At 45.4% G+C, this 72,089-nt stretch overlaps 1 protein-coding gene across 1 annotated transcript; it reads right to left on the bottom strand.

The window, feature by feature from the left end:
* Positions 1-26,995: 26,995 nt before the first annotated feature.
* On the bottom strand, positions 26,996-54,829 carry Atp1a1 (ATPase Na+/K+ transporting subunit alpha 1). Its single transcript, XM_051198729.1, has 23 exons — positions 54,551-54,829; positions 45,299-45,409; positions 44,475-44,534; positions 42,661-42,864; positions 42,033-42,146; positions 41,606-41,740; positions 41,357-41,474; positions 40,723-40,991; positions 40,118-40,316; positions 39,280-39,389; positions 37,400-37,534; positions 36,729-36,921; positions 35,447-35,622; positions 34,305-34,441; positions 33,230-33,380; positions 32,590-32,758; positions 32,321-32,475; positions 31,797-31,920; positions 30,559-30,704; positions 30,309-30,439; positions 29,676-29,777; positions 27,626-27,717; positions 26,996-27,349 (listed from the first exon to the last, which is right to left on the bottom strand). Exons 1-23 carry the CDS (start codon positions 54,560-54,562, stop codon positions 27,321-27,323), a joined length of 3,072 nt encoding a protein of 1,023 aa, XP_051054686.1. The 5' UTR covers positions 54,563-54,829; the 3' UTR covers positions 26,996-27,320.
* Between the last annotated feature and the right edge of the window lie 17,260 nt (positions 54,830-72,089).

The following is a 72,089-nucleotide window of genomic DNA, read 5'->3' on the forward strand; positions in this document are numbered from 1 at the left end:
GCACTCCCGGCCCAGGCTGGATCAGCTGCTCCCGTTTCCTCCTTTGCCATCACAATACAACTACAGAGATACAGTTTGCCCTTCAACCCCCGCTCCAGGAGAACCAGGCAATGGGATTTCTGCCCACTGGGTGCCCGCTGAGCATAGCCAGTAACTCCAGCCTCCCAGTCCACTTGGCTCCTGGTGAGTCTAGAATCTCAATTGCCTGCCTCTCCCTGACCTCATTTGCTGTCCCCTCTCATCATCTCCTTCTCTTGTCCTCCCTGGCACATGTGTGAGGGGCAGATCCAGGGTGATCTGGATGCTGCTGATTACCAGAGAGCCAAGGTTGGAAGCTGAGTCATTATCTGCTGGGTGGCGGCCAGCTGTGGAGCAGGGTCACTCCAACAGGGCTTTACTCAGGCTCGGGAGCAGCAGCTGTCCTAGCCTACCACCCTCATCCTAGGACATTGGACAAGGGACATTCTAGCCAGAGTCCATACCATTGCCCAGCATGGGGACAAAGTGGCATGAGGATGCAATTGCCTGAGATGTAACAATAGACTTACTTGACCATGACACATGACAGAGTAGCCCATGAGAAGTCCTTAGTCCCTGGTCACCTTAATTCCCTCATTGATGGACTACCAGGAGAATGTTCTCTTTTGTTTTATTTTGTTTTGTTGTTTTTCGAAACAGGGTTTCTCTGTGTAGTTTTGTAGACCAGGCTGGCCACGAACTCATAAAGATTTACCTGCCTCTGCCTTCCAAGTGCTTATGTGGAACAGATGTTGAATGCTTTCTCTGGACCTTGAAGCAGTACTCAGCATGGGTCGACTTAGAGAAAGCCTTGAAGCAGTAAGCCATGCCACCTTGCATCAGCACCAACACCATTAATTTGTTCATCAATTGAGTGCCTTCTATATGTCAGACACTCCAGTAAACTCGATAAGTCAACAGACAAAAATCTTTAATTAATGTAAGGTAAACTTCCCTTCCTTCCTTCCTTCCTTCCTTCCTTCCTTCCTTCCTTCTTTCCTTCCTTCCTTCCTTCCTCCCCCTTCCTCCTCCTCTTCCCTTTTCTCCTTCTTCTTTTGACAGGTTCTCACTTCTAAATGGAGAGAAGTGAAAACTGTGAGTGGTATTAAATGAAAGGGCTCACGCTACATGAAAAGGTAGTCAGGGCTCAGAGCTGGAAAGGGAGGACTCAGCCTTGGGAGGAGCCGGAGAAGGCCTGTGGTTGAGCAGGTGGCCAGGGAGAGTCTTAGGAGACGATGCTTAATGTAAAGAGCTGAAGGGGGTGGTGTGCCAAGTGGGTTTCTGGGGGAAAGAACCTTCTTGGCATAGGAGATACCCTGTTATTCCCTGGGGGTGGTGCTTACCTGGTGTGTCTATGGATTGGGAAGAGGTCCACACTAGTGAATAGAATGTAGCAGAGAGGACTGAGGGATCAGGATGAGGATATAAAGGGATCTGATCACATGAGACCTTTGAAACAGTATGTCAAGCCTGCCCTGAACACCCAATAGAGTCGCTTACATAACAGAGTGCACTGAGTGCCTGCAGCTAGGCACTCCCCTAGCTTGACTCCCCTAACAGATTCTTCTAATTGTGCGTGCGTGTGTGTGCGCGTGTGTGTGTGTGTGCGTGCGTGCGCTGGGTATCCTCACTATTCCTACCTTTCCCATCACCAAGTTAGAACTCAGCAATTGTTTGTTGTTCACTGACTTACCTGCAGCATGCCTGGTAGACCAGTGTGTATCTGGCAGCACTGCGCCCAACACTGAGACATGCTGATGTTGGCTTCCTTATCTCTATCCTCCTTTGGACCTCAGAGGACCTGACTGGGGCTTGTGCTCCCTTTCTCACTTGACTCTGCCCTGTATACAGCAAAACCACCCCATCCCTTCTCTTGATGGGTGGGTAGAAGGATCATCCCTAAAAGTCCCAGTTCTTGAAAATTCAACAGTGATTCCCAAAGCTAATGATGGTCCTGCTATGTATCACAATAATTATTTGGAAAAGCAATGTGGCAACACGGATAGTGTATGATACTATCCATGTTTAGTGTACTATGATACTAAAGTGCAGATCATGGTTAAGAATTTAGCTAAAGAAAATAGACCTGATTAGAGAAATACCCCCCCCCCAGAGAACTGGAGATGTGTAGGTGGTAGAGTGCTCACCTGGCATGCAGGAAGCTCTGATTGCTCTCCAGCATTGCAGAGACTGAGTAGGGAGGCACCCGCCTGTGGCCCCAGCCCTTGCGAGGAAGAGACAGGATCATCAGGAGTTCAAGGTCATTCTTGGCTACATAGGGATTGGAGGCTAGCCTGAGCTACATGAGACTCCATAAGAGAGAAAGAAGGAAAGAGAGGAAGGAAGGAAAGAGGGAGGGAGGAAGGGAGGGAGGGAAGGAAGGAAGGAAGGAAGGAAAAGGGAGAGGACAGGAGGAAAAAAAGAAAGAGTGAAGGCAGGTCTTACAAATAAAAGTGTGCATCATAGAAATACATATAATATGGAACACAAAATGGTAGCAATGATTATTATTTATTAAATATTTCCTAAGGGCCAGGCATCATTAAGTTACTAATTATCATTATTTCATCCAGTCCTTGCCCTATAATTATGTAGCATAGGGACTGTCAACCTGTAGGTCATGACCCTTTCACAGGGGTCACCTAAGACCATGGGGAAACACAGATATTTACATTACAAGTCATAACAATAGCAAAGTTACAGTTATGAAGTAGCAATGAAAATAATTGTATTGTCAGGGGTCACCACAACACGAGGGACTGTATTAAAGGGTCGAAGCATTAGGAAGGTTGAGAACCACTGCTCTAGCAGGCATTGGAACTGCCATGTGTGTGAATGAGGGTTCTCTAGAGGAATAGAACCATTATAGTTTTATATATTAAAAGGGAATTTGTTGGATTGGCTGTCTGCTGACTGGGGAATGGGGTCTAGACATACAATACAGCCTGGGAAACCCAAAGATGACAATCTTCACTGTGCAGAGCTGAGAACCCTGAGCTGACATCCCTGAGACTGGGTGTCTTAACAGTCCCACACTGATGAAAATGGCCGGAGAATTTCCAGAGAGCCACTGGTCTTCTGTCCAAGTTGGAAGGCCAAAGAAGCTGGATCCTAATGTCAGCAGCAGTGGCTACAGCAACAGGGCTGATGAACTCATGAGCAAGATACAAAGGCAAGCAGGTAAAAGGTGAAAGCTTTCCCCTCAGATTTCCCTGTTTCTGGGCTATCTCCAAAAGGTGCTGCCAACATTCAGGGTGTATCTTCCCACCAAATCAAGAACACCCCTCACAGTCACACCCACAGACTAACCTAAAGTAGGTTATGCCTCACAGATGTGTCTAGAGACTTGCCTTATGGATGATTCTAGATCTGTCAAGTTTGTATTAGCCATTACATGTCTACCCCTTGTCAACTTCACACCCAACCCATCTCCTTGTGTTGTGTTTAATTTCCAAATGACATTTATAGAATGAAGGTAAACCTTCAGCTGGAGCTTCCTGCTGATCAGGAAATGGAGTCTAGACAGAGGAAGGGAAGAAGATGGTGATCATCTTGGTTAAACTTAGCTGCTGCCCAGTCATGACCTCCTAGTGGTTAGAGACTGTCGTTCTTTTTGGACAGTGTGTGCAGTACAGGCACTCCATGTATTTGGCTACACACTGGTTGAGGGGCTATCAGGTCAATGTCAGTCATGTTCCTGACCACCCAAACTCTCAAGTTCCTCTGGAAACCATTCCTAACTGTGGGGAAATGGTAGATGCTATAACAAAATAAGACAGTGATAGTGGGTTTTTTTTTGGGCGGGGGGAGAGTTGATGTAGTGGAATCTTGCCTTGCCACTGAACTTGTAGTAGTGGCTACACACTTTGGGCATGGTTTCAAGTGCAGTTGTGACCCCTTAAGGGAGAGGAGGAGCTGGTGAGAGGTCTCTTGGGTTGCAGAGGACGTGACTGCATTTTCTGCTTTGCTGAAGAGTCTGCCAGACACACTATGGCCTATGGGCTGAAGATGGAAGATTACAGAAGAACTTCAGGTGACCAGGCAGTGAGTTGTCTCTGTCATTTCTAGAGTTTACATATATACTATCCTTCTGTGGTCTTTGATGGAGTTGAAGACAGATAGTTATGGTTATAGTTTTCCTTAGTTAGGATTCAATGATAAGGTACATATAGGACTTTAGACTCACAAGATAAAATAGATGATGGAATATTTTCTTCAAATCTTACTAAATGTTAATGGACTAAATATTGTTAACTGTGATTCTTACTTGATAACTGTTGTGTTATATATTTTGCTATGTTAAGCTTAAAACCATTCTTTTTATTTAGACAGAAAAAAGGAGATAATGGGAGATGCCATTATGTATATATGTTTCTCATACTGGTTAATGAATAAAGCACTGTTGGCCAATAGGAAAGCAAGATAGGAGGGACTAGGAGACAAGGAGGAAATAGGAAGTAGTAAGGAGGAGTCAACATGGAGAGTCTGGAGAGAGCTGTATGCGGCAGCCGGCTCCGGGTAAGAAGACCACGTGGAAATACATAGATTAACACAAATGGGTTAATACTTAAGACAGAGCTAGCCGATAAGAAATAAGTAACCGGGCCAACAGAATTATATCTAATACAGAGTCTCAGTGTGTTATGTGGGGCTGGTGCAGCAGAAAGACCTCAGCAGTTATTTGCTCTTATCTGTGTAAGTCCTTCCCTAATAAATACCTATTTATCACTTATCTTGGGTCTGGTGAACTCATTGAAACCCTGCCTTCAATTGGTGCCCAACATGGGGCAGCAAGCTGACATGAAATTACCCTTCAGAAGTGAGTTTTATTAGGAGAGAGGGTCTCACAACCGTGGGAGCTGTGATCTGTCCCGGAGATGAGCGATCATTATAAAAGGACTGTACATCATATCAGTACAACATAACAGAACTGGAAAGGGAGAGAGGTTTTTCCTCTAAAGTCCAGCAGGAAGCCTACCTAAGACAATAGCTTAAAGTAAAAGCGGGTGACTGCCATAGATGGGAAATTGGGGACATGTCCAGAGGACAGCTTGAAGAGATCATAGGAAAACAACTGGCTATATCCTTTCAGGGTGGCAGGACGGACAGCCTGTGTTACAAGGGACACAGAGAGTAGAACTGTGATGTCGTATCGATTCTTACTCTGTCTCAGAGAGAAAGCTGTAGTGGGGTACGGCCTGATTCCTTCAGGTTTGGGGAATGTTGCTACTTAGAGTGAGACTCTATGAAGCCTGTCCCCCACATAGCCGAGCACTGTGGAGGTGTCCTTTGCCAAACTGTTCTGAAAGCTATACCAGCACTGTTACTGAGGGTTTGGTTTTAGACGGCAAGTCTATGGGAGCGTTCCAGCCTCCCACCCCACCCCATCCCCCTCCCTGAGGCTTTGAATCTCTTCATCAACACTAAGCTAGGAGGATTAGACAGCTCCAAATGAACAGTAGGCCATCTTTTGACCTGTGTGTCAAAATCAACAACCAGACAATCAAATACATTCTTGGCACCTTCTTTTTAAAACACACACATGCACGCACGCACGCGTGCGCACACACACACAAACACACACAGTACATACATGTTTTGTCTGCATATGTTTGCATCATGTGCATGTCTGGTGCCTGTGAAGGTGGGAAGAAGGTGATGGATCCACTGGGACTGCAGTTACAGATAGATGCCTATGACCTACCATTTGGGTGCTGGGAATTGAACCTGGGTCCTCTCGAAAAGCAGCCAGTGTTATTAACCACTGGGCCATCTTTCCAATGCCCTTGGCACCTTCTTTTAATTACATGAACTCCATTAGACTTAGAATCTGTGCTCAATGAGGCCACACTGATAAACTCTTCCTGGTCTAGTTTTATGTTTTTTTTTTTCCAGCATTATACCACTCTCTCAAAACCCATTCCCATCCATATTGCTCACATTTCCGTTTGAATGAATTAAGAAACTCACTATGTTCTTTAGGGGTACTGTGTGCCTCCTATCTCACCTCCAGAGGCCAGACTAGCTTTGAGTATAGATAATAGGTCTAGGGGCAAATATGGGTGGACACTGTTTAGATTAGTGCTGTTCTCAACATGGGTCAGAGAAGCTTCATTTTGCAGTGGGCATCAGTTAGTGTTAAGGTGATCAAAGTACCAAGAGTAAGCGAGGGTTGAGTCACAGCTCTAAATGAGACATTTCTATCATCTGGCTCCCAGCGCTCAGGGAACATTGTGGAAGAAGAGGATGAAGAGTGAGGAGTGCTATTAGACACTGGACATGCGTGGCCATTTCTCCCCTGAGCTCAAGGAAGCAGTGGTTATTGCAGAAGACCTGGACAGGACGCAACTGAAAGGAGACAGTATCAGTTCAGGACACCTACGACCCAGTTCTCTGCACAAAGGAGACTTATTTGCCCCAGAGGAGCAGAGGTCAGGGAATAAGAGACGTAGGAGATAGAGGAAAGGGGTATTTGTGCCAGAAGGGGACAAAGGACTGACTCTGGATAGAGAGGAGACAGATATGGCTCATAGGAAAATGGCAGTTTATAAAGGTAAAAAGGAAGATAATCAATTTTAATTGGCCATGTTAATTGGGTGAGCCATAGGGAGCTTTTGGTTGCTGGACTTTTAATACTTGATGGCTGGACCTTGGTAGGCAGCCTCAGGAGGAGGAAGGATTAGCCAAATAAGGGACTAGACCTTGGTGGCTAGCTTTAGGAATGTAATCAATCAGATGGTTTTGGCAAGGCAGAGGGAGTGGCAGAGAAGGGCAAGGCCTGTCAGAGCCATGTTTGCCATGCTTGGGCTGGCTGGTGCCCTTTAGGAGCCCATCAACATCCCAGCATGGATGGAGGTGGGACACATGTGGCCCCACTCCTAGGAGCGATTTATAATCAATGGCTGATGGGAAGAGTGAGTCATTTTTGCAAGATTCTAGGTTCAGTCCTTGACTGAACAGTTGATAAATATTTCATATCCATAGTGGGACATTAGTCATAACAAGGGAACGCAATCGCAATACCTACTACCTCATTGGAGGAACCTTGAAAGCATACTAAGCGCAAAAACGCTGGATGGAAAATGTCTCACTGTGTGATCCCGCCTGAGATGCAAAGCTCTGAGACTTCTATGGAGAAGTACATTCATGGTCACTTTAAAATAAAGAGGACAGGCTGAGGAACTAAGGGACACCTGATAGGGTGTCTCTGTTTTCCAGGTGTCCTGCCTCCTTTCTCCTACAGAACAGCATCCAACTATCCAGTAGATCTGTGTCCTTTCCCAACACTATCATTCAAGTGACTCACCCTTCTGCAGACACCCAGGCAGTTTCCCACCTTGGTCCTTTCTTCTTCTTGTGTTCTCTGCTCCAAATGCCTGCTCAATTTCATTTACTGATCAGATCACACTTTTCTTTCCAGATCTAAGCCTAAGGCAACTTCCTCCACTTCTTATATGCTCCTCTACTCTCTCTGAGCCTCTGACCACCCCCCATCAGAATGTGTCTCCTGTCCTCAGTGACTCCACCACCCTGTCACCCTTTCTAGTTCAGTGACAGTGCTATCTACCCAGCTCACTGTAGGCAATTCAAGGCATGTCTACTCTTCTGTAACCCAACATAATTTCCAGAGTTTTTAGGATAAACACACTAAGGCTTGCCAGCCCCAACAAACTAGGCTCTGCCACCCATCCCCAATGAACTAATTGAAGAGACAGGTAATGATAAAAAGCAAAGAAAGAGGCTTTCTGAAAGACTCCTTAAAAAGTAGCATCCTGCCCATCATTGCCTCATCATTATGTCAGCTTTGGCCTGGCCGGCAGCATGCTCTGGTAAGTTGCTAGACTATGTACAATTTATTCCTGGAGGCAAGTTCCTCCTCTGACTGGCACCAGGGCTTTATGCCACCCTCATTAGGTTCTCAGGGGCCCCATTCTTTGGTCCTGTTGTTTGAGTGGTCTGAGAATTGAAGGGAGAGACACAAGTATCTCTTTACGTGTTTTGTTTGCTGTGAGGATAGTTACAATGTAACAATCTGCTTCCTCTCTGGGGTTCCATGGAACACCTGCTCACAGTAAACCTCAGAACTCTGTCAACGATGGCCTTGGCATTCTCATTTGGTGGGCTGTTCTCGGCAGAACTCAGCATGGCAAGTTTGAGACTCTGGATGTGGTTGTGAAGATAGTATGCCCCTTTACAGTCCCCCACCCGCTTTTTAAGCCTTTCCATCCCATTCATTTGCTTAGGGCTACTATACTTACTGGTGGTCACATTTGCACCTCTCAGACTCCTTCCTCATTGTGCCTTTCCTCAGATCAGCTCCCACACTGCTGAACACCAGCAGTTCTGCCCAGAACCTGAGAGCAGGCTACCTCTGTCCCTGGAGTGCCTAACGGCTGGAGCTGGAGTAGCGGAAGCACAGCCCTCAATTCTTACTCTCTGTTCAGCTGAGCCCCAGTGAGCTTTCTTCCTTAGATCTTTGTGTTTCTCTGTTCAACATAAGAAGTGCAGCTATGTTGGTAAATTTTGGTAATAATGGATCTTTGAGCACAAAATGGTTTTTCCTTTAAAGATGTGACTTTTAAAACTCTGCTGTCCTTTTTGCACAGAATTCTGTATGTGGCAGTGGCAGATTGTTTTCCAGAGGAACATATCTTCACACTTGTAATGAGAGGCACCCGAAGAGGGACTCCAGGGCCTTCGCTGGACACCAAGTGATAACTAATTTTTGTAGCAAGGGAGATGAAATAACAAGCCCCTGGACTACAGTGTTGGTTTGTTCTCTTAAAATAAAATTGAATGAAGAATTTCTGCTTTATTTACCCGGTAGTTAAATTGTGTCTCTGTTGTGAAGAAATCGTTTCATCTTTTAGATCTTAAATATCATCCCAGGATTGTCAAGAACCTTTGGTTTACCTTTAGTTAAGACTCTGTTTGGGGCTGGCTCAGTGGGTAGAGATGATTGCTGCCAAGTCTGTTGACCTGAATTCAATTCCCAGGTCCTACATGGCAGGAGAGAACCAACTCCTGTAAAGATGTATTCACACACACACACACACACACACAAACACACACACACACACAGAGAGAGAGAGAGAGAGAGAGAGAGAGAGAGAGAGAGAGAGAAAGAGAGAGAGAGAGGTAAGTACTCTGGCTAAATGAGTTATTAATTCACTATAATAATTATAAATAACAATTCATTTGACCAAATGGGCTGGAAGAACAAACAGACACTCAGTTAGTTAGTTGTTTTTTTCTATGTCTCTCCTCAGCTGCCATCTAATCTTTATCTGGTACACAGAGCTGATAAACTCATCCTTCCTGTGAAGTGAAGTTCTGTTTATGCTTGAAAATATGGGTTTCATGTTTACCTGATTAGTTACTGACTCTTCCATGAAGACTGACATTGTAAGACATATTCTGTGAAACTTTTGGATTCTCATTTGCTTCAGAAAATAAATGAAGATCTTAATTTTTATGCCAGAATGTAAACTTTATAAAGCCCTAGAGCATATCACCCATGTCCTGACCCCCGCTCTCTGTCTCCTCTCATACCTCTCTCTGTGTCTCTCCTATCTGTAAGACTCTCTTGAAATCTCTTCTCTCTTTTTTTTAAATATTAGATGTGGCTTATTTCTATTTAGTATGGGTGTTTTGCCTGACTATGTGTCTATCCACCATGTGTTGTACAGATACAGGCTAGAAGAGAGGGCATCAGGTCTTCTGGAACTGGAGTCATAGAAAGTTGTTAGCTACCATGTGGGTGCTGGGAACTGAATCGGGGTTCTCTGCAAGAGCAATAACTGCTTTTAACCTCTAAGCTATCTCTCCAGTCCAACCACCTCCTCTTTTACAAATTCTCCTATGAAGTTTTTCTTCTGCATGGTGTCTAGGCTCTGCTCCAGTCTCCAGTGGTGCTGATGAGTTAATTTACTTCTTATCCTCACAACTCACATTCCATGCTCCTTCAAGTCTAAGATGGACATGATTGCAAGAGTCTACATGCCTTATAGACCATCGAGTAAAAACACTTAGGATTTCAAGAATGCATATGTTTGTTTAGGGCTTGATTTTAAAGGCAGTGTCAGTATGACACAATGCACATCTTAGAATCATGAATTGTATTTGAATTTTGAAGGGAGTCTTCGTCAGACAATGTCTTGCTGCCTCCTAAGGTGGAACCCTGGACATCTTGGTAGGGAGAAAGGCTTGAAATCACATGGGATTTTGGCTATTAGAGTTGCTTGTATATGAGTTTCCCATTACTGATGTAACAAATGGTCTCAAATTTAATGACTTAAAACAAAACAAACACATCAGTTTATAGGTTTGTAGACTGGAGGTCTGCCATGTGTCTCATTGGGCTAAAGTGGAATGCTGGCAGGCTTGCCTTCCTTTATGGAGAGGGCTGGATCCCCTGTCTTCTCCGGTGTTGGAAGGCATCTGAATTTTCAGTGTATGGTTTCTTTCTCCACTTTCAAGGCAGAGTGTTGTATCTCCCAGACCCTTTATGATCATGTCTCTCTCTGATTCCCTCTTCCCCGCTGTGGATCCTCATAATGACCTTGAGGCTGAGATAGCCAATATACTCTTCCCATTCGAGGATCATCTGATCATCAGCTTTAATACCTTAATCCCCATAGCTATGCAATCCTCATATTCACAGGTTCTGTTAGTAGAACACAGACATCATGGGATGTCATCACACTGTCTGTCATCCCTAGAATAGAAGTCACAGCATGACAGGGCTTTAGGAGAAAATCAAGGGTGGAAGGAGACACAAAAGACCACAGTCATCAACTAGCTTCTTTTGAGCTGTGACCTTCTCACATTGCTTATTAAGCAAGGGGGCCAGAGAGCAGCAAGTGGGCACTTGATGTGGGGTTGGCATGTGCAGAGAAGGCACTGTTCATGCAAAACTGTCCTCAGGGTGTTTTCCCTTTGGGCTCATCACAACTAGAAGAAAAGGAAAGCTGAACACACACACACACACACACACACACACACACACACACAGAGAGAGAGAGAGAGAGAGAGAGAGGAGAGAGAGAGAGAGAGGAGAGAGAGAGAGAGGATGGGTTGCAAAGCAATCTCTGCCAAGACTCCATTTAGAGCTTTGAAGGTGGGCAAAGAGCCAGACCTTTGTACCCTGTTAGATGTGGATTGTCCATGAAGGGAGGTGTGATCTCAATGGGGGGGGGTACTCTCTCTTCAACAGGAGCATTTCTTGGAGACAATGGTCTGCCAGCATGTTCCTTGCCGATGTAGGGAATAAACCTAACGGTTCTAAAGAAGCATTGGGGTGTGCAGTCTGAAGCCCACTGTGGAACTGTTTTTGTATAAGGCCAGTTGTCAGTAAACTAGATAGAGGGAGTTCTCAAGGCTTGACAGGAAGGGTCCCCAAGCAGGGTATATGACTAAGAGGAAAAAACGCCCATCCAGGTAAGGAGGAGATTCAGAAAGTATGCCTTCTCATCTCCTACCTGCACCCAATCACTGCAGAACTCAGGCTTCCTGTCCTAAGCATCTGGAAGATGTTCAAGTGAATGAAGACATCTGCTGTACTTAACTCCAGGATGGCAGCCAACCTGCAAACTCAGGGATCTCTCCCCACCCAACTGAAAGAGGTGTCTACAAGACAGTCCTTGCTAAGGTAGCAATGTTGATGGGGCAGTCCCAGCCAATACCAAGAAGCCAGGCAAATAACAGTGTGGCCTCCCTCCACAGGGAGATTTCAAGTCCTTTAGAGTAAGGATGATGCTTCGGGGTTGTTGAAAGGATGGATGTCCAGACGGGTTAACCCAGTTGCTGGTGTTAAAACACATCCTTTTCTCTTCCTTCTCTGTTCCTGGTGACTGGGCATCTACAGATTGCTTGTGGGTCCCATTGTTTGTAGAATGGAATCAACAGATGTGTTGTAAATAGTAAGAGAAAATAAGCATATGGAACTGAGTAGTTACCCAGCATTTGGGTAATGGCATCAGTTCTATCTTCCCCAAGGTGATACATGGGTTGCACCATAGTTGACCAAGATTCTTTGCAGCTTCTTATAAATGTAAGATAACAGAAAGCAGATGCTGTGTAAGAAGGGAGCAGAAAGGATCCAGCCAAGCAAGGCAGCCAGCAAACACAGCAGGAACTTTACCAGGACCTCTCCGGTGCACCTGCTCTCTCTGTCTATGATTTACATTTGTGCACATCTAATTTGCTATATGCAGGAAACTACGGGCTCAAGTGTAGACACTGTTCAGATAATGTAAGAGAGGCCTAGCACATGCCAATAAACCAGCCCTGCTGGCCAAGGAAGCCCCTGCAGGCTCTAGGAGGGGGATGGGAGGTGTGGATGAGGTGGTCTCAGTCAGTTTCTTGTAAACAGCTGACTTTGGGGCCTGTTTAGGTCAGTAGCTCCCTTCTGTATCTAGTAAATCAGAGCGAGCAAGAGAAACTGACACACATATATCCTGCTGTTCAGAGAACTAGTGTTTGCCTTGGATTTAAAGGGCACTCTAGTACCTACTGACCACATTTAGAAAGCCTTTGCTATTTGTAGCCATGGTGCCAAATGCCCTGTAATCTCATTTAATCCTCACAGCCACTCTCACAAGGTTCTGTCCACTTTACATATTGGGAAAGAAAGACTCAGTGGTGAAGAGAAGGTTGCTGTAGGTCACAGGGAGTAAGTGGCAGAGTCGGTTGGATCTGGACAGTGTGCCCCCGTTGGCTGTGCTCCTCTGCAAATGTTGTAGTTTCTTCCTCCAGTAAAGGGCTTTGAGAATCGTAATGCTGTGGGTGCACGTGGAAGTCAGAGGCCAACTCTTTGGAGTCAGTTGTTTCCTTGTGCCTTGGGGCGAGCTCTCTGCTGTTTCTGCCATGCTGTGTGTCCCAGACTGGCAGGCCTGTGAACTCCCAGGTAATTCCCCCACCTCTGCCTCCATCTCAGGATAGAACAGCTAGGATCACAGACGTGCACCACCATATCTGGCTTTTTACATGGGTTTGAATTCAGGTCATCAGGCTTGCACTGCAAGTGCTTTTATCCACTGAACATCTTGTGCTAGCCATCCCTAACCTTAAAATATATATATATATATATATATATATATATATATATATATATATTATGTGTATGAGTGACCTGTCTTCATTCACACCAGGGGAGGGAATCAGATCCCATTACAGATGGTTGTGAGCCACCATATGGTTGCTAGGAATTGAACTCAGGACCTCTGGAAGAGCAGCTGGCACTCTTAACCCCTGAGCCATTTCTCTAGGCGCCCCCTCCCTAACCTTTGAATCATTATTATGTACACAATAGATGCTGCTGTGTGTGCAGACCTATGTTTGTCTGGTAAGTGAATTCAAGGATAAGTTACACACTACCCAAACCTTCCAAGCCAAAGCTAAGAACACAAGAAGGCCTGGCTCTACAGTGCTATTATGGTGCCCACTTGTATGCCCTGTCTTGCAGGCTGTCCAACCAGCCTAAAGGATGCATTGGTTACCTATGCTTTCCCCCTTCTGTGGCTCCAGATGTTATATTTTACTGTAAAAGGTGAACCCCTACAGCGTAAGTGTGGTCATAAGTCAGGAGTGTGTGTGCGTGTGCATATGCATGCTCATCCATGTATTGCTATGTAAAGTCAGGAGAGTGTGTGCGTGTGCATATGCATGCTTATCCATGTATTTCTATGTGAAAGCCAGTCTATCAGCACCAGCCAAAAATGTGCACCAGGTCTTCCTAAGAATTATATAAGTGCCCCCAAAGCCAAGAGGGCAGGATCCGGGCCAGCTGTGGGACACATTTCCAATGAGGAATGCCGAGCAAGGGCTGACCTTGAGGAGACCTAGCTTGCCAGCCCATGGAATGTTCCCAGCCTTGGGGTTTAAACAAAAACAGCATTCAGAGGTTGAGTGCTCTGCTGAAAGCAGTCTGTCTCCTTGCTTTGTCTTGGGGACTTCTCAAGGTGAACCCTGGCTCTGAGAGGCACTGGGTATTGAATTGAAAACTGGGCATTACTGCCAGACAGGGCCCAATAATCCTCCCAGTCATCTCTAATTAGCAGGCTCTGGGGGCCCCCAGGGTCACACAGTGCAGGCAGAGGCAAGATAAGCAAGAAGTCTAGTGTCTTCACTCCCGGAATAGTACTGCAGAAAGGCATCCTGGGAAGAGGAGAGCTGGGGGAGGTAACACAGCCAGTCCACAAAAGCTTATCAAGGGCCCCCTCTGTGCTCACCCCCTAGAGAGGAAAGTATCTGATCGGCTGGGACCCACTGTGGGCCTCTGCAGCATTCTCGCCTAGAAAACCTTCCCTCTTACCCTCCATTCCTGCTCTCGGTCTTCCTCGGCTAAGCCCCCGTACAGAGATCTGAGACTTAAAGTTTCATTTTCAAACAACACATCATGAATCACTAGTGGCATTTGTAATTGGTTTAGTGGGTGATAGTCATCATTTAAAACACGCAGGGAGAAATTAGACTAGACTAGAATAGGGGCGTAGCGGGGTGCACTCAAGATAATAAAGGTAGTCATGTGAAAGTTGCATTATGATCTAAAAAAATAATTGTGTTTTTCCTTTCGGTACTAGGGATTGGAGCCAGGGCCTTGGTGTGCTAGGCAAGCACTCTGTTGTGTGAACGAATGGAGCATACGGAGTGTTTATATGAGAAGTGACATGGAGTCAGAAAGAAGTGGTGACAGAAAGACGTAAATTGATGAGGCAAGATTGACACGATGCCGGCAGTCATTCAGGGTTGAGGATGACTCCAACACATCTGTCAGATTATTGCCTGTGTTTTTATGTCCTGTCAAGACTTTTTTTTTTTAAATGAAAAAAGTTTAAAAGCTCACACAAACACAAAACAATATCCACGTTGCAAAAATACATTGAAATTAAAAGCTAGACATTAAGAAAGCTAGAGATGGCTTATTGGTTAAGAGTGTTGACTGCTCTTACAGAGGACCCAGCTGGGCTCCCAGAAACCGCGTGGCAGTTCACAACCATCTATAACTCCAGTTCCAGAGGATCCAGTGTCCTCTTCTGGCCTCAGAGAGCACAGCACACATGCGGTGCACAGACACACATTCAAGCAAAACACATCCTACACATAAAACAAAAATAAATACATCTTTTATAAAAAAAAAAAAAAGGAACAACAAACTACCTGTACCCATAGTTTCTGGAGATTTGATGCCCTCTTCTGTCCTCCATGGGTACCTGTACACATGTGGTGCACATAAACTCATACAGATGCACATGTACACACGCATGCGCACATGCATACACATACATCTGTTTTAAAAGATAATATCCAATCAAAATGGTTGCTTGTCAGCATAGAGAGTGTAGCAGAGTAAAAGGCACTTGCCTAGCATGTGTGAGGTCCTGGATTTGATCCCTAGCAGTACTCAATCCCTTTCCCCTCTCCCTGAGGGAAGGGATGGGGAGGGTTAACTATAAGTTATAAGAATGGGAGCTTGACATGGTCTTAGTTAGGGTTTCTATTGCTGTGAAGACACATCATGACCATGGCAACTCTTCTAAAGGAAAAACATTTAATTGGGGGTGGCTAACATTTTCAGAGGTTTAGTCCACCATCGTCATGGTGCAACATGGTGGTATGCAGGCAGGTACTGGCTACATCTTGATCCGAAGGCAACAGGAAGTATACTGATTCACTGGGCGTGGCTTGAGCATATATGAGACCTCAAAGCCCACCTCCATAGTGACACACTTCCTCCAACAAGGCCACATGTCCTAATAGCACCAGTCACATTAACGTTTCCAGCATCATCCAGCCAACCCCACAGTTCTACGGCAGCAAACGTGTTGTCAGTATTCAGGCAAATACCTAGCCCGCCCCAGGGTCCTACAGTTATGCCATCCATCACTATGGAATCTGTGTGCATGCACTGGGTGGCTGCATAAGTCTCTGTACAAATGTGCTAAGCCCCTTTAAAAGGGAGCTCCACACATTCTTCCCTCTCTCTTCATCACTTCTCTTTCTGAGGCAGGCCTCCACCAATCCCCTTCTTTGCACACCTACCAATAATCTTCCAACTTGTGTGTGTTGTGCATTGTGGTTCGTTCTCACCTCCACTCAACTACAACAGCTCCCTTTGGAACCATTTCCTTTCAAACCACCAAAGCATGCCAGAAAATAAAATAGGAAAAAGATCTGGAGAAAGATTTGGTTTTCCTATATTCTTCCAAGTCCTCCTTCCCACATCACTTCAGTCCAGCAGACATCCAGGGGAACATAGGTCGGGTCAGGTCAGGACTAAGTGACAAGGTGCATTCGGCAGGCAGCCAGCAGGGGTTTCCCAGCACCCACTCTGTTCTCAGGAAGCCTCCTTCCAGGCATGGTTTAGCTCTTCCTTTGGAAGCAGCCTTTCCCATCATCCTGAGACACGATCATAGCTGTCTTCCCCACCACACCGAGAAGCAGGGGCTGTGCCTGTGTTGTCCCCAGCCTATGACACTAGTGCACTCTGTACAAAGAGCTATTTAGTGAGAAACAATCCCTGCTGGTGGATTATTATCTATGCTGTCTCCAACGTGCTCTAACGAGGGAAAGCGCTTTCTCTATTTGATCAACAAGAGAATGGAGGCCCAGGGAGGTTCAATATCTGAGAGTCACGCTACTGAGTGGAAGTAGGGCTAGCATCCAGTTCCACCATAGAGCCGGGATTCTCGTCACTGAACTATACTGCCTTGAGGGAAAGATGGAGGAGAAATGCTGGACACTCCCACACCAAGGGCTGAACTTGCTGTAGGTTCTGAGTGTTGTGTGGCTGAGAAGGGAGGGAGTGAGAACAAAAGATGTGTGTGTGACACTAATATAGCCACAGATGGCCTTCGAGCGATGGTGGTCAAAGCCAAACATCTCCCCTAAACTGTTCAGGGGCTAAGATGGCTGAGGCTCAATTCTCTCTCATGAGAACAGTAAGGGTCTTGTCCCTTCAGTCTCCCCGCCCACTTCTTCTTCATTTTGAGACAGGATCTCATGGAGCCCAGGTTGGTTTCAAATCTTCAAGGATGACCTTGAACTCCTGACCCTCTTACCTCTGTCTCTCAAGTGCTTCCATTACAGATGGCCACCACCTCCTCCATCTTCTAAACAGTTCTTAACCACTGGTTCTCAATTAAGGGTGATTTTGTTCTCTGGCGTATACACAATTTTCATGGTCACAACATGGATAAGAAGGTTCTGTGTTGGTCAGTCTTGACTGTCCTGAGATGTGGGTAGGAGACTGGAAAAACACATCTCTGGCTGTCTGTGAGGATGTTACCAGTGGGTTGGGGGAGCTGCTGTGAATGTGCCAGCATCACCCCCTAGTCTGAGGACCCAGATGGAGTAAAAGGGGAAGGAGGCAGAGGCCTCATAGCACTGGCAGGCTGTTCCCTATGGTCTGGCGGCCATGGATGAAACAGCTTTGTCCTCTGTGTCCTTCCCTCACAAAGTACTGACCTTGCCACGGTCTGGAACACATGGGGCTAGCTTCATGAGGACTGGAACCTCTGAAACTGTGAGCCAAAATAATTCTTTCCTCCTAAGTTATTTCTCCCTTCCTCTACAGCTAATGCCATCTAGCAGGCAGAGAACGGGGTGCTGCTAAACATGGCATGGGGTGCAACAGAAAAAATCCTTAACAAAGAATTTCCCCACCCTATAATGTTAGCAAGGCCAGATTGAGAACCCTCTTTGGACCATTCTTTCTTGTTTGGTTGGTTGGTTAGCTTTATGGTGTTTTGCTGTTGTTGTTGTTTTAAGTTTGAAAGATAAATCTATTGAAAACAGAACTTTAACTGTAGTATGACAAAGACCTTGTGAGTATTTATTATTTATTAAGCTTTATGTTGTGATCAATGCAACTAAATTTTAAACAAAAGGTATCATATTAGGTACAATTCAGTTTAAGAATTGGTAGTTATGTGAAATATAGTATACACAGCTAACACATACAGTAATGAAATGAAGCAAATGATTGTATATTTTCATCTCATACACATTTACTTTGTTAAGATAATATCTTAATGGAGTCCTTTTCATGGTATAAAAAGACACTGCCTTCTAAAACACTAGATGAGTGGTTAACAAAGGTCCCAGTAGTATAGATTTAAACAAGACAAGAAAATCTTTTCCCTCTTTTGGGAGAAATATTTAAATAGAACTCAGGTAATCAATTATTCTTTAAGGTGGTTTAGTTTGCCATGTGTTAAAATTCTGGGTAGTACACGGCCACAGAATCATTTCTAAAATGTAAGCATATTGGTTTATTTACAGCTGGCTTGCTATTTTCTCTCCCATTATTTCTCATCCTCTCCATTTATAATATTGCCATATATAGCATATGCAAGTTTGCAAAATGCAAAGTCCAGTTGACATGAGAATGGGAAAATTTTACAAGATCTCACCCCTACACATCAAGCTACGGGCTCCTAGTAAGAGAGGGAGAATCAGTCTTCTCCAGAGGCCTCCATCGTAAGGGGTCAGCCCTAAAGACATGTGAATACAGGCAACAATAAGTGGATTCAGCATGTTGTCCATGTACACATATACTCAGATTTCATATGTATATATATGTAAAATGGTAATTATAGAAGAGAGATTGTGAATTTGATAGGAAGTAAGGCAGAGGATGCAAGGTGGCTGTACTGAAAGGCATTATGTAGACATATCTGGACTCAAACTCATAAAGATTTGCCTTTGTCTGTTTTCCAAGTGCTGGGATTAAAGGTATGTGCTACCATGCCCAGGAAAAAGTCTAAATTTTTTTAAAAAAAGACATTATTATTTGTGTATGTGTGTGTGTGTGTGTGTGTATGTGTGTGTATGTATATATGTGTGTGTGAGTGTGTGTGTGTGTGTGTGTATGTGTGTGTATGTATATGTGTGTGTGTTTATGTGTGTATGTGTGTGTGTGAGTGTGTGTGTGTGTGTGTGTGTGTGTGTGCACGTGAACACATGATATGCATGCAGGTGCTTCACAGTCAGAAGAGGACATCTGATCTCCTGAAACTGAAGTTAAGGTGGTGGGGAACTACCATTTGAATTCTGGGAACTGAGCCTTGGTCTCTGCAAGAGCAGCTAGTGCTCTTAATGACTGAGTCATCTCTACAGCTCCTCTTAAATGATCCTTTACCCCAAAGATGCTTCTGAAATTCCATCCACTCTGCTTCCGCAAGTGCCTTAGCTCCCACGGGCTCTGAATACCAGGCTTTGGCACACACAGGATATTGTCAAGTGGTGCCTGAGTGCTGGGCTGGGGAGGCTCACGTAATGGCATTTATTTGATAGCTTGTTACAGCCAAGAGTCATTGCACCACACTGCCTTTCCCACTTTCTGATGCTTAGTTCACTGGCATGCTGGTCAGCTTTTTACAGCTGCTCTTGGGGAAAGCCCATTTTGCCCCGTCTGTGGTATTTGACAATTTCCATGGCGTAACTAACCCAACCTTTGCCAACTTTGTGTTACCAAGGTGAAGTTTGCTGGCCTGCAAAATTCATAAAACTAAATAAAACAAATGAGCTGCTGCCAGTGCAAGCTAGCTCCCCTCCCCCCACTGCTTAGTCCCTGGTGTCTAATCCTCTATACTCTCTCTCTAGCCACACAAGGGCTTTATCTCCTGAGTCAATGGCTTGGTCAACTCAAAGTTGACTCTTCACCCCCACAGTAGCGCACACTGAGCATTCCTTCTCAGGTGACTATTCACGTGCCCTCCCACTGCACTCCTGCTCGCTTGGGACTCAGCCCCCTTCTGTGCTGTGATTTCCTCTCTTCCAGAGCACTGGTTCTCAGATGTCCACCAGCACTGGAATCATCTGGAGAGCTTAAAAGTGAGTTCTGTGCCTCCCTCCCTCCCTCCCTCCCTCCCACCCACCTTTCCTCCCTTCAAAGACAAGACATTAGTATGTAATTGCACAGTATGAAGATGCACAGGCTGCATCTTGAATTTCCTACATAGCCCACAACAGCCTTGAAATTGCAGTCCTTGTGCCCCAGCTGCCTGAGTTCTGGAACAGCAGGTGTTCACCACCACGCATGGCTAAGAATGCACCTTTCCTAGCGGGTCCCCGGGTGTTGCTGATGTTGGTAGATTAGATATGGTTTTGAGACCCATTACCTTAAGGCAAGGGCTCTTAACCTTGACTGCACACTGGCAGGAGTCTCCTGGGAGTTAATAGGTTCTGATGCCTGGCTTCCATTCCTTGTGGTAACTTTGTGTGATTTTAGCGTGTAGCCAAAGGGGAACCCACGCTAAAGAACACCACTGTTTCCTCCACCACACAGCCAGTGATAGTTTGGATATAAACAACCCTCTAAAAGGCATATGGCTTGAAGGTGAGTCCGTATCTGGACCCAGTCACTGAGAGCAGGGATCCAGTCATGAGGGTTCTGCCTTCATCACTGAACTAATCTATGGATGGATTTGGAGTATGGTGTTGTTACTTCCAGTATGGTGGATACTTCCAGAGGTGGAGCCTAGTTGAACAAATAGGCCACAAAGAGTGTGTGGTTGGGGGCTATATGTTGTCTTGGGCTCCTTCCTCATTTTGTTTCCTGTCAGCTAAGGTAAGCTGGTTTGGTCTGTCAAGTGACAACACCTTTGCCTTTGGTTCACAGCAATGAAGTCTGCTGTGAATTGAAACCTCTGAAACCATGAGCCTAAAAATGAACTTTCCCTCCTTCACATCAGGTGTTCTGTCAGAGCCATGTGGAAAGATAATTACCAAGACATAGAGGGAAGATATTTTTGTGTGTTTGGGTGTCTTAGTTAGGGTTTTATAGCTGTGAAGAGACACTATGACCAGGGCATAGTGGATTATAAAGGAAAACATTTAACTGGGGCTGGATTACAGTTCAGAGGTTCAGTCCATTATCATCATGGCCTGAAGTATGGTGGCACGCAGGCAGACATAGTGCTGGAGAAGTAGCTGAGAGTTCTACATCTTGATGCACAGACAGCAGGAAAGAACTGTGCTGATGGGAGATGCCATTCTGTAAATACGTTTCTCATACTGGTTAATGAATAAATCACTGTTGGCCAATAGGAAAGCAAGATAAGTGGGACTAGGAGACAAGGAGGATTCAAGGAAGTAGGAAGGAGGAGTCAGCATGGAGAGACCGGGGAGTGCACAACAGCAGCCTCTCTCCGGTAAGATAAGACCACGTTAGATTAACAGAAATGGGTTAATACTTAAGACAGAGCTAGCCGATAAGAAACAAGTAACTGGCCAACAGCATTTATATCAAATGTAGCATCTTTGTGTGTTAATTGGGGCTGGCCCCACGGTGGGTCCAGGCCGGCAGGGAAAAACTACTCATAACAATGTGTGCTACTGAGCCTGGGCTTGAGCATCTGAGACCTCAAAGCCTGCCCTCACAGAAGACACTCTTCTTCCAAGAAGACCACACCTCCAAATAGTGCCACTCCCTATGAGCTAAGCATTCAAACACCCGAGTCTATGGGGCCATTCCTATTCAAACCTTCACACTAGCATTATGGAGAGACATTATGACCATCAACTCTTATAAAGAAAGGAAGGCGTTTAAATGGGTTTGCTTACCAATTCAGAGATGTAATCCATTGTCATTATGGGAGAAGCATGGAGGCACACAGGCAGACATGGTGCTAGAGAGGTAGTTCAGAGTTCTACACCTGGACTGGCAGGCAGCAGGAACAGAGAGTAAAATTGGGTCTGGTTGAGCACTTGAAACCTCAGAGCCCATCACCCCCAGTGACACACTTCCTCCAGGAAGGCCACATCTACTCCAACAAGGCCACACCTCCTAGTTGTGCCACCCCTTATGAACCTATGGGGGTCATTTTCACTCAAGCCGTGACAAAGGGCTTGTGGCTGAGTCTGGGAGTGATGCATGTGTCAGGCTAGCTCACATCTCATTGCCTAGAAGAGTCCCTTGACTAAACCTCCAGTAGGTTGGGAAATGTGATCCAGCTGGCTGCTGCAGAAGAAACGTGATATGGCTTACTAAGCAACTATCTAGTTGCTACCATCATTGCTGTCTGGGGAACAAGTACACCTAGGCCGATCTCCAGATGGGTGAACATCCAAGTGTCTGTGCCTATGTTTGTGTGGGAGAGTTAGATTTAGGGCGAGTGTTTAGGGTAAAACCACTGATGGCAATGTGGGGTGTTTTTATATCCATCCCCCAGACATATGTCAAAAACAAGTTCTACCAACAGTGCTCAATACTTCCTGGACCACTCAAGCCACTAGACTCCCTAGACCTCAGTTTCTCCTCACTTCAAAGAGGAAGTAGTGTCTGCCCCGATGTTTCATGGCAGCGCAGCAGGCAGGAGCGGCTGCTCAGTGGATGTCGTTTCCCCTCCCCTATTAGTGACCCTGCTATGGGATGGAAGTGGTTGGCCTGGGACAGGGGGTGCACATACTCATGGGGCAGAGACCTGGCATTGAGGCCTCCAATGTTTTGGTGAGGGAGACACACACACAGAGACAACGCTTACTTCCTGTAGTAAAGGTTGCATTCATACCCTGCCTTTCTGTCCTGCCACTCCAGGCAAAGTTTTAAACCTTGTCACGGGTTTTAAATGGAGCTATTATTCATACTATATAAAAGGATTCTTTGCATATTGAGCAGCCTCTTTAGACGTTTCTGCTTCCCTACACACAGATTATCTACACTGACTGCTTTCCTACATACAGATTATCTACACTGAGTCAGAGCTCTAAATGCAGAAAGGGAAGGGAAGGGCAGGCAGGGGGTGGGGGTGGGGGCAGAGAGGGCAGGTAAGAGGTGAGGTGAAGGGATCTCTGCTTTTCAGAAAAGTTGGTTTGAGAATGACACTGTTTAAAAAAAAAAAAAAATTCCACCATCCCACCATCAGGAGCTGTGGCAGCAGCAGAGCAAAATTTAACATTCTTTGACTGCTAGGGATTAGGTAAGAATACATTAGTCCAGAAGCTATCCTCTGTAACCTGGTCACTGGGAAGTCCTGTCCCAGGCAGATTGCCCCTGAGCCCAACCTGGAGAGGCAGCCTGAGCTGCCCCAGATTACAGCTGCCTGCCTTCATGCTTCCCAGTTACACAAGTCCAGCCTGATCACTCAGGTCCTGGGGGCAAATTCATTTGAGTAACTGTTCAACAGCCTGTGCTCGTTTCCAAGAAACTTTCCATGCTCTGGTTTTAATGCCTGCTCTACCCGCACCCACCCTCCACACACACACACTCTGTTCTTTGTTTTTCATAAAAAACACTGCCCTTCTTTGGTCCTTGGCCCCAGCACTGACTTTTCTACCACAGTCAAAACCTCCCTAGCATATGGTATGGTTATGGACAATGAATTAGCATCCCACACAACATGCCCAACTGTCCTGGGTAGGGGTTGGGGAGGTAGACTTGTCACCTTCTGTCACTTGTCAGGTGTATGACACTGAGCAAGTCACCTCACACCTCTCTGAACCTTGAGCTATTGTTTTTGCTGGTTTCTAGCAAATGGTTATTACTTAGAACATTGCTTGGCCAGTGATAAACGCTATACATAGTAAGTATTGAATTACACCAAATGGGAACACCCAACTTGCCCCCTCATTTTGTCTTTAGAGAGATGGGGTTGAGGGAACTTCTGACTTTTACGAAGGCTCAGGTACTTTTCAAGCCCTTTCTGCAGTTTATTTCACCTTTGCAGTAACCTTGTATGAAAGGCATAATGGCCATTAAACTTTGTAGGTAGAGAGGCTTGAAGAGCCCGTACCTTGCCTAGATGAAAAGCTGAGAACCCTGCTCAGAGATATCTCACTCCCCTCTCCAGATACACAGCACTTAAAACTGTTCCCTCCCGACAGGAGTTGCACATGAGGTAGGTGTGTGTGTGTGTGTGTGTGTGTGCGCGTGCGCGCGCGCGCGCGCGCACACACACACACACACACACACTCACATGTGTCCAACAGGAGGCCCTGTCCCAGTGGACATCACAGTATGCTGCGCCTCAGGTTTGCACCTCAGGGTAGTCACAGAGTGGTTTTAGGGGAAAGCATGGCACACCCCTCCCTGATTTGCCCTTTGTCTCCCCTTCTGAGCTCTGTGACACTCTGGACAAATGTCTCTTTGCCCTTTCTCTTTGAGTAGAGAGTACTGGCCATTGCATGACACTTTTCTCTTTTTGTGTGAGGCACTGAGCTGTGCACAGATCTCACAGTGGTATGTGACTACATAACAAATTGGAAACTGTAGTTAGAATCAGGTATGGAGCACAATTCAGCTATCTGCTGGGCCATCCCAAACTTACTGGGTTTCTTATAGGAGATTCCTAGATCAGTCACGGTGCTTTGGGACCCAGGCCAGTCCAGGGTCCGTTGATGCCTCTCCATCTCCTGGAAGATCTTATCTTCTTAGTGACTCTGATATGTTCCTTCACTCTAACTCCATATCCAGTTCATTCTCAGACTCTGATTTTGAACTTCAGTGACCCCCATCAAGGCTGGTGGTAACTTGGGCACAGTTCAGGTAGGGTAAGCTCTTTGCTCTGAGAAAGTGGCTCCAGTGAGCATCTGACTTAAAATTATGTCTGCTTAGGCACTGTGTACATGTGTTCTATGTTATACTATATAACTATAACATATAGTATAACTATATGTGTATATATACATATACATACACAGATATACATGCATACATATACATATATACCTACATACACAGATGAGGAGTCATTCAATCAACAAACAGCCATACCTACATCTGGGCTATTGGAAGACACAAACCCTGTGTCCTCAGTCACCTTGGAGCCACAGCCTGGCGACTGCCTCAGTGTGGGGGAGAGGTCTCTATTGCTCCAAGTGTTTGGCTTGGGCAATAGGTGGTAGATGGCATCACTGCCCAGACAGAATATGTTCATTTTTGCAGGTGCTCATTTTGCAGGTTTGTCTTTTAGGATTAGATTCAAGTGAACTATCTAATTTCTGAATACATGAAGATGCCCAGGATGGAAGTGGATGTAGGGATGGCAGCTCAGATAAAGGTAGAGACCATCCCAGCAGGAATAGAGCCAGGAGACAGAAGAGCATGAGGCCATTCTTAAGAGGACCAAAGAACAAGGAACAGTGAAAAATGAGAAGCTAGAGTGAGCAAAGTTGCGCAGGACAGGAGATGCTCTGGAAGTGGATGGCTAGGGGCATAGATGCTGCCGAGGCCAAGGAGGATTAAGTGTCCATGAATGGGCAAGCAGCTCAACGGTGGTTTCAGCCACATGGTTTCCGTGGACTGGTGTTATGGGAGGAGGAGGAAGCAGAGTTCCTGTGGCCCAGGGAAGGGTGGGAATTGAGGATGTGTAAGGCTCACTCACACTCAAATACTGAGAGCACTGGTAAAGCAAAGGAATGTAGCCCAAAGCCTCATGGGAAAGGATGGTCAGGGCAGGTTCAGATGCACATCTGTAGAGGACAGTTGGCTGGTCACAGAGGCCATCCTTAGCTGTCTCTGTGATATGCTGGGGAGATTTCTGATTGGCTCCCACAGTCCAGAGTTCAAAGAGGAAGAGCTGATAGCCTGGCACTCAGTTTCACAGGGTTGGGAAAACCCCACCTGCTAAGAGACTTGACTTTGACATCTGTTTGCCCTGAGCCGCAGGCTACTTAGCTTCTTTTTCTATTTGACTGCAGCTTATACAATGACAAGTGATTGTGAAATAGGAAAGGACAGAGATGTCCTGGTGGACAAGTGGAGGCTCAGAAACCCTTCTCCCTCCAGGTGTTTCCTGGGACAGAACAGTGCAGAGGTTCTGACTTGCAAGCTTCCCTTCCAGGGAAGGCCCAAGGTTCCAGGTCCATGACTTTCATCATCATAGTGTACTCTCACTGGCCAACACCCAGGAGTGACAGAAAACAGACACACAAAGGTCAAGGTCAGGACAGACAGGCCGTAGCAGTCTCAGCGCACAGGGAGGACTCCCTCTTGGCAGTCACACTAGAGGCTCTCAGCCACCTCTGCCCCAAGTCCTCTAATCCCAGGGTCTTCTGCTTGTTTCCCAGTTTCAGTGATGGTTTGAGACAGCTCTTGTTAAAGATGACTTGCTTGCAAGCATCAATCAGCAAAGAGCCCAAGGCAGGAGATGGACAAAGTTGCCCCCTTCCCCGACTCCACAGTCTTGAAGTTCTGGTGGGAGCAACAGGGAGGTGTGTGGCACTTGCTTCCCCATACACACTTCAGAGCAGTGCATAAACATTAGCGACGGATTAAGGCTTCTCAGAAAAACACACGTCATCTGGCAGGCGACAGACACCATTTGCAACCAGAGGTGAGTACAGCTTGTCATACTTCCTTGGGAGTGGCAATAGCAGCCAGAGGTGCAGGCAGTTAACAGCCCTGCTTAGTTCTCAAAGCCCTTGAAAGCAGTAAGGGCTTCACCTGCATGACCAACCCTGAAGAACATGGAACCTTTCATCTTTTCCGCAAGGCCTTTGGCACAGAACCACTTCCTGGATGGCCGCTGCTGCTAATTTAGAGAGGACTCTATATACTGAGCGCCAGCACACACAGGCCAGACAGACATGCAGGCTTTCCCACCTAGATGAACTGGGTCTGAGGCTCCTGGAGCTACGCTGGATTAGGAGTGCAAGCAGGAAGGCCTGGGGGACTGAGATTTGCATAGGTCTCAGCTAACTTAGGTCAGGAAATCACTCAGGTGAAGTGTTCCCCACTAAGAAGCCAAGAACCTGTGGCTGCAGTAACCAGTCAGTGCCTGCCGGGAAAACAGGTCAGGGAAGCTCATGCATCCGAAGGACAGACAGTTTCCTCTTGGCCCCTGGCTCTCAGATGTGTCAGTCACCTGGGGAGCTTATTAAACCAGGCTGCTGCCGGCCTTGTCAGGGCTGGGCTGCCTTTCCTAACAAGCCCCAGGAGATGCCTCTGAGCTGATGGCCTGGGGATCCACACATGGAAACATAGCTCATCACGCATCACCACTGCACCCAAGAAGCATTGCGGACACTAGGCAAATTCCATTATAATAGCCATCTTTATTTGTAAAAATCCAGATATAAAACGTAATCTTTCAGTCTTTCCAGGTTTTCCTTTTTTACAAAAACAAAAAGGCACATATAAACCTTCCCCACTGTCGTTCCTGTACAGGGTGTTTTCAGGCAGCCCTCCCCCCGCCCCCCGTTACAGCTACATGCTTCATTCCAGGACGTCTGGCTCCCACATGCTTTGGTGCTTTCCTACCAGGGTAGAGTTCCGAGCTCCAAGACTTGAAGTACACAAAGAGGGGGTGGGGGTGGGTGCAGTGTGTGGCACGATGCTCCACGGCGTGCAGGGCAGTGGGCTAGTAGTAGGTTTCCTTCTCCACCCAGCCTGAAAGAGAGGGGGACATACAGTGAGGCCTCTTTAGAGAAAACCAGGGCAGTGACTCCCTAAGGAAATGTGTGTGTACGAGACCTCAGTTGTAGCAAATTAGCTCTCTCCAGGACTACTGTGTTATTATTAGGTTTATATCAAGATTTTTTTTTTTTACATGAAGTTTGGTTTGTACTTTTTAAAGTATTAAAAACCGTGATCTGTACTGCCCTTAATTGAATTCTGTGTGAAGACATGTATCGGGACTCGAAGGAAACACGGACGCTCACTCACCGCCAGGGCGTCGCCTGATGATGAGCTTCCGCACTTCATCATACACGAAGATGAGGAGGGAGTAGGGGAAGGCACAGAACCACCAAGTAGGTCTGCAAACAGAATAAGTTACCAGATTAGACACACATGAACCACTTCAAAGGAAGTCAGAGAATGTGAACGTCTCCAAAATGATGAGGACACCATCAGCTCTGGGGTCATTCACAGGTTCCCCTCCACCACCAGGCCTGGGGCTTCGGAGGCCAGCCTGCATTTCATAAGAATCAGGCTGAGCTGATTGTATTTTTCTGCTGACAATATGAAAGCGACTGAACATTTTCTTTCTCCTTTTCCATAAGTGCTTAAGTTCCCAAGTGCATTTGTCTCCTGCCTTGGCATTTGCAGACAAAGAACCAACCAGTGTGGGTCAGACCTAAACTTGGTCTCTGGCTGTGGAATATGGGAGGACCAGCTGTGTGCTTTGAGTTCCCAGATCTGGGGAATAAGAGAAGTAGAGCCCTGACAGATGAGAAAGGTCTTCAGGGGTACTGGGGAGGCTGCCACAGGCTCAGGGCAGCCTCCTGCAGGCACCAGGCTTCCTTGACTACAGGATCCTGGGTAAACAAAGGAGGAAGGATGGTGGCCCTGCCAGCTTTGCAGTCTCCACCCTTCCTATATGCCATAAACAGCAGTGGAAAGGTGACCTCGCTGCCTCCGCCAGAGGAACAGAAGCACCGACCACATTGAGTAAGAGTTATCAGGAACAAGTCAGGTCACAAAAGGTCCGAAGTGCCTGGAAAATGACAAAGTTCTGAGGCTCTACTCTTCCTCACTGGGACTTCCCAGCTAGCTGTTTAGAAGCCTGTGACCTCTTCTACCCTCCTCCCATTCAACAAGGGCTCAGGCCAATATAATCCAAGTTGGACATTTCTTACATCTGATGCTTTGAGGAATACTATGGAACCTAATACAAAAAGACACTGTGGCCAAAACCATAAAGATTATTATCTGGTGAGCAGAAATTGCAAGCCAACAAAGAGACAGGAAAGCCCAGGACCAGGAGGGCAAGACCACATGGAGATAAGCACCAAGGACTTCAGCCCCAAAGGACCATTGGGTTTAATGGGTTGGGAGGGAACATGCTTACCAAAGACAGAGGCAGAGAGGGCAATAGTGATCTGGTCTGCCATGGGCTTGGACAGGCTGTGACACACCCTGGATGCCAGTCCCACCTTGCATCCCAGGCTATGTCTGTACACACTTGATGTGGTCAAAGGGTATTGACTCAAAGATGAGGTCAGTGGAGGGAAGTGTTGGCAAGAGGCCAGCATGAAAGATGGTCCAGATGAGTCTAAGCAATGTGAGGGGTAGGTGGAATTCAAGAGACTGATGCTCTCAAAGGATCTTGTGTTGGAAGAACACCATGTTCTGCAGCTCAACATGTTTAATCAAGTTGTAGCTGCTCAACCTCAACCAGTTACTGGATAGCAGTGAACACACGTGCAAGTTTCCACTGGCTGCCAGACATCATGGTGAACTTCATATATTAAAAACTGAGGCCTAAGAGAAGCACAAAGTCATTCTCTATGTTGAAGGATGCTCTGCTTCTGAACACAGAACAACCTGGTGATGTACTTTCTAAACCTCAGCTCCACCCATGACTGACAAGGGAGCCCCGATCCTCTATAAACTCCTGTGGAGTCTTCAGAAAGGTACAGAAGTGATACATGACTGGGTCAAGCAAACGGACTCAGGCCTGAGTCTCCAAAGTCCAGAACAGCTCTAGGTGGCTGGACTGGAATAGCACAGGACCCGAGGGCTCAACAGTTTGCTGCTGAGCAATTTGAAGGAACCAGAGCTTATGCAGTCTCACCTTGGGCCAAATCCTTGGCCCAGGCAGGTCTTGATTTGCCGGTCTGCTTTGCTGGCAGATCTGGCTTTCCTACCTTCCAGTGCAGAGGAATTCTTACTCACACTACCCAGAAGCCCAGCAGGAACAGGCACATGGCATGAGGGGAAAGGCCACACAAACTATGTCCACACCTTTTGGAATGCAAGAGGCCCAACTTACTTGAGGGGATACATCCTAAGGGCGGCACCCATCCCAGGGCAGTAGGACAGGAAAGCAGCAAGGGCCGTCTCTTCAAAGAGGCCAAATATTAAGATCTTGTTCCTAAAATTCAAGGGAGACCAAAGTTTACAAGTTACAAACACAGATTTCTTTTTTACTATGTTCGTTCTCTCTCTCTCTCTCTCTCTCTCTCTCTCTCTCTCTCTCTCTCTCTCTCTCTCTGTGTGTGTGTGTGTGTGTATGTGTGTGTTTGTATGTGTGTGTGATGGCAGACCAGCACCTAAGTATGAGTTGTCAGCAAGATCTGAGGGCAGGATGGGGAAGGCCGAGCATTCTACTCTGTGGGTGTGCCCAGCATTTTGAGATTGCAACATCTTTTCATCTACAAAGCACAGACTTGAGAACAACAGGTTGTGTGGAGGACTAGGAAGAAAAACCTTTAAAAAAAAAAAAAAAAAAAAAAACAAAACCTTTAAATAAGCTTAAGACTTTGGGGTGGGCTCTATTCACAGGCATCTTGAGTGCAATGCAGGCTGGACACAGCTGGTGGAGAGTCCAGGAACTTGGGCATGGGTGTCAGATGCTCAGTTTATTGTGAAGGCACAGGTCCTTTCTGTGCCGTTTACAACTTACTTCATGCCCTGCTGGAAGACAGAATTCCTTCTGGTCTTGCAGATGACCAAGTCGGCCCATTGCACCACCACAATACTGACAAAGAACGCTGTATGGCAGGTGAACTCCACGATCTTCCTCTGCTCGTAGGTCTGAAAGGTGAAGCAGGCACCTCAGCCCTGGCTCCTCCCCAGCACAGCTAATGGCAGCACTGTCAGTCCTCATGGCTGGAGGAGCTCTGGCTTCCATCCCAGTAAACACAGTTACTTACCCACTGCTGCCCGTAGCTGTCTTCCACATCGTTGACCCAGCGGTCATCCCAGGTCTCTCGGATGCCCAACAGGTGAAAGGGGAGGAAACCGTTCTCAGCCAGAATCACAAAGTAGGTGAAGAAGCCCCCCAGGGCCTGGATCATACCTATGTTGGAAAAACCACCTGAGTGCTGACCCTCACTCAAGCCCCTTACTCCACACCACCAGCCCAGAAGTCCCAGAAAGACATGCCAGCCACCGTCTCTTGTGGGCTGAGGGCTGGGAGGGAGCATGTGGACTCACTGGGCTCGAGGCCCCTCTGCTTTCAGAGAGTTGGAAGACACGGAGGTCTTCTTAAAACACTCACTTCTCACGCCATCAGCTGCATCCATCAGGGCACAAACCTTACAAGAAATCAGCTTTCCTACTTTTTAATCTAAAAAATTATGACCTCTTTCCTACTTCAAGACTTCCACACACTGCCATTTTGCTAGCCCCTGAGATATCTTATGACCATCCTTTTCTCCTGTCATCTAATCCAGCCACAACACCCCAAGTTCTCCAGAGCAGAGCCATCTTTCTCCCTCAAAACTAGGTCTTCTGCAAAGATGCTAAGCGAAGCTCTCGGACAAGGACAACTGCTCTGTTGCCAGGAGTTATCGCATGGGAAGTTGGTTATAATATAATCTCTGTAAGATGCTAATCCATGTTACCTCGCCCAGGTGCTCACATACTTTACTGCTATCGAGATCAAGTCACTCATGCCGGCTTTCTCTATGTTGTCTTGAAGGAGAGGCATTAAAATGAGGACATTTGGATTTTCTATCTATCTCCCAGATCTCCTGTTGGCTGGTCACTCCAGTGGGAGATGAGGGTCAGGGAGAACTATCGTTTGGAGAGCGCCCACTGAGCAAACGTTTGATGTCAAACTCTGCATCCCAATGAGACAGAGGAATGTGACCCAGCCTCACCCCCAGGGAAAGCTGCCTGAGTTGACAAGTGCAGGCACCTGATATTCCACAGTGCTCCAAGAAGGCTGCTCCCAGTGCTTAAACAACTACAGTTTTCTTCACAGAAGGCACCAGTCAGACAGCCCAGGAGTTCTCCATGGCAGAGAGATTCCAGGGTAGTTCCCATCTACCTCGACTGCACACTCAGACTTGAACTTGGGACCTGACTCTTATCACAGCCTATCCCAGACAGAGAATATCCCTTCAGGCCTTTCCTGGTGCCTGCTCCACACAGTGACACGGCTTACCGATCTGTCCATAGGCCATGCTGATCAGGCGCTCATTCACAAGTTTGTCAGTTTTAGGATTTCTGGGCTGTCTCTTCATGATGTCACTCTCAGCCTGTTCATAGGCCAGGGAGATGGCGGGAACCTAGAGGAGGTGAGGCAGGACAGAAGTGGCATTATGAACTTTTTAATCACAAAACTCTTGCTCCCTCTAAAAAAAGATTCTATTTATATGTGTGTGCGTGCTGAGTGAAAGGCCTGGCAGGCACTCTTAACCTGAGTCATCTATCTAGCCTCTTGTCTTTTTTTTCTGAAATTTTTTGTTGTTGTTGTTTTTAAGTACATGGAACAGTATTAGGGAATCCAACGTTTTCTTAAGTAAAATTGTATAAAAGTGAGAATTCTTTCCTGGTAGGCAAATGTGGATAATTGCTCTGAAAACAATGGGCACTGAGCCAATGATGCTGAGGCGGGAACAAACCTGAACTGGTAGCAGCATATGGGAACATATTACCACTACACATGTGGCCAGGACAGTCACGTACCATGTCAGTGCCCAAGTCGATGCAGAGGATGGTCACGGTCCCCAGGGGCAGCGGAATGTTTGCAATAATAAATATCAGGAAGGGGGTGATTTCTGGAATGTTACTGGTGAGCGTGTAAGCAATGGATTTCTTCAAGTTATCAAAGATCAGACGACCTAGAAAAGCAAGATGTTCTCATTGTGCAGTTGAAGAGACAAGAAAGCAACATGAACACACTGTTCCCAGAGACTCCACTGCCTATTGGGGGAGCCCCTTAAAAGTGCCCTCACCTTCTTCCACTCCAGTCACAATGGAGGCGAAGTTGTCATCCAGAAGGATCATGTCAGCAGCTTGTTTGGACACATCTGAGCCAACAATTCCCATGGCAACCCCAATATCTGCTTTTTTCAAAGCTGGAGAGTCATTGACACCATCACCTGTGACGGCCACAATGGCACCCTGCCCAGAGAAGAGATGGGTTAATAAAGCCCCATTTCTTTGCAGGGATGAAGTGACAGGAGAGAGCAGATTACAGATGCCCTTCTCTCTCGCAGAGGCTGCACAGAGTCTCAGCACCATCTTGGCCTGGTACTTACACAAAAACCCTCCCATCAGGATGAAGGGGAAAAATGACCAGTATATTCTCCCTGGTGAGTAGCACTGGAGGGGAGGGTCTTCTGGCAACCTCCACTTCCACTGAAGACACTGGGACCCCACTCTGCTGTTCCCGGAGACTCCACTGGGCCTTAGCTCTGGGCTATAGTATGGACTGGCCACAAGGTTCTATCACTACATCATGGCTGAGTCACTCTGCCTATGCCTGGAACTCTTCACCACACAGACACAAAGAGCCCATTCTTTCCACTTCTGCTCTCTGCTGTCACCAACAGACCTTAGGGCCTAATGCCCTGGCCCTTGCAGCCCACTGACCTGCCTCTGGCAGCCCTCCACGATGATGAGCTTCTGCTGAGGCGAGGTTCTGGCAAACACAATCTCTGTGTGGTACCGCAGAATGTCATCGAGCTCCTCAGAGGTCATGTCCTTTAAGTCACTGCCGTGTACTACACAGGCTTTGGCATCTCTAGAATTGGGATCAGGAAAGTAACAAGAGGTCATTATCCATTCACCAACACTTCAGAAACAGAACTATTCCATCACTTAAGAGCTGGTCTCATTCAGCATTTACAGACTGTCACACAGGTCGCCCACCCAAGGCTCACAGCCACCTGTGGCAGGCCTGCTTGCTGCCTTCCTCCCCCCAACCCTGCCAGACAGACTGAAATAACACCAACACACTTTTAGAAATGGCAGAGCTGAGAAAAATGTTTCTTAACCCAAATTAGGGTGAGAAAACCCTAGACCATAACAGAATGAAAACAAAACTAACCTGTCTCCACTATCTGCTTGTTAGCTGTGTGTGTGTATATATATGTATGTACATGTGTATGACATGTCTACACAGGAATGCATGCCAAGCCACACGTGTGGAGGTCAGAGAACAACTTTTACGTGCAGACATGTTGCAGGCTTCCAACTCAGGTCATGAGGTTTGCATGGCAAGCGCCTTCACCCTCTCAACTGCCTCACTGCCCTTCTATTATCCATGTTTTACTTTAATACTACTATCTTCCCTCCTTTGCCTGAGTTAACTGAACAGTTATTCTTTCTGATTTATTTTCTCCGTGAGAACCTGGAAACTGAGTAGACACTAACAGTTTAGTGGCTAACAGCTTTGGATCAGAAGTCAGACCAGACTATTTATCATCCAATGTCACCAGTTCTGGACACTCTGAATACCTCTAAGCCTCTACTTCCAAGTTCTGCATGACATCATTACAAAAGCACTCAGAACAGCAAGCACCATGTGGGTTAGTGTGGCTTTCTCCCTACGAACAACAAAGTCACATTCTAGTAGGGCAAGTGCATTCCCTACTCCCTTGTTGCAAGCCAAGAAGCAAATCATCCCAGATCCAAGAAGAGACTATATTTAAGCTTCCTGCTATACCTGGGGTTCACCTGGTTCACTGGAATGTTGAGGCGGGCAGCAATGTCTTCCACAGTTTCATTGCCTTCTGAGATGATACCCACACCCTTGGCAATGGCTTTGGCTGTGATTGGATGGTCTCCTGTAACCATGATGACCTGGAACAAATAATCAGATAATATGTACCAACTTACCAGAAATATAAACATGTATTTACAGAAAGAAACCACAGCCCAAACCAAGATTTTTATGACACATGATCACATCATATTTTATTTACCATATTTAACAGAAACTAAAAATCCAATTTTAATAAGACCATTAAAAAAAAAAAAAAAACAAAGAAAAAAAGGAAGGAAGGGAGGGAGGGAAGAAGGAAGGAGGATGAAAACCTAATCTTGGCAGGACTGTATAGGTAAAGGTGTGAATACTGCTGCTGGTGAGTTCTTTCATACTCACACAATTCTGAAGGAGAACAGTTCCAGATCTTATTTTAACTGTGTATATGAGCTTGTGTTGAGGGGTGAGGGACAGCACAGTGAGGGAATCCTTGGAAGCCAGAGGCATCAGATCCCCTGGTGGCTGAGTCACGGGTGTCTGTGAGCTGCATGGTGTGAGGTGCTGGGACCCAAACTCAGGTCCCATGCAAGAGCAGTTAGAACTCTTAACTGCTAAGCCATGTCCTCAGCCCATGTTCCTCCTTGTTTTAACACTTAGGAAAATATCCCTTAAGAGAAACAGAGTACTCAGAGAATAATTTCTATCAATGAAGTATTTTTTTTTAAGTGTGAAAACAGTGAAAATGACAGGGTAAATACAACACAACACTGAGCCCCCAGAAAAGACAGACAGAGAATAAGTCACTGAAAAGTCCGAAAACAACAGGGATGCACCATTTACTACATTCCCAAACTTAAACCTCAATTTTCATTTACAACATTTGTGTTTCTTTTATCAAAAGTGAGGTGCTTTTCACCCCCAACTTCACATCTGTTCTTTACCAACATTTTAATAGTGTCTGGTCCTTCAGGGTTGCACCCAAGGCTTCGGCAATGAGAAATCGAAAAGCACCCTAAGAGAAAGTAGCTGCCTAGATTTGGGAAGCATTCACAGGCAGGGACCCACAGCTCTGTGATGGCGCCAACCATACACTTAGATCCTACCTTAATCCCAGCACTGCGGCATTTGCCCACGGCATCAGGGACAGCAGCTCGAGGAGGGTCAATCATGGAGATAAGACCCACAAAGCAGAGGTTATCCACAGGGAAATTGACTTCATCAGTGTCAAACTGGAAGCCTTCCGGAAACTGTTCATCAGGCAGAAGGAGGTGGCAGAACCCTGAAAAGGATGGCGGGGTACCGGGTTAGGGTTTTAAGTGCTGTAGGCAGTGAGGGGACAGGATGCTTAATGTGGACGAGCCTACTTTAAGAATAACACAGAGTCAGTGAAATGAAACAAAAATGGCTGGAGGACAGAATCCACACAGAAGAACTATCATCAAGGGACAGGAGTATTCAATGTGGGGAACACTGGACTGACAACACTAGTTTTTAGAACCAGCCCATTAGGCTGCTCAGCATCTATGCAATTGTGTCTAGCTACCTCATCTGGGAAACTGAGGGCATCTCTTCGTGCATTACTGAGCACCAATGTGGGCATTCATAGGAGCTACCTTGAAGAGGAATGCAGAACAGATATCCTGCTGTAACTGCACCAACTAGTTGTATCATTTTAAGACACAAAGGATATTACAGACTTTGCCCTCAGTACTGTGTGATGCTCACAATCACCTGCTCAGTGAGTGCGACAGTAGGTGCCGTGCAGGTTCACGAAGAATTTAGCTTTCTTAAAGGGGTTGGGGGAAATCCAAAAGCAAAGTGACTTCAGAGAGGATGCTAATTAATATTTTATTTGGGCAGACAAGTGAGAGAAACACTGCCTATAGGTTAGTTTTTCAGGAAAGGGTGTGACCCAGAGAACTTGACCAAGTGATCAGTTCTCAATTATCCCATCAGGGAGAAGCAAATAATGGATCTGTATCTATCAACACACAAAATACTGTAAGAGTCACTCGTCCAGATACATTGGACAGTGGAAAAAAATGAATGTCTAATCAAGAGCTGCCAGGCTAAAACAGATAGGAAGCAGCCTGGCATTTGTTTGCTGCCATTCCATGCACAATCCCAGGTTAGATATTAAAACCCACCCCACACTGACCATCATGAGGCCACAGGTGTAAGTCCGGGTCAGCAGCAAATCAAGACTCTGTTTCCCAATATAGCCAATATGTCTCTACCAGTTATTGCTTTAATCAATATAAGCCAAAAGGAAAAAAAAAAAAAAAAAGCAAGATTGCCCCAGAAAGAATTAAAAGAATGTAAGTAATGACTGTGGCTGTCTATGACAAAGCTGTGCTCAGAAGCCATAGGCAATCGCCTACATACCTAGCACACGCTCTCCAAGGCCTCCCAATTCCAGGTATGCATTTTGAAAGGCATCTTTCAGTTCATCATCCAGTGGCTGCTCCTTGCCGTGGAGGAGGATGGAGCTGCAGCGGTCCAGGATCCTTTCCGGGGCACCCTTCATCACCAGCAGGTGTTTAGGCTCAGATGTGTTTGGGTTCTTGTGAATGGATAACTGTGAAGATTATTTAGGAAGAAATATTAGGTGGCTGCACATGGCAGTTCAGGGAGAAAAAAGCAGGCTCTCCTAACTAACTAGTATGCACTGTAAAACAAGCTAAGACATCCTTTCTGAACCTGTACATATCTCATGATACATGTTGAATGCTACAAAAGAAGAGCGAGCACTGTGCTGTAGGCCTAAGTTTACACGTGAACACATATATGTGCATGCTCACAGAGACAATCCTCCTGAACTATCCGAGAACCAAGGTGATGATAACACTTGTGCACACAGATTCTCCCTCCCCTATCAGCCCCCAACAGCATTCTGAGGGAGGTTTCACTTGAAATACTGATACTCAAACAGAAGGAGACCTCTGCATTTAAAGGGAGATCTTGTAGGACCCGAGTGGAGACCGTCTCTTCCTCTAGCTCATCTCTCCCAGCCTAACCTCCCCCTTGTCCCGTGCGACCACCACAGTTCCACACACCTGGTATTTGTTGGTGGAGTTGAAGGGAATCTCCACTATCTTGGCGTATTTCTCCCTCATCTCCATCACGGAGCCACAACAGACCTCAATGCACTTTAAGAGCGCCGACTCAGAGGCATCTCCTGCAACTGCCCGCTGGGAACAGAGACAGTCTGTTAATGCCCTGGAAAGGCTGATTCACAAGGCATCACGGGGAAACAGAAAGAGCTCTGAAAGCACTCCAATCTTGTCAGTGGCAGAGAAAACAGGTGAGGAGTAACGCACACCAGGCAAGTCTAAGCTCCTTTTCCCACAGCCGCATCAGCTGCAGGTAAAAGGGTGCCTGGAGGCATCGCCAGCACATCCTCCCAACCTACTGCAGTCTGCCTTTACCTTCCTCAGGCCTGCTAAAAAGCCTCGAAGCCAATACTATTCACAACTGAACACTCCTGGTTCTAAGTCTGAAAAAAAGGAAAAAACCTAAAGCAAACACTTGTACTAGCACTCATTGGCCCAGACTTTAAAGTAAAAAAGGGCTCAGGGTTCAGACAGGCAAACCGTATCAAGGGCAAATCAAAGGGCTCTGCGCTCTTAACCTAATCCAGTGTTGTTAGCAGCTCTGACAGTAGCACAATCAGCTGGCATTTTAGTGGCTGTCTTCACTTTGGGGACACATACCTCTGTTTTCCATGATCTACTTACTTATACTGTCACACAACTATCTTGATCTATTAAGCTGTTCTATACAGGTAAACCTTTTAGACCTCTGACATAAAAGCCTGGACACTCAGGTGAGCAAATGAATGCTCACAGGAACAGCAACCCTGTGTAAGAAGGGTGGTGGTGACGATCATTTTAAGAAAAATAAAAATAAAAGCCAGCTATTGAACAGACTGAAGTTACTTCCAGGAACCTTCTTAGGGAGGGGGTAGTAATGCTATTGACACAGCTCAGTTACCCACATAACTTCAAACATTTCTTAAATAATCTACCTAGTTTTGTTTTGAAGTCAGGAGAGATAGAAAATGCTACTCTGAGGTAAGGGAAAGCACAAAGCAGCCATCTTCAGTATGACTCCCAAGACAAACAGTATCACTCTTCAATCAATGTCAGGCCAACAGAAAGCAAACTGCCTCCAAAGGCTAAACAAAGCCTAGCCTCAAAAGAGATGCCACCTCAGGTACATTGAACTACACTTCACAACTGGGTTTATTCAGAAAACTCCCACAGGCAAGTAGCTTCACAGAGGACAGAAGGAGCCCAGGCAGCCTCCTTGACATCTGTAGCCCATGGTCCTTCTGAGATTACACTGTCAGCTGAGTGGCACAGTTCATTTCCAGCCTTTTCAGACTTGGTGAGTACTCCAGGAAGCTGAGACCATGCTTGATCTTATTTCTGCATCTTTAGTAAGCAAGCTAAGAACGAGTACGATAAGGGAAGTAGCTGGGCTATTTTAAGAACATAATGGCTTAAGGGATCTATTGGAATCTGGTGTATCTGAACCTGCAAACACAATCAAGAGTCACTAAAGCAATCTCACTGCCCCCTTGGTTAGGTGCTTTCATAGGAGCAGGGGCAAAACTGGTCTGCTTAGGGTTTCCACCAAGACTCTCTCTCCTCGTCACCACCTCACTCAGGCAGAATTTTACTTTCTTTTCCCCCTCCCCCCAATTAATATGGATTGTGGCCACTGAAAGCATATCCGAGCTGCAGGCAACACCATCTTTGCTAGATGGAGCAAAGACTCCTACACAATGATCTCAAGCAATGTACAGTAAAGTTGTTTTCCTACACACAAAGGTAAGGTGCTGTTTAGAAAAGATGTGGCAGTTCTTATGTGATGACCATACCCTCACCCCTCACCCCCACCCCACACAAGCAAGAGTACCCCTGGGGTATACCTTAAGAATAGGCAGGTTTTCTTGGTTTGCCTGAAACACTGCCCTGTTACAGAGACCAGCAATTCTGGACAGGGCGAACCAGGTGGCTGACGTCTTGTCAAAGGAGACACCTGATGGAAGCAAGAAAGCATGACAGGAAAAATGATGGGCTGGCTTCTTAAAAATTAGTAATGTACAAATGTATGTTTCTCTGTGTGTGTGCCAGCATGATTTTACATGTCCCACAAGCATGCAAGGGCTCGGATAGGCGAGGAAGACTCAATCCCCACTAACAGGGGTTATATGCAGATCTGAGTTGCCTGGACATAGGCTATGGGAATCAAACCCAGGTCCTCTGTAAGATCAGCAAGAACTCTTAACTGAACTGTCTCTCTAGCCCCAAGACTTAACGCTGAATGTGCTTCCATTTGCAAGTTCTATTAAAGCTCCACAAAAATCCAAAACGATACATCTCACTTCCTAATCAGACACATTAGCTTGTAGTGGTTCTCAATCATATGCATGGGAAAATTAACTTTTCTATACACACGCACACACATGTACACTCTACCCAACAATAAATATCAAACTAAAAAAGCAAAACACTGTTATGAGCTTAATTAAAAAAAAAAAAAAGCAAGTGGGAAGATGACTCAGAAGATAAAGGCTCTTGCTGCCTGCATGATGAGATCTGGACTTGATCCCTGGAACCTAAATGATAGGAGAGAACAGATTCCTGCAAGCTGTCCTCTGACCTCCACACGTGTGCAATAGAACACCTGTGCCTACACATGCACAAAATATATATAGCAAGGCAAGCAGGTGCTGCAGTGTTGCAGTGCGAGGGGTCCAATCTTACCACTCTGATTCTCCGTGGTGTCAGCTTCATGGATTTGATTGTCAAACCACATGTGGGCTACTGTCATCCGATTCTGAGTCAGAGTTCCAGTTTTGTCTGAGCAGATGGTAGACGTGGACCCCAAGGTCTCCACAGCTTCCAAGTTCTTGACCAGGCAGTTTTTCCTTGCCATGCGCTTGGCAGTGAGTGTCAGGCATACCTAGAGATGGGACAGGCAAGAGAGGACATCACTCAGCCGCATCCTAATGCAGAAGTCATTCGTCTAACCGTCTGAAGTCATGATGGTCAAACTTCATGAAGATGCTGGGAACTCATCCCCCCAAAATGTAATAAAAATAACAGAATTTATCAAGTAGATCCTCCATATTGACCTCCAAATTATTATTTTCCTACATTGCCCTGAGCTGGACTACATGATAATGTAAGAACATAACGCTATGTTTTTGGGTTTCTGATAAACCTGGGCTAAGATTTTCTCTGTTAAGGTTTACCACGTGATATGGGACAGACAAATACACAACATAGAAGATAGAAACTATGGCTGGCCCATGCACCCACCCAAGTGGATCTGAGTGATGATGACTGCTGCTGACCCAGCATCTTACCGTGACAGTGGCCAGCAATCCTTCTGGCACATTGGCTACGATGATACCAATGAGGAAGATGACAGCTTCCAGCCAGGTGTACTCAAGGATCAGGGAAAGGATGAAAAAAGAGACCCCCAGGAACACGGCCACGCCTGTGATGAGGTGGATGAAATGTTCGATTTCTTCAGCAATGGGTGTCTGGCCACCTTCCAGTCCAGAAGCAAGGGTGGCGATTCTGCCCATCACGGTTCGATCCCCGGTGTATACAACGATGCCACGAGCAGTTCCTTGAGAGAAGGGGAGGGGGAACTATGTCAGCTAGAGGCCAAGTTTCCAAGGGACAGAATACACACATGTAGACTTCTGTCTTTAAAAAAGTCCAGCTCTCTGGGTAACTTGCTGTCTGTCTTAAAGCAGAGTCCTAGGTAAAGGGACTGCCAGGAGGGCAGAGGCCACTGGCCTGCCGCTATCAAAGGCTACAGAGAACTGTGGGAAAGAAGGGAAGGATCTTTGGGCTTTCCTCTTTGCTCTGTGCTTCAAGAAGCTGAGAGTCCAGAGACAGCAAAGAAGGAATTGTGCCTATCTAGCCCCTCATCCCCCAAAGACCACCACAAATACTAAGTCATGCAATGGAGTGCCTTAGACAGCCTACCTTCCACACAGTTGGTTGAGAAGAAGGCAATATTCCTCGTCTCCAAGGGGTTCTCGTTGGTGAAATCTGGGGACCGAGTCTGGGGTTCTGACTCACCCGTGAGAGAGGAGTTATCCACCTGAGTGTGAAGAGAGTAAGTGTAGGGTGGGTACCTGGGCTCACCACGGGCTACTGTGAATGCCCTGTGACCCTCAGTTCATCCTGCCCACTGAGCAGAGCTTGCCAGGAGAGGTCTCCTGGAAAACCTACCTTGCAGCCGTTTGCAGATATGATTCTGAGATCAGCAGGGATTCGGTCTCCACCTTTCACCTCTACCAAATCCCCAACTACGACATCTTCTGCATTGATGCTCATCTTCTCGCCATTGCGAATCACAAGCGCTTGCTTTGGACGGGAAGATGGTTGACACCATTAGATGGATCCCAACAAAGCAAGGGTAAAGTTCAAAATAAGGAAACCAAGTTACAAGTGAACTTATCCCAAGTTACCTGAGCCTACTGCAAAGACACTATACATTCATTATACAAAACACTGCAGCCACAACAGTTACCTTAGAGCCATTCCCACTAGATATTACTCAGACATCACTTCACTCCTGGAATATCTTCACTTCACATTAACTTATGTTGTGACAGCTGTCAATCTCCTCAAAAAGGAAGGACAAGGTAGACGGTACCTGAGGGACCATGTTTTTGAAGGATTCCATGATCTTGGAACTTTTAGCTTCTTGATAGTAGGAGAAACAGCCAGTTATGATTACCACAGCTGAGAGCACCACACCAAGGTACAGCTGGAAGGGAGCAGACAAGGCTTGTTAGGCCCCAGGGCTTTCAGCACAGCAGTGGGAATACTTCACACAGAATAAAAAGCAGATCTGGAGAGGTCATGATTGCAGAAATAGGGAACTCACACCTTCAAGTTTACCTCTGGAGCCTGTGGACTGGTGTGTGTGTGAGTGTGTGTGTGTATGTATGTATGTATGTATGTATGTATGTATGTATGTAATGAAATCAATTACAGGCCTCTAGCCACTCACTTGATGAGGCTTTTGCCAACATTCTAGGTGAATCTATTTCTCCTGCTTTATTTATTGAAACAATGATATCATTCCCAGAACTTGTGAAGAGTAAACTTTTCTAGACTAGGATAATATGCCTAAGTGAAGAGCTAAACTCTGCCATCTAGGAGTGGCAGCCACTGCCATCAGAGCTCTGGAGGACCCAGAATGGAAGAAGGGTAAGTGTGAACAAGGGACACAGGACAGGGTTAGGAGTCAACGGTGCCCCTGTAACTATACAACTTACGTCATCATTCGGTGGTTCCTCTTCTGTAGCGCTTCGGATGCCGTAAGCCAAGAAACAAAGAATGGCTCCAATCCACAGCAACATGGAGAAACCCCCAAACAGCTGCCGGCAGAATTTGACCCATTCAGGAGTAGTGGGAGGGGGTGTGAGGGCATTGGGGCCATCCCGGGCCAGGATCTCAGCAGCCCTCGCAGGTGTTAAGCCCTGAGGAGTAGAGAGGCACACATCAGATAGACCACACCAGTGTTTATAAGCCATCATGATCTCCTAATAACAAGAAGTCCACAGCAGCAATAGGTAAGAAACAGACTCTCAGCTGTAAAGCCAGGTGAAGCCTAACAGCCTAACCCCCACACCCCAAAATAAGCAAGGGATTCCAGCAGACAAACAAAACCCATTCCCTTAGAAATCTGTAATAGCCTAAGACCTCATTTAAAATTCTTTTTAAAAAGGAACCAAGGAAAATCTAAATCAGGTTGACTTTCCCCCCTAAGTTTTAGATCTAAAAGTTATCGATTTTAACCAACTGGTTCAGTTTTGAGAGTTTTCTGTGCATTGATCCTATGGGGGAAGGGGAAAACCTACACACAGGAGAGTAGGCATATTTTTCTGCAGGAATCCAAGCTCTTACTGAGTTAACAGCCAAGTTGTAACTACAGAGCTTCATTCTCACAATGGTAATAAAAACACTGGCCTGGCAGCGAAGGGCTCACCCACATGCACACTTCAGCTAACTCCTGGGAACCCTGTCAGTTTAACAGTGTTCACTGGAAAAGCCACTGCACAGCAGCCTGCATGGTCTAATGGGCCCCAGACACAAGACTCACACTAAGAGTGTACTATCAAAACACCAGGTTAAAAAAGGACAGGACACAACTCTGTCTAAAGTGTCTGTTGATATGCACTTGGTGTTTGTGTAACACTGGTGTCAACTATGCAGTGTGAGGAAAGAAAAGAGAAGCAGTAAGAGAAAAAGCAAGGAATTACTCAACATCCTCGTCTGACTCAAGTCCCTGCTGGGCTATTCACTGTTAGGTTAATAAAACAATGACCTAACATTTGAGCCCTATCTACACCCAAGCACTGGGTTGGGGCCTTTAACTAGCCTGCCTGATTTCATGACGCTCTCTTATTGGCTACTAACCCACTTTATAAGTAAGGGGCACACAGCACCAGAGTTTACTGACTGAGTCCTAGATAGCCCACTGACAGAAGAATACAATAAAAACAAACAAAAACATAAACAATGGGTAAAATGCTTAGAGAATAGATGGCCTGGCCTCACTACTGGCAAGAGGGTCTGCGTAGAGCAAAGCACCTCTCTGAGCCCAGGGACAGGTGTTCCAAAGGCCTAGATTGGTTCACAGAAACAGTGACATCCATGCAAGTCATTCCACTGACTGTGACTGTAAAAGTGAACGCCATCTTTTCTCAGACTACTTTTCATAGCGGTGGTAGAAAACTTAGTCAAAATCCTTTAGATAACCAAGACACAAAACACATTTTAGGGGGAAGGTATTTTTGAAATTCGTACATGTGTCGTACACATACAACAGGGTGGCACACCACCATGAGCCAGGCAAACACAGACGAAAAGAGAAGGGGCCTGGCTTCGGAACCACCTTCAGACAAGGGGATGTTAATGTCCACTCCCATAGTGTCAGCATAGAAGCCCAAGTTCTGTGCATGTCACCCAGCCAATGATGGCCACCAGTGCGCCACGCCTATAGCCTCCAAGGGCAGAACCAAGAGATGAACAAAGCACAACAGGAAAAACTACAATTCAGTATGGCCGGCTTTGGGTGAGTACATACTCGGCTCAAGTCTGTTCCGTATTTACGATGGAGTTCATCAAGGCTGAGTTTATGGTCATCCTAAGAAAAAAACAGAAATAAATAAATAAGTGAGTTTACGTTTCAACACCCATACCATCCAACCCTATTAAGTTCATCAAAGAAACTTTCTTCCCACAACTGCATAGGCTAAGCATCAATCTCACTGCTTCCTCAGGGATAGCCAATGCTGGGTGACAGAGGTCCACCAGCACCTGCCACATCAAATCAGAGAAAGTCAACAACTCTTGGAAGTCCAGATGAAGACCCTCATCTGTCCAGGTTGAGTCTAAATAGGTTAAGTCATAAAAGCCTCCTTAGCCTACAGAGGCTGCAGGTCTTCAGAGACTGTGGTACCAACCACACTTGCATTGCTTATGGATGTGGATGAAGAACCTGTTTAACTCTTTAATAGATTTTAAAATGAAGACTCCTCAGCATCAACCTCTACAACCCTGGGAGGAGGGAAACTGTTGCAAAACAAATGCTGTTATTGCTTTTAAGCCAGTTATCTAATGAAAGGGCAAGTCAGAAGCACACACTCACACACAGTTATAAGATGCAATAATTGTTATTATTTTAGTATTGTTGTTACTAGTATTTTGGTTTTTTGAGACAGGGTTTCTCTGTGCAATAATCCTGGCAGTCCTGGAACTCGTTTTGTAGAACAGGATGGACTCGAACTCACTGAAATCTATCTGCCTCTGCCTCTGCAGTGCTGGGATTAAAGGTGTGAGCCACCACTGCCCAGCTTGGTGCAATTAATTAAGAATAATCATAAACCCAATTTTCCTTCCAGCACTTACCATAGAAACTTCCTTCTTCAGTTCATCCATATCCCTTTCCTTCTTAGCCTTTTTGCCCTTTTTGTCAACATGCTCTGATACAGCTGCAGGCTCATATTTGTCTCGTCCAACCTACAAAAGGGAGAAGGGAGGAGTGAGCCCTGTGCAGTACCGGAAAACTCAGAGTTGTGTATTTTGTGTGTTTGGTGGGGTGAGTGAAAGCTATAGGGACCCAGCCTGTTGGAACAGTCACTGGGTTAATATTCATGACAACACATAAACAAAGCCATCAATGGCAGATTATTGCCACCATCACTCAAGACATCTTGTGTCCACCATAAAAATATGAAGAGAAGTAGGGAAGGTGTAACAGGCTTCAAAGAGCTTGTCAGGTCCACCTGAATTTGGTATGAACAATGGTTACAATGTTAAAATCTATTCTGCAGTCTTCCATTTTGCCCTCTGAAGGAATGAAACTATGTTTCCATCAATAATCTCCAGGAGGGTAAGGTACCTAGGAATGTTTTCACTGTGAATCATACAGACAGAGCTGAAGTCTTGGGCCCCACTACCCACCAGTTAATGAAGTTTTAGCGAAGTCACTAACTCCTAAGGTCACTTTCCCTTTCTACAACATGATAAGAACAGACAACATTAGTAAGCATGTTTGAGGACTTAATGACAAATCTAATGCCAGTCACTTTTACATTATGATTAAATTTTCACTGCAAAGACAATGAGAATGTTTAAACATCTTTAGTTCTCATATAAAGACACTAACCACATTTCATCTTCTCAGACAGAAGCAAAAAGTCTAAAAGTCCCTAATTTTTAAAAATAACACACACACAGGGAAGAGAGAGAGAGAGAGAATCCACCACATTCTGTAACCTTAAAATAAAATCCCCCAAAATGAAAGGCCCTGGAAATGTTTTGACATAAGCAGGATGCAGGAAAAGCGTGTGCGTTATCGCATAATTCACAGGATCCACCTACGCCTCTCAAAACTGGAAGAATTTTTAGAGAAAATGTTGATTCTATAGTTTAAATTTAGATCGTTCCACTCCCCCACCCTGTTTAAAGTGCTTGAGCCTATCTGCACGAAACCTGAGCTTGGTACTCTAAAATCAGTCCACAGAGCAAGAGGCCTCTCCCCTGCAGACCGCCTCTGCCCTGCAGGCCAACTCCCAGGGCGGCCTTATGCTTGCTTGGCGGCACTGTTGCTATTGTTTCATGGGTCTTTCTTCTAATTTTAAGTGATACACTAACAGCTATTCAAGCAATACCTGGGAACTCTACTGTCTACATTAAAATCTTGTTATCCCAAATGAAAACAAAACCAAAACGCTCTCAGTCATCATGCAGTAAGCAACACCTAAAATATAGCAGTCATTTGAATTTGGAAGGCTCCAAAGATAAAGCCTGCTCCGATTAATGGGTGTTGGAGATGTGGCTATTTGTGACACTATTCGACACCCTGTTACTTGACAAATAACTTCTTCCCTGAGAGCAGGACACTGGAGTCTTCATCTTATCTGTTCAGAGTGGAGAGGGGCTGAAGACAGTCAACATTCCTAACATTCTCTCCGCTATGGAGCAGCCAGAGCTCTAAGTGCCTCCCTGAGTGTGGCTCTGGTGCCAGAGTTAAGATGAGAAATCACCACATGTGCTGAATAGAAAGGAAACGAGAGGGCTTTCACCAGAGATGAGACACATTCTTTTACGTGTCTAAGGGGAATGCACAACACTCTAAAGTCATTTCACAGACTCTGACTAAGGGTTCCTTCATGCATGTGGCCAGTTTGTACTGGTTTTACAACACAGCTTATATATTTTTTAAGCAAGTTCAGTTTCATGGAAATATACCTACAAGAGAATCGGTGTCTGAACCCCCAACGCTCACTGTCTGTGTGCTTAGGTTACTCTCAGACTTCAAACATTAATCCACTCCAAAAGGCAGGAGAGAAATACTGGTGAAAGCCAGCCTTCCAAAGTTTTTATCACCCACTACAAAAGCAGTGTTTTGCCTCTACCTTCACAGCTATTGAGAGTAAAGTTGGGGAGTCTACATTCCCTAGTAGCTAACCCCCTTTATAAATTCATGCTGGTTAAGGCACAGTTTTAAATGGGGACATCTGTAAAAGGGACATGGAAAGTATTAACATGTAAAATCACTTCTTCAAATCACTTCAGTAGGCAATGTTTGTCTAAAAGAACTACGCAGCTTATTCGATTCAGTTCTTGCCCACAAGTAAAATAAGAATTTTGTGCTAGCTCTTCCTGGTGCGGATCAAGAGATACTTAGGTTCCTACGGAGACTAAGAATTGTAATTTCAAAGCTGATAAAGTATGTTTTTGTGGTATGGGGCAAGACAACATTTTTCTTATTATTTCTTTTAAAAACAAAGGTCACAGCAGGAGAGTGGTGAGGTGTTTTTCCGCGGACCTCATTGACCTTCCCACTTGTCTGGGCCCTGGGCATGTAATTTCTCCTTTCTCACTTAGAAAAGGCTGATCACTTCTCACTCAGGCCCACTGAACAGCAGAGTGACTAAGGGCAGGGATACTCCACTGAGTGGCTCCCTTTGAGTGTCTCTGAGGGAAAACATGGATGGAGCATTCAACAGGCTGTGCCATCCTCAAAAGGACAGTATGCAGGATTATTAATTTTTTCCATTCTAATTTAAGAACTAGGAAGTTGTAGCAAGAAATACTCCATGTGACACTTCAAGGCTGGCTGTGTCATTATTTCAAACTGTGCATCCTACAGATTCCACCTTCCCAAAGAACCTCAAGGAAATTTTCTACTGTTTGCTTTGGACAAAAGGAAGGTATGTTGGAGATGGAAAGAGAGAATCCTGGATGATGGGAACAATAAATCACAGATATGTAACAAGATTTCACTGAAAGACACATGCTGGCCAGTTCTTACAACATAGGAACAAGAAATCCCCATGACCTTTTGGAGCAGAAAATGTTTCTTCCTCTTCTTCAGTTAATTCATTATTTACAGGAGGAAATATGTTTGGCAAAGGTAGATGACAGCTTCAAATTTACCAATTATTACAATAAACATGATGACCACATACCCACACAATTTACACACACACACACAGTAAAATTTTAATAAGGCTCTTCCTCTCCAGTAGCCTACCACTTGAGGCCTACACAGGCACGAGAACCACCTCTGCCCTTCACAGCACCCAGGTAGCCTTCTAAGGATTCTGCTCACTACCAACACCTCTGGTTCTACAGTCAGAGAGCTCAAAAGGCCTCTTCCAGACTTCTGAAATTCCCGCTGAATTGCCCACAAGTACCTGGAAGCCCAAGATCCCAACTCACTTTAGCCAGGACAGTGGATGGTGCTTTTAACTGTGGCCCATGTCATGACTCTGGCCCTGTTACCTGTCAACTACTTGTCTTTGAACAGCCAGCCTTAGTTTCCTGATTTGTCATAACTATTAACTTAGCAAAGGAATTCTGATAATTTGGTTTGTTGAATCTGAAAACAGAACACCTAACAAAACAACATAAACAACCCCTGCACTGTGTCCAGAACTGAAAACTAAAGCTTTTGACTAGCAAGAGGGGTTACAAACATGCAAAGTAACTGCCCCAATGCTGCCCAATTCACTGCTGGCCAAGAGGGCTGTGGAGACAGAACCTTCAAATTCAATTTGGCAAACTCCATCTTGGCAGGGAAGTCTAAGACAGGCTGATCTAACTGGTTGGGACCATAGGCTCTGCCTAATTTTGGCCAACTTAGTAAAGGGGGTTGGAGGGGTAGTATCCCTCAATCTTCCTGGTTGTCACGTCAAACCTTCAAACTCAGCTCTGTCTGTAAAGGTCCTCCGCATAGTGCTGTACAAATGTCACTGTGATAACCTAGTCACCAAACACATTACTGCCATTGCTTGCTTCATATAGAAACAGCTTTCAGAGACATTTTAAAGAAAGCATCAATCTGGCCTAGTTTGCCACATTTCCAATTGCTACTAAGCCTAAGTGGTTTAGTTTAGGAATGTAGATCTTTTCTAGCTGGAGACAGGAGAGCAGGACCAAAGCCTGGGCTGGGATGGAGGACAACAGACAGCCGGGGTCCTTTAGCTGCTCCCCAGTCCACAGTGACACTTTTGAGATAGCAATTCTCTGGAGATGAGGTAACCAAGGGGGCAACCTCCCCCATGCCTCCTCTTACTCCTGAAGATATACATGCTAGAGAATGTGCTCCAGCAAGGTCAGAGCACCAGGTCTTTTGTGAACCCAGTTCAATATTTAAACTTGGACTGTAGCCCATTGGCTACAAGGATGAGAGAGAGGAACCATAGCTCCTAGCCACTGGGTTCCTCCATCCTATGGGAACATTACCTAACCTTCCTCCCCAGTGAATTCTTAACAACCTGCCAGTCCACTTCTTCTGCCAGAGTATATCCATGATCATTTGACAAAATAAATACTGTAAAGTATGTGAAGAATCACTCTATTTTAGATTTTCTTCATCTTACAAGTTCTCCTACTTACTAAAAACACCAGCCCTGTGGGACATTCTATCTCTCCAAAAGGCTTGAATGAATCAAAAAGTAATGCAGAGAGGATCATCAGTTTCTAGCGAGTCCCAATCACTCTTTAATAGGTGGCTTGAAGCCTAGGAGGCAAACTGAGTGCTGGGTTGAAGAGGGCAAGGCCCTGGCAGCCTACAGAAATGCACCCAGAGCCATGGAAGCATGACAGGGAGGATGCAAACAGACAGCCCGAGTGCCCCGAGTGCCCCAAGGCCTTAACGTCAGGAGAGCAGACTGGAAAGACAAACACCACAGCCCACGGATGACAAAATGTTACAGTGATTACTAGTCCCCAAATAATGAAGGCTCTAAAGATAAAGCCCCGAGCCAACATCAATCAACTTCTCAGATCACCAACAGAGAATGAGATTGCTGTTACTAAATGGGGTTTCAATAAAACCAGATAAGAGACAATGCCCAGATATATTTCATTGTCAAGTCACAAAGCAACTAGAGAATGAGGTGTATTGGATTTAAAAAAAAAAAAAAAAAAAACCCTTTGGCTCAGAACCCAAATAAAACCAAATCAGAGTGAAAGCCGTGAAAGTATGTGTGTGTGTGTGTGTGTAGTGCGCATTACTCTTTTCTCATTGATAGAACCTGTTATTGAAAACACCAAACCAGTAACTGTTAAGAACGTCTTATGGATTCCTGACACCAGATTTCAGCACAGCTAAGGAGGTGAGTCACACGGAGAACAGTCGCTCTGACTGCTGCCAAAGAACACACTTCCTCTCACACTCAGTTCAAGGCAATGTGAGAAAGTTGAGAAAGTTCAGCCCGGACTTTGTTAGCTCCCCCTCCATATAAATATATAAAAGAAGGTGTTTTAAAGGTGCCACACTGTAACATTCCCTTGGTAATGCACAGTAGCACCCACTAGACATATTCTCCGAGTAATCTAGAATTAGACAGGGCTGGCAGGACTGGAGAAACAGTCTGCCCAGTGCTTTGTTATCCAAACCCAGCCACTCTGATTACTGTGAGCCCATCTGATCTGACACTCGGATTTCTTCTTCAGGCCTGCGGGCTGGCAGGGGGCCCTGGGCATGGATGTTCCGGCTGAGAAATGACTATTTCATCCAATGAGACTTTCAAGAAGTGAAAAATGACCACTGACCATGGTGAAAGTCTTCACTTGGAAAGTGAAAGCTGATGATGGAAAATCCAACATGCTACTAATTGGATCCTGCCTGTGGGGCCAACAAAGAGTTGCCAGTCATATCAATGGATACTTCCCTTTGAGGGGTAGTTAACAGTGTTTCTCATTCTTTTCCAACTTTAATGTTTCTCAGGGGAAAGGAAAATTGCTCCATAGCTTTGAAAGGGCCTGGGAATCAACAGCAGCAGTTTATGAAGGTCTGTTTGGCTCACGCAGTAGTAGATGGACCACATACAGGCATGACATTCACTCTATAAACAATATGTAGATGACTCCACTTGACCCTAAGGGTGACAACTCTACATCTGGCCAGACCAGAAACTAGAGCTTCAGGGATTTTGCAAAAAACAACAAACAACAACAAAACAAACAAACAAACAAAAAACCCCAACAACAAAAAACCTGCTTGTCTTCAAATGAAAAAAAAATTTGATTCAGTTCTTTTTACAATGCTGTTCAGGGATATTTATTAATGTCTCCCTCTCATTATTGAGCTATTCTTAATAGAGGATGTGAAGGGAAAGCCACTTCTCTGTGCACTTGTTGCTAAGTAATCCTCAGGCAGTGATTTTGGAGAGTTCAGGGATGGAATGTGAGTGCCAAGCCTCTCTCTGCTTTATTGCTGGAACTACTTTTTATTCTTAAATGTGATTTTAAGTCTTAGCCCTCATCTGGATAAGCACCCTACAGGATCTTTATAAAGCTTTTTGGGGTAGGGTGAGGGATGTAATCTATCTTCCTGGGTTAGCAGCCCTATGTCCTCCTCTTCCACCCGAAGGTGAGTCATTATTGTTACAAACTTGCCAGCAGAGAACGCTACAAATTAACAAACAGTAAGCAGCCAAGACATCCAGCCTTAGAGCAAGACAGAGAGAACCTTCCAGGCAGGGAACTGTTACACTCTTACCCTGTATGACTGGCAGTCAAAAGGTGAAAGCAACCTCACACCCTCTGCCCTGTTCCCCGAGCCTCCCACGGGCTGCCCCGGGGCTCCTGGCAGGGCTGGGCCACTTTCCATTGGGAGGACTCTGCCTTACAGTGTTGAGTCTAAAGTACTAGCTTTATAGCAGCCAGTGGGTATTTAGTCACACTTAAGAGTTTAGCTCCAAAAGGGCAATTGATAGATAATGTTACCATCCAACCAGGATTTCTGCTGACATGTGTACCCCTTGTGTCACCTGAACCTGAACCTCCTTCCTGCCTGGTCTTTAGATCACTACCCATAAGCTAGAATTTCTTTTCTAGGTAACTAAGTTAATCGTAAACCAAACCCAGAGAAGTGAAGGGCTAGGGAGACCCTCCCCTTTCTCATCTTTTATAAACTTAAAAACCAAACAAAAAACCCCCAAACAAACAACAATAATAACGAGAACCTAGAAAGTCTCTTGCATTTCTAAACAATTACGATGTGCACCTTTGGTGAACTAAACTGTTGTGGGTGGTAGGCCTCATTGAGGATTTAAGCCGAATCACTGGCAAAAACACCCAATGTGGAAAAAAAGGGACAGAATCCTATTTCATCCAGGAATGATTCAGCAAGCTGGCCCTTCACTGTCTCACCAAACGTTCAGGACCCAGGCTTTGAAAACTAGTAAGAATCACCTGAAAATATCACCCATACCTAAACCCATGGCACTTGAGAAAAGGGGAGTGGGATCACAATGGCCTTAAAAATTGGCTGCCGTTAAGCTTCTGGTTAACCAATTATCAAAAGGGCTTTAGTCATCGCTCCACCCACATTTTAATCCCCATGTGGAAAAATCCCAACATTTCAGTATGAAATATTCCTCTGACCAGTTTGGCCTTCAAAGTCATTGGAAAAGACATACTACACATATATATGAATGCATGCATGCAACCTAACTAACATCTGACTTATAGGAGTACTCCAAATACCTTAGTATTGTCACTCTAGACACTTATTAGGTAGGGTCCATAAAAACTTATGTTGAACTTCTACTAAATACTCAGTTAGACTGTTTTTGTACCACTCCAGTGCATATGAGATTCATCTGCAGCCTATAGGCAAGACTCAGACTTAAACATCTGCCTGGCTTATTTATTATTACAAACACCCCAATTTCTTCTGAAAGATAACTTTAGAATTCTCCACATAAAGTCATGCTAAGAGGTTGATTATGTGCAAGCTTGAGAGCAACAGGTTGTTTAGCACCTGTTGTCACTGAACAATCATTTGACCTTGAACAAGTCACTTCACCTTCCTAGGCTTTCCTCTGTCTTTGTACTCCCTAAAAGCCACTAAAGGTCTCTGCCTGAGAAGGATACTTTTTGAGGGGAGAGGAGAGGAAAGGGAGGGTTTTTAAAGAAGAAATGGTTTATAGGGATGGTGTGACACACAGGCCAAGTTTCCATCCTGGGAAGCGGAGCAGGCCTGCAATCAGCTCTCCTCTCTGATGCTGCATAATCCCAGGCCCACCCTGGGCACTCCCACTGGCCCTACTCTCCCTACCTGGCTCAGGTCTTAGAATTATCTCCTTCAAAATCCACTTAGTCTCCAGAGAATGTGCTTCCTTCCTTCTCCCCATCTCAGTATACACACCCAGGTGCCTTAGGGCCTGCGGAGTGTCTACAGCCTGCTCGGTCAGGCAGGATGGAGTGGATTTTCGCACCTGTATTCTCATGACTGGTGCCTTTTCAACCTAGGAATTGCTACTTTCAGGGTTATTTGGGGTTATAATTTTTTATCCGCTGGATTTGAGCTGCTTTGGGGTCAGGAGCTAATTCTTCTGAGGTAGATAGGAATAATCAAGGTGGGGACTCAGCCCCGGGCCCCTCATTCCTCTCGGGAACCGCTCTTGGGTGAGAGACGAGCAGGAAACCCGCAAGGCTTTTTCTAACACCATCAACTGCCCAATCTCCAGTCCTTTGTCAGACTGACTGCACCCAGAGGCCCCGGAGGGTCAGCCTAGCTTCCTTCAAGATCATCCTCTGACATAACTCTACACACCCCTCCCCAACATTAAGACGACACACGTTTGCCAAAGGCGCATCCTGTTATAGAAAGTGGCCCATTTTGAAGCTCTCAAAAGTATACCTTAAAGGCTATCTTAGGGTTGGGAAGTCACACCCTTTCTGGCACCAGCTTTGCTGGGCCGGCTCTGCCGTAAGGGGAAGCCAGTTTTTTTTTTCCTTTGGGGGAGGGCGGTCGCCTCTGCGGGGAGCTGGCCGAGCCCCAGCGCCTCCAGGAGAAGGGAGTCTCGACCCGGAGGCTGCCCTCGCCGGCGCCGGGCCGCGGCGAGAACGGCCACCGCGAGGGGGCCCAGGCGGAGCTCCCCGGGGGAAGGGGAGGAGCGCTCCTTCCCCTGGGCACGGAGGGAGGAGGGAGAAAGGAAGCGCAAGGCGCGCGGTGAGGGCGACCGGAGGGCGCGGACAGGGCAGGCGCCCGGCTCGGAGATGCCGCCCCGGGCGCTCCCCCTCCAGGCTCGCCGACCGCGCTCAGCGCCCGCCCCCCTCCAGGGCCAAGAGACGGGTCCCCAAGCCGCTTCCTCCTTGGCCCCCTCCCGCGGCCCGGGCTCGCCCGATACTCACCCCCTTCCCCATGGTGGCGGCGTTGCGGGCCCCGCGCCGGGTCCTGTGGCTGGAGATTAGGAAGAGGAGAAAGCAGCTCCCGGCCGGGAGAGCGGGGCCGGGGGAGCCGAGAGGCGGGAACTAGGGCTGCTGCGGGAGGAAAGAGGGAGGACGGCTGGCGCCCGGGACCGAGGCCGCCGCTGCTGCCGCCGCTGCTGCCGCCGCTGCCACGTGTCCGCCTCCTCCCGCCGAGGCTCCGCGCCCCAGACCCAGCCGCAGCTCGAGCCCGCGCCTCCTCCTCACTTCCTAAAATATGCAACCTGCGTGATAGCTCCGCCCACGCGTTCACGTCACCGTTACCGGAGCAACCTGACACCGGCTCCAGCTGGCTCCGCCTCCGTCTCTAACCCCTCCCCGTCGGGCCCGGACAGAGCTAGCGGCCGCCAGCCCGGGGCTCCCGGCAGGAGGGCGCCGGAGCCCAGGACGCGCGTGTCTGGGTCTCGCGAGGGCTGCAGTGTGCGCCCGCCTGCAAGACACCGGGGACTTGAGTGAGCAGCCTGCGGAGAAAAGCGCAGAAGGTCCGCAGTGGGTGCAGTGCAGGGGAACTGGGCTAGCCCACTCACTCAGCTTAGCTTTTCTAGGGCATCAAGGATCTTAAGGGGCCCGGGTAGAGCTGCAGCTGCGTGACTCCGAGGGACTCCTTTCTGCGTAATGCAGGCCGGCATCCATCTACTCTTAGTGTCTTCCCTTTGCTTCTTTTATCTTGGGGTTCTCTTAGTACTTCTCAGTTCTCCACTACAGAAATGCGTTTGAACACACACACGCACACGCGCGCCACATACACCTTCCTTCCTTCAAGACCCCAAAATGACGATCCAAAAATACGGCCAGTAAGGAAATTCATTCACAGCGCCGTGTGAATGAAACCTTGTGAAAACAAGAGCGTGATGGTAACCTGCTTGCCCACGGGATTCTCCTTTTTAGGGTAAAGAAACCTGAAACCCAAAAGGACGCCCATCTTTAGTAAAAAGAGGTGGGTGATTCAAGGGGGAGATGTCTTGAAGACCAGCCTGTGACTCAGCACCTCCCACCCGCATAGCCCCACCTCCTCCAGGGCATCCTTGGCTACCCAGAGGGGCACATCAGTCACTCCCAATCCATCCCACTCAAGCCCCTAGCGGTTACAGGGTGGGGTTTCTCTATAGTTTCAGGCTGCTTAGCAGGCACTGCAATGGCTGAAGTTCAACATCTAAAAGCCAAAGTATTATTATTATAACAATGTCAGGAAAGCAAGTGCTCTGGAAAAGCGCAGGATTCAGAGGAGAAACTCGCTTTTCAAGCTCTGGGAACTCCTATGAGAAGCGAGGAAAACATTAACTGCTTAGTTAGAGTTAGACCTATCAACTTCAAATGTCAATTCTTTGTAGGATGTGGAGCTTGCAAAGGGGAGGGGGGAGGGTAAGGGAAGGAGAAACACCCAAACAGGTAGCCACCACGTTATCAGTTATTCCATAGAACAATTCTTAACACTTCTTAGAAGCAACTGTTGCTTCTAGGAGAATGCAGCTTTTTATCTCCTCCGGTGATCTACAAATGATCAGTTCAGGCCTCAGAGAGCAGAGGGACTGTAAGCAGAATCCAAACCAGGATTCTGGGGAAAGAGCCCCCAATCCAGGGCACCAGTCCCAGCCATGTTAGTTCAGCTGAAGGCCACAGAGTGTTAGCTACTTCCTATCCTGGCCTGATTTACCACTTCTGTGCAGGAGGCTTTGCTTGCTGAAGATCTTAGTTTAATTACCATAGGTCCTGTGGGAAAACACAACAACAAAAATGTAGAAAGCAGCTGGGCAGTAGTGGCACACACTTTTAGTCCCAGCACTTGAGAAGCAGAGGCAGGTAGATCTCAGTGAATTCGAGGCCAGTCTGGTCTACAAAATGAGTTCCAGGACGGCCAGGACCATCCCACAGAGAAACCCTGTCTCAACAAAACAGAAAACAAAACAAACAAACAAACAAAAAATGTAGACAGCATAAGCCTGAGTTGTGGTCAGGGCATTGTCATGTTTCCATAGCAGCAGTTCACTGAAGTCCTTTCATGGGGTCCTGGACTTCTAGTTGTGTTCAAGGGTGGAGAAAGGACAAAATAAGTAAGGACTTCTGATTAAAACCCTTTGTTTTGTTTTTGGTTCCATAGGATAGTTTTGGGGTTTTTGTTGTTTTGTCTTGTTTTCCTGCTGCTGACTGAGGGAGCTTGACTTTGAAGGTGGAAACTTAAACCATCTTTGAACTTCGTACTTTGGAGTCTGAACATGGTACCAACTTCCCATGGAAAAAGCGATGGAAAGACTCTGGTTGTGATGCAGGGCTTGGATGTGGGTACAGAACCAACGGAAAGACAAAGCATGGATAAGATGGAAGTGTGGCAGTCTCAGGTGTAAGAGACACATTTTCCAGAGAAGAGGACTGAAGGTCTTTTCTTGAAAGGAACCCCCACCCCCTTCTTGGGAGAGATTTCTGAATGAATCTTAGACATCAGAGATATATACATACATTCCTTGTTTTATGACAGAAACTGAGATTCAGGGAGTGATGAACAACCCCCCCCCCAGAAACTGGCAGAACATTTGGATACCTTTTCCAGTTTCTAGTCCCAGTCTGGTACAGAAGACAACTGTGGATGATGGGAGAAAGAGCCAGCCACCTAATACCTCTGCTCCCTAAATCTTAATGTATCAACTCTTTGAAGCTGCTAGCTTAGAGCACAGTTGAATGGATGGGATCCAACTTAGCATTATGGACCTCGGGTCTGCCAGTGTGTATGGCTCCAGGAGGAAGCTTTGATCATAGCTAAGGAGGGCTGACCCAGTCACTGTGAACAGAGTCAGCAGATGTATGAAAAATATGATGCAAGTCAGTGTTCTGAGCCAAGAACATTAGCACTTAGAGTGAGCCCTTGCAGAATTGAATAAACACAACGTTGCAATTAAGGACTTCAGAAGATGGCTTGGAGCCCATAGCTAATTAGCATTTTCTATAGGAAGCAAATATTTGGGACATCAATAAGCTAGGAATTGGGGATGAGGAGATTTTCCTTGGCCTTGCTTTCCCTAAAGTTAGCACGTAAACAATTATAAATGTCCCTCCTTATGCTGTGCCTGTTCCCAGACTCCACAAAGAACCCCTCATCTTCCATCAAGCCAACTGTGTTTGTCACCCAAAAGGTTTTTCCTAGCTCATTTCTACCACTCCATGGAAAATCCATTTTCTCCTGTTTGACAGCAGACAGATGTTGCCTGCTTCTTCTTCTTCTTCTTTTTTTTCCTAATTTTAAAAAACCACACCTACATTATTATTTAGGGGCAGGGCATACCACAGCATCCATGAGGACAACTTGCACAAGTTGGTTCTCTTTTTTCACCCTGTGGGTCCCAAGGATTGAACTAAGGTTGTCAAGTTTGGCAGCAATCACCTTTACCTACTGAGCCATTTTACCACCCCATTACTGCCTACTTTTAAAAGCACAATCCTTGCACATTGCTGCCCATCCCCATCGGCAGAAAGCTAACTCCTTTAAACTTTCCTCCCAATTCCCCTTTCTTATTCAGCTCTTAATTCCTCTTGAAAACTCCTTGGTGCATCCTTTGAAAGCTCTTTGGTATGTCTTCATGTACTAATGGCTGGAGAAGACTTCAAGTTTTACCTCTTGGAATGTTGAAAGTTCAGCAGATAATTGGCAACCATCATAGATATTGCCAGCCACAACAGCATCCCTCTAACTTACCATCCTTCTAATCAAACTGTCACTTAAGTAATTTGTTCTTATTAACAGTGTTTTAGAAATAAAACAGTAATAAAGGTCTTTTAGCTGTTTCTTGTGTGTTCTACTTTGGCTCCTGAATTTACAAATCAGGATTCTGCCTTCTAACACTTCTATTCCCCTCATCTCAACCCCAAACACTATGAAACAGTATCTTGTCCTTGTAGTTTAAAACTCAACAGCCATGGGGGAACAGCAAGGAAAAAACAAATAGCAACAAAGAAGGGGCCTGGGACTTGGAAACACTCTGTTCCTAGAGTTTCATTATCAGCCATCTACATGTAGGTGCAGCTTCAAGCAGGCTTACTCAGCATGGGCAAGCCCTGAGTCAAGAAGAGTATCATGGGTGACTGCCATTTACTTCTGCCTGCCTTCAAGAGAGTAAAGCCATGCCCTGAGGAAACCAATGCCACCCCTATGGCTAGATAGGTTGGCCATTCTTTGCCTGAAAACCTATACAAAAATGGTCAAAAGTGTTCTGTGGGAGTTGGTCCCACTGAGAGCACAGCTCTTCTGGATTAGCATGCCAAAATGCTAGAGCTGTGTGTTGGGGAACACACAAAATTTCTTCATAGGAAAGAGCTACCGCAAGAGGAGAGGCTACAAAGCCATCTCAAAGTGGTCTGATTCCTTTATAAAAGTCTGGAAGCTTTTGTCACAGCCATAGATGTAACAAAAAAGTAGGTCAGGCACAAAAATAGTAACCAGCTCAATTCCTTCCTAACAGCTTATGTTTAGCCAGGAGGCTGCCATTTTGGTGATGGATGACCTCCCACATGAACTCTTATGAGGAGGAAGTCCCTAGGATGTGTTCCCTCTTTTACTTCCTCTCTCACAAAGAGCCTTGTCCAACCCAAAACTCTGGTAGTCTTATATTAGTTCATAGAGATAAGAGCTGTTTTATACAAAACAACACCCCCTCGAAGCAAAAACAAAACACCAAAGTCCCCTGAAGAACTATTATTGGATCTGTAGGCTTGTTACAGAGCCTGACACAGTGCCTGGTGTTAATGTGTAAAGACTAAAAGAAACTCCCCATCCTTGGAGAAGTGACCATTGAGCATGAAAGAAAGACATGCAAGGAGATATTAGTAACATGGTGAGAGGAACTGGATCACAGTATAACATCACCAGGGCACTGAAGAGGAAGCAGCCAGCTCTGCCCAGAGAATTGGGAAACATTCCTGACTGGACCCTGAGATACACAGAGCAGTTCACTAAGTATATTAGGAAGGATTAGGGAAACTCATGTCAAACACAGCACATGAGTAGAATCCTCAGAATATAGACCTGGTCTGCTGAAGGATGGACTACCAGTTCATGGTTGGAACCTTGGCCAAGAGGGAATGTGGCACATGGTAGCTTGCGAGTAGCTTGCAAAGTGCTGAGGATTTAGAAGCTATCCAGGGGCTTGAACTTTATCCCGAAGGCCACAGGGAGATGTGGCAGGGTTTTGAGGAGGGCTGTGGCTTCAAAAAGAAAGTGTGCTTGATTTCCACAGCCACCCCTGCTTATCGGTGCTTCCCTGGTCCTGTTGAATTTAGACTCTCAAGACGTCTGTTTCTCTCTATACCTTTGTGATAGCTTACTCATTTCATACTCCCTCCTTTTTTTAAAAAAGCACATATAGTATCTCTTAATTTCCATTATCATCTGCATTATCCACCCATTGTCCTCCCAACAGGGCCTTCTAAATTGTTGAAGAATGAAGAGAAAACAAATTGGAATTGAGGCATACTTTTCACAATCAGTTAATGCAATTCCCTAGCCCCAAAAGACAACTCAATTTGCTGGGAAGACCTGGGACTTTTTTCCCCGGTTTCCTGATATGCATTGTTAAGTGAAACTCCCAAATAGACTCAAGACTTTCTGTTGTTGTTGGCATTGTCAAAAGCCAGGGCTTAATGCAATTGCAATGACTAAAGACAATTTAAGCCACCTGGCAACCAATCTCACAATAAAGATTGGATTTATAGAGGCTGGAGAAAGGAAGAACAGTCCAAATTAATGAATAATTTAACTTCAATTGCCCAAAAGAGCTCAAATTATATTTGTTCCCTGTAGCATAAATGAATCTTAGCATTTTGCTTTCTTGAAATGTCCCTGCCAATTTGATATTTGATATTTGATTGCAGAATGACTGTAGAGGTAGTGATGGAGACAGTAATGATGGTGACAATAATTAGGGTGGTGGTACAGATGATGATAGTAATGAAGGTGATGATGGAGATAATGATGGTGGTGGATGGTAGTGATAGGGATGCTGACATGGTAGGGATGCTGGTGATGGTGACAGATGCTGCTGATGGTGGTGAAGATACTGACGGTGATAGTGGTGGAGGTGATAGTCCCCAAACTGTTGATCAGAATACTATCCCAGCCATATACTTCCCACACAATAATAGGGTCTTCATTATTTGTAAAATCATATGATTTATTAACTATAGCACTGTATGGCTATAAGGGCTTAAACACATTGATACAATATACATGAAACACTCCTGCATTTACACCAAAAGTGTAAAGAAGTATCTTGATTCCAAACACTTGCTTAGCCTGGGAGACATAAAGGCCCAAGAAGAGCGAAATCCACAGACATGGATGTAGAAGAGGAGGGAGTGAGAGCAGAATCTACTTCTGCTTTCCATCTCTCCCTCCCTATCTCCATTTCTCATCCAACAAACAACCCAGGTACTGACACTCTGCCAAGTCAGGTGGCAGAGGTCACCTAACACCCTGGCTTTCCAAATAGCTGGTTATTACCAAACCTATGAAGGACCAAGGTAATAAGGCCACCAAAATGTCACAGCTGCAGTCCAGATAAGAGATTTTCACCTTCAGAGTGAGAGGCCTAAAAACCCAGGGTCCTCACCATAGGAGCTGATGCCAAACAGCCTTGGGGAGGGGGAGGGATATTGTCACATTGTCTCCAAATGCAATTTAAACCTTTGCTCATTTTTCCTTTTTCCAAGAAGAAGAAGGAGAAGGAGGAGGAGAAGGAGAAGAAGAAGAAGAAGAAGCCATCTGCTAATAAAATCACTAATTATCTGAGGAGACTTTTCCTAGCTTCCTCAGAGCAGACCCATGAGGGATCTGAGTTACAGGCCCATCACTTCTGTTCCAGGAACCAGCAGCCACGCCATGCCAGGCAGGCATCGTGCTTGGTGCTGGAGCTACAGGAAGCTGCTGCCGGCCAGGGACACACTTCCCTCCCATGGCTCTAATCTTATAAACCAGAAGTGCTCAAACTCAATATATTCTCTTCCCCCTCTCGTTTTTCATAATGGAAAAAAAGGGGAGCACTGTGAAAGTTTTGAATTAAGAAGCCGTTGCCATCTGGGTAATTGAATTCTGCTTGCAGCAGGCCACCTGGTTCACATCAGCTGCTCTTGGCAGGTATGGAAGTATGAGCACAAACCTTCCCTTGACTTCTAAACACAGGCTTGCTGGCATTCCATGAGCAGCAGAGATCTTAACTTCTGAATAGTGACTGCCGCCTTATATCATGTTACCTCAATCCACAGGAGATTTCCTTGGCTGCAGACACTGAGAATTAATGCACCTTGCTTTTCTCTAGCCACACACTGTCTTATAAAACAAAAACTGAAAAGCTGGGACCCTTTGGCTTCCTGTTTGGACATCTATGTCCAAAAAAAAAAAAAAAAAAAAAAAAACCACGAGTGGCTTAAATCACCCGGCTCTCCTTGAGGAGTCAGGGGAGTTGAGTGTTTGCAGTTCTTGGATAGTGGAGGGGGACTGGGCAGCCTGGAGTGAGAGGTGGGGGGTGGGGGTGGGGGTGGGGAGAGTGTCAAGCCTCCCCTGCTCTGCTGCTTCCTAAGGTGCTGGCCACCCTTGTTCCCCATAGGGAGATATGCTTCTAGGCATGCATAGCATGCGAGGGTGTAGTCCAGACGCCCCCCCACCCCAACTCAGAACCACACACTTAGAAAACACAGGAATCAGAGAGCTAACTGTGTGGCTTCCCAGCCAAGGCTGTCTGGGCCAAGAATATCTTGTATTTACATGAAGTGACATTGCTGATGTCAAGAGGAAGGGTTAGTGAGGACAAGAAGAGCAAGGAGCAGAACTGCTGGGAACTCAAATGGCCATGAGCAAGTCCTAGTGTTTCAGCCTGTTTCCTCTGTATCTGTATGTCTGTATGTCTGCACGTCTGTAGCAGAGCTGGGCGCAACCAGGTGGCTCACACAGGCGACGTGTGGTTCTTTGGTTGGGAGAGGACCTCTGTGTTGGAAGAAGCTCTTCTCACAGGCAGTGTGAACGTTTGTACAGGAGCTTATAGAGTAAGAATCTCCACCAGGGATAACCTGGTCCAGCGCCCTTCTAGGGAATGCCATGAGGCTGACAAGGCTGCAAGGATTCCTTCCCTGCTGCCATCACAGGGCTGATGCTTCCTTACAGAGCAACATCCCAGCTTTTCCATTTGCCGCTACCACACGGCTTCCTTCACTGTAGGGCAACTAGAAAAGAATCAGCCTTGAGAACAGAAATGTATTGTTTCTAAACAGAATAAGAAAGGGGGGGACAGAGAGAGAGAACGAGAGAGAGAGAGAGAGAGAGAGAGAGAGAGAGAGAGAGAGAGTTATCTAAAACATGCAATTTAAAAAAATCCTTTAAAAATGGAATTTTCCATGATGGCCTGGGTATTCCTATTGTTGATCTTACAAGCCTAATTTCTCAAGAAATGTATCTACTGGGGTTATGTGTGCATGGTGGTGGTGGGGGATTCAGCTGGCATGAGCTAAATAGCCAGACCCTATCTCAGAAATACAAAACAAAGTGGAAACAAGACAAAAAGGTGAGTCAGGTATGTTGGCATATGCTTTAATCCCATCACTGGAAGCAGGCAGATCTCTGAGTCTGAGGCCAGCCTGGTCTACATAAGTTCTGTGTGTGTGTGTGTGTGTGTGTGTGTGTGTGTGTGTGTGTGTGTGTCAGGGCTACATAGAGAGACTGTCTCAAAAAGATAAAAGCTCTCCTCCATGGGTGGTGGTGGCACCCACCTTTAATCCCAGCACTTGGAAGACAGGGAGAGACAGGCAGATCTCTGTGAGTTTGAAACCAGCCTGGTCTACAGAGTGAATGCCAGGACAAGCTCCAAACTTATAGAAGAACCCTGGCTCAAATAAAACAAAAACAACAACAAAAAACAAACAAAAAAAACAAAACAAACCCGAAACAACAACAACAACAAAAACGAAACAAACAAGAACTCTCTCCCCTCTATCACACACACACAAATACAGAACTGCATCATAATGCACATACACACACACACACACACACACACACACACACACACTCATACAGAACTGTATCCTAATGCACACATACATACACACTATAGTACTATAGTTTTCAACTGGAGAGTACTCAATTAAGCATCTTTTCCTTTCAACTTGATGTCAAGGTAAAATTAAGTTTAAAATACTTTGCAGGATTTCTAGGTTTGGGAAATAAAATCATGAGGACCAGGATAGTGCATGGCTTTAATATTAATGCTCAGGAGGCAGAAGCATGATCAATTCTGTGAGCCTGGAGGCAGAGGCAGAGAGAACTCTGTGAGCATGAGGCCAGCCTGGTCTGTATACTCAGGAAGCCAGCCCCTGGGCCCCACTTTGCAGCTTCAGGGAGATGTCTCACACTGCTGAGTGCCTTTGCCCAGCCCTACTTCAGAGTCTCTTGCTCTCACAGAAGGAGCTAACAGAAGTCTCTTGAGGAGGATATTTAGTGCAGCAGCTTGGGGTGGGGGATGATGGGGACTTGGGATAAACTTGTCATATACATACTGGGGCTTGAGAGAGAGAGGAGTGGGTGTTAGTTAAGCCTAGCCTGGTCAGTATCAACTCCCAGGTTCCACTGCTCATGGGTATTGCTGAAGCTTCAGATCTCTTTTCTGAATACAATAAAGGGTCACTTGCTTAAATTTAAAAAGATGTCTTAATATTACTTTATCCATTGTGTCCTGGCCTCAAACCTTTAGGTCCATAAATTTCCTTCTTTAAATGCATTTGGTCCAATTAGACTCTGAGTGTTCTAGAGTTGTGGCTCTCAACCTTCCTTATACTACAACCCTTTAATGCAGCTCCTCATGTTGTGGTGACCCACAACCGTAAAATTATTTCATCACGACTGTAGTTTTGCTACTGTTAATGAGTCATAATGTAAATATCTGAAATGCAGGATATCTGATATGTGACTCCAAAGGGGTTGTGACCCGCAGATGGAGAACCACCTTTTAACTGTATCTCTCCTTTCCTTTCTCTTGCCAATGGACAGTATCAAATCTCTGTGTTCCTGCCACCATTGCATCTATTACATCCATTTCTCCCTCCATGCAGAACAGTTTCTTCTCTGGGCAGGGATCTGCTAGGAGTCAATCTTCCCACACTGGATCCATACATAGTACCCAGAAAATCCAATCATATGCTTTGGAATCCCAGAGTGCCGAGAGAGATACTAAGTTTAGGTCTGAATGCTGGACAAGGTAGGAGGAGACTGGAGAAACCGTGGGTACCACAACCCCAGGCACCCAGTGTAGCTGCCCTGTTTCAACACATGTATCAGATTGGGCATTCTTGTTTGATGTTTAAAGGATGGTTTCCTCGCCGCATCCCACCAATAATGCAAGATCAGGTTTTGTAGGAGACCCATATTGTGATTGTGGGAGAGGGCTACCCACATACACAGTGAACATCAAGAAAACAAGTTTCTCCCAGGAACTTCTTTTGAGGGTCATTGAGACATTGGGAAAATATAAAATCCCCAACAATACTTACTTCTCACCATAATACATTTCTGGAAACCACATGGAAAATCCTAAAACTGATCTTCCCCGTGGGATCTGTGTTATAATTGGATGCTGCATTCTTGGCCAAAGACTTGGCATCAGATAAATCACAGACACTAAATATGTCACAGAGACAAAGATTCACAGTTTAAATGGGTAGTTCTCAAACCCACTGAGCATCAGAATTGTCAAAGGACATTGAGCAAGAAATGCTGATGCCCAGGTTCCATCTGGGACCGCTAAGGCCAGATTTCCACGGGTGCTCCAGGTAACCTTTCCATTTTTTCTTTGTAGAAGAATGTATTTTTACTTATTAAGAGCCAGGAACAAATAGAGGAAATAGTGGCACTAGCGCTTAGAATATTAAAAGAGCCACATTTAAAAAAAAAATGACAAGGGGGAAGGAAGTTGAAGTAATTATATTTCAATGTTTTAAAATTGCAACAAATAATAACAATTTGGATGAGAAAGGAAAGAAAATGAGTAGATAGTTTTGACTCTCCAAGAAGAAATTCAGACCCACCCCTTCCCCTTAGTTGGACAGTTCATCTCTCCTACCAGTAAACTGCTGCTTTCTACACCCACAGTCCAAGGTTGAGCTCCTCAGGGTACAAAGTCCCGAAGCTGCTGACTAGTTATTGGATGTTCATGAGCAGTCCCCAATAAATGTGCCTTGATGTCTAGAGCTTATCTGGGAGTCTTAGTAAAAGAATAGGTACTATCCCTGTTCTCAAGGAGTCTGCAAAGAGAAAAGAGCAAGCTCCTACTCAAGTTAGGCATCTAGTAATTCAGAAGCGTGGGAAGGCTGCTTCCACAACAATAGCATTTGTATCTGAAATTGTCTCCACCAGATAAACCACTGAAAGCTGGCAACCATTTCAGGGTTCTTCTCTTCCCCTGGCTAAAGTTTAGGAGGTTGTAACAGGGGAGCCCAAGCTCTGTCTTTCTGGAGGTACAGTCAGGGCAAAGTGGAAGTCATCCCAGAGGTGGCCACCTGGGAAGAGTGTCCCTGCAAGTGTGTGTGTGAGTGGCCTGGGAAATCTGCACTGTCAGGGCAGGAGCACAGTTTCTCTTTCAGATTCCAGCTCTTGCTCAGAACTCTGTAATTACAGGCAGGGCATTTTTACAGTGTCCCAGTAGTCTCCTTCTAAAACAGAAGGGTAAAAATCGATCCCCCACCTACCTCAAAAGATTTGTTAAACACTTTTTTTCCCCACAAAACTAAGCATTTTTTAGTAACATTTTGAACTTTAAGGGTGATATTTACTGAACAAAATTCAGAAATGATGGAGGAATTTTTACAAAAGAGAATAAATAAAACCCACCCATAATTAGACCAAGAAGGTCATAATCATTTTAAATAAAATAAAATACAAATGAAGACTGTTCTCTATCTTTAGTTTCCTGTGCTTTTTAAAAATAGGAGACGTGATAGTGACTACTTATGAATATCGTAAAATATGTTTTAAAATGGTACAGATTTGTGGGCGCAGAGTATTCTTTCTTTGTTTCTTTGTTTCTTTGTTTCTTTGTTTCTTCCTTCCTTCCTTCCTTCCTTCCTTCCTTCCTTCCTTCCTTCCTTTTTGACAGTGTCATGGTTTATGCAGCAATGAATACAATGTGAATTTCTAAAAATGCAGGAGAGAGACTAATTCAAGACTTTTTTTTTTTTTTTTTTTGCTTCTTTTATTTACAACAATATGCTTGGAGGTTTTTTTGTGGGGGGAGGTTTTAAGAAAAGATCTTGTCATGTAGCCCACTGTGTCCTGGAAATGGTTTTGTAACCCAGGCTACCCTCAAACATGTGGGAAATCTGCCTTAGCCTCCCAAATCCTGGGAGTGAACCACCAAACCTAGCTGCATTAAAAAAAAAAAAAAAAAAAAAAAGTGCAGACATCAGTTGGAAACAAACTCAGAAGCTCAGAGAATGAGATTAAGGGGTGGGGGGAGAACAATTCAAGGCAATTTTATTTTTAAAGGTCAGTTCATTCGCTTACAGGGAAACAGAGAGCAAGCAGTAATTGCTGTAACTACATTTCCATTGACTTCTTAGTGCTAATTTTATCTTTAACACCCCCTGCTGGTTTGTCTGATGCTTTTAGGGTTATTGTTTCCTTACAAGTTCTTTTCAAAAGTTTTTCTTACTTGTCTGCCATCTTTCTACTCCTATCTTCTTTATTCTCCCTGAAAAAAACAAAAACAAAAACAAACCAGCACTTGATATAATGACACAACTCTATAATCCTAGAACCCCAGAGGATGAAGCAGGAGGATTTCGAGTTTAAGGCCAGCTTGAGCTACATGATCATAACTGAGAGAGGTCACAGTAATGAAAACAAAGCAGTTGCATAGCTCTTCATATAAATCGTTTCTCCACAGCCCCTCCCACCATGTGCAATAAACAGACTTCAGAGCCTCATAACCTGCTGCATTACTCAATTACTCATTCATCCAAGGCCATTGCCATGATCTTACATTTCTCCTTAACCAGAGATAGTTATCTAAAGATAAATCAGGAATGTGTGGATTCAGAGTGTTAAATCAGGGCAGGGACTTCTTATGCATAAAGTTCCAGGCAGGTGGAATTAGATAGCCCTTAACCTAGAGGTTGTTTCTTCCACCAAAGGGTTTGATAGCAGGCTCCAACCTGTGACCTTAATTCTACCGCAAAGGTAGATGAGAGGAAACAAACAAACAAACAAACAAACAAGTAAACTGCTGTGTGATGCTTAATCTTATCTGTTAGCCTGGTAGATTTTAGAATCACTTACAACCAAGCCCTTAGGAGTATCTGTGAGGAAGTTTCCAGAGAGGTTTAACTGAGGCACCTTCAGTGGGTTGGAGCTGAATGAAAGGGAGAAGCAAGCTGAACACTAGCATTTTTCACTCTCTCCCTCCAGATTGCAAATACCATGAGGTCAGCTGTTCTGTCATGGACTGTACCCTCGAACCAGCCCAAACAAGCCCTTTGGTTGTGTCACTTTCACTGGGTATTTTGTCACAGCAAAGAGAAAAGTAACTGACACAAGCTGTTACCCCATTTCTGCTAGATCTGGGCTCCCGTCATTAGTCAAATGACATGTACCAAATGTCCACTCTGCCCTACTGCTGACGTAGGAATAGAAATAAGGTAGAGTTGGTCCCTGCTCAAATAGAGTTTCTAGCCCCGAAGAGGCGAGTGACAACAACCTAAACATGAATGAGCAGGAAACCGAGTGAGGACATCACTAAGCCTGAAGAGGACCATAAAGTAGGATGGCATGCCTGGGGTCAAGGAGCATATGCTGGCTAGGTGGTCAGGGAGGGCAGCTTGGAGAAGTTACTCAACATTGTCCTTGAGGTTTTCATGCTGTTGATACCTGTGCTTCAAATTTTCTTGGTCCCATGGCTCTCATGACTTAATCTTCATGCCCTTCCTCCACTATTTCATCTGTGGGACCCCAGGAAGGCTCCTCAGAGACTCCCACAGCAAGCCATATGCTGTCCTACTACTTATAAATCCACACTCTATAATGGTCCTTCATTCCGGAACCTTCATTATGGAAAGTAGGATGAAGTTGGCAATGAAAATGATTCCTATTTGTTTCAACCACAATAACCTCCCCTTCATTTTCTAAGATCTCAGTTACTTGTGGTCAATCATCATGGGAAAATATTAAATGGAAACATCTAGAAATAAGTAGTTCATTAATTCAAATAAGTTTTATTGCAATATATTGCTTTAAGGTTCTATTTTGTTACTAGTTGTTGGTAATCTCTTACTATGTCTGCTTTATAAATTACACTTTATCATTAATATTTTTCTGTAGGAGAAAAGAGTGTACATAGGATTTGATTCTGTCTGGGTCACAAGCATCCACTAAGGGTCTTGGAATAGATCCTCTTGGATAAGAGGGACATAAATCTTTTAATATGCATGAAATTTACATTTTGGTTCAGCTAACTTCATTTTACTATTTGGGATTCTGCTGAAATTATCTTTTTGCAGAGGAAGAGTATCTCACTCACCACCCACAGCAGCTTCCTCCTTTACCCAGAAGAGTCCCAGAAAATAAAGTTCTTTAGACTGTTCTAGAAAGTCCAGGGACAGAGAGGTGAACTTTGCTCTTTACCCATGACAGATGACTGGATGCGTTTTTGTACACACCATCATCAATTGTCTTTGATATCTTTGGCTAGAGTAAACTTGTTCATAATTTCCAATCATTGGAGACAGTTGGTAAGTTCTCAATTATTTTCTTCTCTTCACTATAGCCAATTTAAGTATCTGTTGCCTTTAGATTCAAATAGCCATGACCGGCTCTCCTTGCCAAGCCCTTTGAAATGATGGCTTATTACCCTGTGTTAAGGATGGAGAAGGCGACACTCAGCAGGCTGTCTCAAAGTCTAAGGAAGAAACACATTGAAGACTTTTGACCCTGGTGCATGGGCCTGCAGGCTATATAGCTCCCTACCTGTCTTTCTGGACATAGTGTTGAGTCACATCTTGAGGAAATTGAGGTCACATGTAATGTGCAGGTAGACATCTTTGTAAAGATTTGTTTCATTGGAGCCACTGGTCAAATGAGAAACCTACAGTGAACATGTTCATGGCACAGGTTAAATATGGCTAAAGACAAGGGGGTGAATTCCTCATGTCTTGATTCCTTACCCCTAATGTAATTCTGAAGAGGCCACAGAAGTTTAAGTAAAGCATATGCCATTCATAAAGTTAATATGTGTAATCATATATGACACATGTATACAAAAGACATTTATAATGGTAACAAATATTAAATTATTATCATTATAAAAACAATATACAGGGATGAACCTCCATTGATTTATTTGAAGGAAGAAGAAAAGATCTCCGTAAGTGATTGAGGAAATTTAGTATCACTCAGGTGGCATTTATTCCTAGATTGTTTTATAGATTTCATTACATTAGAAGCAAAATCTCTCTGCAGGAAATTGTGAAATTATGGTAAACTCATTTTAAGATTTCTCTGGAATAAAGGCTCTTGACTAATGAACTCTGAAAAAGAAGAATGAAGGAAAAGGAGCACTCAAGTAAACATGACATTTGAGAATGACAACTGTAAATCAGTTGTGAAGTTTAGTGTAGAACAAACAAACCAATGGAGAATCTTCAAACAGATATCACAGGGAACACTAGTACTGTAGAGCACTGACATAACACAATACAGCAGGCATCCTCATTATTGGATCAGCTGTGACATGTAGGAAACCTTTGAGATCAGGCTTGTTGACCACTGATAGTCCCTCATAGGAGGAAAAGGTGGGGAGTAGGTGGGGTGGCTCATTGGACCATCACATGAGAGCCCAGCCTTTCCTTGCTGGACCTCCCAGCCAGTTGTATGTAATTCTGCCCAAGTTGTGTATGGTCTCATAGTCTTGGGAGTACATAGTCTATGGCAGGCCAATGGATGGGAATGACTCCATGTATACAGATATGGGAAAGTCACCAATCATTGACATTCGGAGTCGTGGTGCGGCTACTTTGGTGTCACTAATATACTTATAAATAGTCTATCACCCATGCTCTGCTAGGAAAAAAAAAGTCCTTAACTCTCCAAGTTGGACTTTGGTGGGGTGGTACTTTAGTTTGTCATCTGTACATATCCCCAGGGGAAAATGTTAACAAAACAGCTTAACAAGCACATGGTAGATGGATAGGGTGGTGGGTTGAATAAGAATGGCTCTCATAGGCTCATCTATTTGAATGTTTGGTCCCCATTTGGTGGACAGTTTTGAAAAAGCTTAGGAGGAGGTATAGCCCTGTTTGAATAGGTGGAGGAGGAGGTATGACACCAGAGGTGAGCTTTGAGATTTCAAAAGCCCTTACCAGGCCCCGCCTCACCCTCTCTGCTTCCTGCCTATGGATCAGGATCTAAGCTCTCAGCTACTGTTCTGGCATCATGTCTGCCTGCCTGTTGTACATTCATGCCATGGTAATCATGGACCAACCCCTGGGAACTATACACAAGCTTCCAAATAAATGCCTCCCTTTATAAGCTACCTTGGTCATGGTGTTTCTTCACAGCAATAGACAGTGACTAAGAAACACTATTTGGAATATGCTTTGGAGAAAGTTTTATGTGGAAGAAGAAGAAGGAGAAGGAGAAGAAGAAGAAGAAGAAGAAGAAGAAGAAGAAGAAGAAGAAGAAGAAGAAGAAGAAGAAGAAGAAGAAACAGTTGAAGCCCTATCTTGGATTTTTAACAAAATGACCTTAAGATGGATTAATGTCAAAATATGAAAGGAACACTCTAAAGCTAATAGGAGACAAGACAGGGCTATCTATCCTTGGGTGGTAGAGAATTCCTTAAAGAAAGCTCTAATCACAAGCTTTCAAGAAACATGGTTGAATTTCACAATAATCAAAAGTGAAAGGCTTGAATACAGTGAAGGTCATCCTAGACAAAGTGACAAATGGCTGATGACACCCTGGAAGATAGCTTAAAGTCCAGAAATCTCAAAGTATCCATAGTAGCATACACTGAGAATTAATGACAATCAGCAATAAGATAAAACAAAAATGTACTTTTAAAAAGAACAGTAGGAGCTGGGAGTGAACTCAGCTGGTGAAGTGCTCACTGTATAAGCACAAGGACTTAAGTCTGATCCACAGAACAATGTGCTGGGCCTGACAGCCCATAACTGAAAGCCAAGTATAGGGAAGATGGATACAGGTCATTTTCTGGCCAGTCAGCCTGACCTAATCAGCAAGTTCTAGCCACTGCAAGGCCTTGTTTCAATAAAGCAAGGTAGACAGCACCTGAAGAATGGTATCTAGGGTTGACTTCTTGCTTACACACACACACACACACACACACACACACACACACACACACCAGTAGACAGCACCTGAAGAATGGTATCTAGGGTTGACTTCTTGCTTACACACACACACACACACACACACACACACACACAC

This window comes from Phodopus roborovskii, unplaced genomic scaffold (assembly GCF_943737965.1).
Source record: "Phodopus roborovskii unplaced genomic scaffold, PHOROB, whole genome shotgun sequence".
NCBI lineage: Eukaryota > Metazoa > Chordata > Mammalia > Rodentia > Cricetidae > Phodopus > Phodopus roborovskii.

Bases quoted from the DNA above. Each gene is read 5' to 3' on its own strand.
- Atp1a1 (XM_051198729.1), bottom strand. The intron at 39,390-40,117 runs GTAAGATTGGAC...TGCTTCCATCAG, and splicing joins CACCACGGAGAATCAGAGTG to GTGTCTCCTTTGACAAGACG. The intron at 36,922-37,399 runs GTGTGTGGAACT...TAATCTTCACAG, and splicing joins ACTCCACCAACAAATACCAG to TTATCCATTCACAAGAACCC.